At 44.5% G+C, this 72,089-nt stretch overlaps 1 pseudogene; it reads left to right on the top strand.

The window, feature by feature from the left end:
- The first annotated feature begins 27,101 nt into the window (after positions 1-27,101).
- Positions 27,102-27,219, top strand: LOC126164288 (5S ribosomal RNA; annotated as a pseudogene).
- Positions 27,220-72,089: the final 44,870 nt, after the last annotated feature.

Raw genomic sequence — 72,089 nt, 5'->3', positions numbered from 1 at the left:
AGGAAGCGGTGATTACGCGAGATTAACAGCTCCCCTCCTGCGCGAAGCCGCGCCGCCCACACACTCTCTGGGCTTACAGTGGTCGCTGCCAGCTGTTGAGCGAACGATGCGTCCGGGACTAATCCTGCTGAATCGCCACCTCCAATATTTAGCCATCGAATAAAGGAAGTGTCAACTGCACAGTCACGACGACGTGAAACCAAAACATCTAGAAAGAATGTAAATACACTACTGGCCATTGACATTGCAACATCAAGAAGAAATGCAGATGATAAACGGGTATTCATTGGATAAATATATTATACTAGAGCTGACATGTGATTACATTTTGACGCAGTTTGGGTGCACAGATCCTGAGAAATCAGTACCCAGAACAACCACCTCTGGCCGTAATAATGGCCTTGATACGCCTGGGCATTGAGTCAAACAGAGTTTGGATGGCGTGTACAGGTATAACTGCCCATGCAGCTGCAACACGATACCACAGTTCATCAAGAGTAGTGACTGGCGTATTGTGACGAGCCAGTTGCTCAGACACCATTGACCAAACGTTTTCGGTTGGAGAGATCTGGAGAATGTGCTGGCCAGGGCAGCAGTCGAACATTTTCTGTATCCAGAAAGGCCCGTACAGGACCTGCAACATGCGATCGTGCATTATCCTGCTGAAATGTAGGGTTTCGCAGGGATCAAATGAAGGTTAGAACCACGGGTTTTAACACATCTGAAATGTGACATCCACTGTTCAGTGCGAACAAGACGTGACCGAGACGTGTAACCAATGACACCCCATGCCATCACACCGGGTGGTACGCCAGTATGGTGTTGACGAATTCACGCCTCCAATGTGCGTTCACCGCGATGTCGCCAAACACGGATGCTGCCATCATGATGCTGTAAACAGAACCTGGATTCATCCGAAAAAATGATGTTTTCCATTCGCGCACCCAGGTTCGTTGTTGAGTACACCATCGCAGGCGCTCCTGTCTGTGATGCAGCGTCAAGGGTAATCGCTGCCATGGTTTCCGAGCTGATAGTCTATGCTGCTGCAAACGTCGTCGAACTGTTCGTGCAGTTGGTGGTTGTCTTGGAAACGTCCCCATCTGTTGACTCACGGGTCGAGACGTGGCTGCACGATCCGTTACAGCTATGCGGGTAAGATGCCGGTCATCTCGACTGCTAGTGATACGAGGCCGTTGGGATCCAGCACGGCGTTCCGCATTACCCTCCTGAACCCACCGATTTTATATTCTGCTAACAGTCATTGGATCTCGACCAACGCGAGCAGTAATGTTGTGGTACGATGAACGGCAATCGCGAAGGGCACAATCCGACCTTTATCAAAGTCGGAAACGTGATGGTACGCATTTCTCCTCCTTACACGAGGCATCACAACAACGTTTCACCAGGCAACGCCGGTCAACTGCTGTTTGTGTATGATAAATCGGCTGGAAACTTTCCTCATGTCAGCACGTTGTAGGTGTCGCCACCGGCACCAACTTTGTGTGAATGCTCTGAAAAGCTAATCATTTGCATATGGCAGCATCTTCTTCCTGTCGGCTAAATTTCGCGTCTGTAGCACGTCATCTTCGTGGTGTAGCACTTTTAATGGCCAGTACTGTATCTAAGGAGAATCGAAGGAGTGTATGCCGATTTCTTTGTAACAGCGCCTTCTGCTATACTCTGAATGCACCACGTGACAAAAAAATGAAACACTCAGAAAGAGAAGAGAAAACGGAATGAAACTTCATAGGTCGAGACGGTACGAGGGCTGCCCAGAAATTAATACATCGCATTTTTTCTTCAACAATTCTTTATTGAACACAATTAGTACTACAAACACTAAAGAATGATGTTTTATCTACACACCCTATCCACCCCGTTTTATGGTCTTCTTCGAGCTTGAAACAAAAGAGTGTATACCCTGTGGGTAGCAACCCTTGTCCTGGTGGTGGAGCCAGTGCTTCACCTCCTCGTCGTCCTCAAAATGTCTTCCACGAATGGCATCTTGTAAGGGCCCAAACAAGTGGAAGTCCGAGGGGGCTAGGTCAGGCTGTAGGGTGGATGGGGTAACACTATCTAATCCTGTTTTGCGATGTGTTCAGCAGTCCTCAGACTTGTGTGGGGCCGAGCGTTATCGTGTTGTAGCGCGACATCTCCTGGGTTGCAGTGGCGCCGGAAGCGCAGCCTGAGTTTTGTTAATGTTTTGACAAATGCTTCTGAATTAATGGTCCCGCCTCTGGGCATCACGTCAGTGAGAATCACACCTTTACAGCCCCAGAACAGGGTTGTCATGACCTTACTGTCGGAAGTAATTGCTTGGATTTTTTTCTTCTGTGGGAAGTTGCAATGGCGCCATTCCATCGACTGTCGTTTTGTTTCGTGCTCAAAATGGTCAACCTGTCACAATTCGGGACAAAAAGGCTTCCCCCTCAGCTTCAAACGTTGCAGCGAATCAAGACAAATGTTTTTTCTGTGCGATTTGTGATCCACCCTTGAAAACCGCGGGATCCATCTTGCACACACTTTTTGAATATTCAAGAGTGCGGATAATTGCGTTCCGACTTCCTTTATTGATTGACAGATGCAGCGCCAACTGCCTAGTCGTAATGCGCCTGTTCTCACGAGTGATAACGTCAGCTCACTCTAACATGTCAGGTGCGACAGTCGTGGATAGTCTCCCTGACCGCTGTAAACCGTGGAGCTCCGCCGAACCACCTACTGATGACTTTGCCCTCTGTGCCCAGCGACTAACTGTACTGCTTTCCACAGCAGATGCTCCACAGACTTTGCACAAGCGTTTGTGAACATTCTCTGCAGTGAGAAATCCAATGACGGTACGTTGCTTGTAATGTACATCACCAACAGACGCCATTTTGGACTGCCCTGTAGCTACACTATCCGTCGGAAGTGACGGAACCTTGGCACGCTCACTCAGGAGACTTCGAATATACATACGTAACGTTTCGCAGTTGTAGCATTGTTTTCGTCTGAGAAAAAAATGCGGTGCATTATTTTCTGGGCAACCCTCGTCATTATTTCACTGAGCTCAGAAATGAGTCAAATTTGAAAAGAAATTAGTATTACGGGCCAGTTTATCACTGTGACGTTGCATCCAATCTAGTCTGGAAGCAGGCAATGATTCTGCTGGAAATGATGCCACACAGCTGTTGTATTGTCTCGTGAGGCAAACTTGCCCACAACCGTTGTAACTCATCCTTTGTACCCTGGACTGTGATAGAGTTGACAACTCAACAGGTAATATGCATGTTCTGACGAGGATAGATCTGGGGATCTTGCTAGTCACAGGTGTACCTCAATATGATGCAAACAGTTCATACCAAACCCTGAACTGTTGAAAAATGGCGTCACAATACTGTCACTTGAGAGGTAACACTTGTGGATGCAGAATATTCGTAAAGTACCGTTGTGCCGTCAGACTTCCCATAGCTGCCACTACCTGTGACCTGAAGCTACAGCCGATGGCTCTCAATACTATGACGAAAGAGTAACACCGCTTTGTCTCTCCAAACCACTCCTAGAATGCGACTTCTCCTCAGTTCACCTCCGTATTCGTCGAGATGGTTATCCGAGGTAGCGCTGAGTCGTGATTCACTGTTGAACACAAAGCAATACTGTTCAATAGCAGTCCATGCATCCCGCTGACGACATCGCTCCGAACACATCGTGTTCTTGTGTTAACGGCAGCCTATGCAGGGAGCAGGAATTCTCTAGTCCGGTTACTGCTGGTGCCCGACCAATGGCAGCGGAGGACACAAAATTTTATAGGACGTCTATTAGTTGTTTTTGGATGGCAGGCGTGGATATGAAGGATTGTGAAACGCTTGGTACACAACACATTGATTGTCCCTCGTGGAGGTCAAACATGGGCGCTGTCCAACATCAGGCACCTGTCACACCCGAATGCCCACAAATCTGAATACCGTACGACTCGATCAGCCGGCAAAATAGAGATGAAGACACACAACGGGACACCTTTGAAACTGTCAGCTGCCGATAAGGCTGCCTAGCACGAGTCTATGTCTATCAAAGTGATCATTCAACATTTGATACTCTTCACGGACCTTATAGACTATATCAGGCAACAACAATAATGCACTGTGGTGGCCATTGTACCTGTAACAGAGAAATGCAGCTCTAATCTTTTTTTTAGAGAGCCACCGATGATGTGTGCGTGCATGAAGTTACAATGGCATCGTGTCTTCCCTTCTCGGTGCCTCAGTCTTTTTATCAGGTAACGTAGAGGTATATGCTCTCCAATCATAGCCTTAACCTCGAGCGCGGTTGTTTGTCTTACATGCTGTTTAATTTTCCGAAGCGTTACCCAACCAAAGTGCTAGTTGTAATGCTTTATTTATATACATTCTGATGGGCCAAAACATAATGACCAGCCGGCCGAAGTGGCCGTGCGATTAAAGGCGCTGCAGCCTGGAACCGCAAGACCGCTACGGTCGCAGGTTCGAATCCTGCCTCGGGCATGGATGTTTGTGATGTCCTTAGGTTAGTTAGGTTTAACTAGTTCTAAGTTCTAGGGGACTAATGACCTCAGCAGTTGAGTCCCATAGTGCTCAGAGCCATTTGAACCATAATGACCATCTGCTTAACAGCATGTTTGACCGTCTTTAGAACGAAATACTTCATTGGTTCTGCGTATCAGGGGTCCGACAGTTTGTTGGTAGGTTTGTGGAGGCATAGGGCATTAGATATCTATCCACAGGTCATGTAATTCGCGTAAATAACCGTCCACCGATTTGCGTCCGCGATGATAGAGCTGATAGGGACCCAGATGGGCTCCATAGGACTTATATTAGGCGAATTTGGTCGCCGAGAAATCAATGTGAGTACACTATAATGCTCCTAATATCACTGTAGCACGGTTCTGACACCGAGACATGGTCAGTTATACTGCTGAAAGACGACATCGCTGTCGGGGAAGATATCAAGCATGGATGAATGCAGGCGGTTCACAGCTCTCAGTGTATCTTCGATTACTACCACAGGTCCCATGAAAGCGCAGGAGAATGTCTCCCATAGCATAATGCTGCTCCCAGCAGCCTGCACCCGTGGTTCGCTGCACTTTTCGAGCCGCGGTTCACCTCGACGACGGCATTTGTGGAGACGACCATCGTTAGTGTAGCGAAAATGTGATTCACCCAGGGTTGACACATTTCCATTGATCGACGGTCAAATCCCAATGGTCCTGTGACCACTGCAGTGTTAACTGGCGATGTCTTTGGGTCAACATGAGGACATGCTGTGGAGCTCCGTGTTCAACGATGTATGATGAACGGTGTGCTCCGAAACATTTGTGCGTGCACCAGCATTGTGGTCTTTCGGCAGAGATGTCACAGATCATTGTCTACCCTAATTTACAGAGCAGACAGGCCTCCGAACCCCACGTTCTGTGAAGAGTCGTGGAGGTCCAATCATTTAGCGGATAGTGGCAGTTTCACTGTCCTTCCACCTCTTTTTGTAGATGATCACTACAGTAGCAGGTGAACATTCGATCAGCTTCGCCGTTTTGGAGGTACTCGTTCACAGGCTCTGCGTAATAATAGTCTGTCCTTTGTCAAAGTCGCTAATCCCATGAATTTCCCAATTTGCAATCCATATCTTCGCTAGTGTGATGCCACATCCGTGTCTGCTCGGTTTACATACTTTCGTTACCGCGTCACGTGTCCACAGCGCCACCAGGCGGGATCCAACGTCGCGGTGCACAGTTGTCATAATACTTTGTATGACATCCGCCCTCAAAACGAGGCTAAGAGCTTGCTTTATATACTAAACCTACAAGGGACCAGTGAACCGATACTTGCTATTGCATATTTTTGACGATCAAACATCTAACAAAAAGTTAGTCACCTCTAGCCGACGTCTCGCTAATTTCGGTGTGACACCGGTTCTAGCCTTAATAACGGTATAAACACGGCTAGGACGCCACTTATCGATGAGTAGATCCAGTGGAGCAACTAAATTGCTGGGATGTTGATTCCAACTTTTCATCCAGAGTGCTAAATAGTATCCGACATTTGCTATGGGATTAAGATCAGGTAGTTTAGTGGGCGATTCGAAGTACCTGAGTGCTCGTGTAACACCAGGAACGTATGCATGCAAATCTGTGAACAGGGGTGTTGTCATCTTGGATGGTGGAAGTGTTAACACCATATTCACTATTAAGATAGAAAAGAAAGGTCATCAGTTGATTATTACCAATGAAATAGCCAAGTTCTTGTTCACGGTAACCTGAATGCGTTGGTTCAAATCATTCTACGAAAATTACCCCCAGAATATCTCAGAACTTCCGACGGCCTTAAATGCACAGTTATGGTTTGATTGGGGCGTCGTTGCTCTCGATTCCTTCCGTAATTTGAAAAGAGCTGGAATTACTAGTCGAAAAACAAGTTAGGAGAGTGCATAGAGGAGGCATCAAGTTACTATCAGAAACGTGACCTGTAATTAACAAAGCCCAAAAACAGTATCTCATCGGTTAGGAGTGAACTCAGCTATGGCTGAGTACAGTCAGGTGAAAGCCTACGGCACTGGCGACAGCCTCGGCTTCGTTCACAGCTCCTCATATGTAAGTGAGTGCCATTACGCCTTCTTAGGCTTTCATAGAGTTCACAGTTATTTCTTCAGTGGAATTAAATGTTGCGTTCAAAAACTCCTACTAGTGAAAGCGATGCTATGTAGTCCAAGTAATGTGTCGTTTGCCAAAACCATTGAGCGGTTACAAAAATAAACAGGTAGCACTGTTTCTGAGCACGGGGTGATCGTGCCATTCCCACTGGTGTCCTGACCTGGAAACTAAGCAGTATCTCTTTATCCAGCTTGTATCCCTCAGCCTGGGAATGCCACAAAATACTTGAGGAAACCAAACGTGCCTACTGGTCGTCATCTTGGCCTAGCGTTCATTCGACCATCCCTGCCAAAACAGATAGCCAATGTTGGTTACTTGATACACAAATAATGAAAAATCTCCAATTCGCCCACTGAAATTGATCTCAAATGTTAAAAAGTTATCTGAAAGTTAAAAGTATTCATAATTCAAATGAAAATATGCCAGATTATAGTGTAATGACATTTTTGATCTCTGTATTACACATTCGCAGAGTATATTCATTGAGTCATATCACTCTGCGTAGTTGTAAGTTGAGAGATTTTCCGTGGTCTTACTATTAATTCTACTGTTTATTGCAGTTTCTGGATTGGTTATCCGTGCTTACTGTGTCGTAGATTTGAGTCACAACTTTGACACCCACCATCTGTTTAACCTCCGAGTGTCCTCAGTCTGTGTGATGCCCTGTATTCTTTTCTTTTACGCCATACATAAAATTTCTCACAAAAACACGGACACCCACCGACGTGTATGTTTCTAGCGTGGTGTTCCAGGTGACATCGGGATCATTAAAGACAGAACAAAAACTAAGATGTACCAGTGTGGGAGATGAAACTGGATGTTTTTTCGTTGGAATAAGAAGCGGAGATACAGAAACTCACATCGGCATCACAATCAGGATGCTCCATCAACGATTCGAATCCGACTCTTCCAAATACTTTAACCGTTGCACTATTCGAAACCATCATCAGACGTCTGTGTTAAAGAGGACAACTAATTAAGTAAGGAAGAAATTCATATACTTGTGTCAAAAATTTGTGTGTCAAAAACACTCGGCTTTGAAGATCGACAGTGTAAAAATAAAATCCTGTGAAAGATCCGATTTTAATCTCATGAGATGAAAATATGAAAGGTTATTCTGTACTCGTGAAGTTCTAATAATTTGTTAGCTCCGTTCAGAAGAGACTAAATAGTTTGAAATCATCTAAAACGAAGTACGACGCTGCTTTACCTCCAATGATTTAAAGCTGGGATATTCGCGGCATTATTTCGATCTGTGTGGGTGACTGAACTGAAACTGGACGGAGGGAGATGGCCTGCGCCTTTCATCGCACTTTCTGTGGATTATTTGCTTCTAAAATGGTTAAAAAAAGTAGAGATATCGTCCGCCCTCGCAGCGTGAAAGCGCAAAAAGTATACCCTTGAATGTGGAGCTGATTACTGTTCACCGTATAGAAAACGAGAAAAAAACAAACATCGAATAATTAGGGCATCGCTACCCAATGGAAACGAGCTAATTCTGCAATTGGCGTACGATTGTGCTTCCGATGCTGGCTGATGCTAAAGAAGGGCTCTGTCCGCATGAATTCCCTTTCGTCAGGGCACGACGCCAGTAAAAGCACTACTGCTGAAATTGCTATCTTTTGCTCTGATCTGCTGTGCAGAGGCTGGCTGTCTGAGAGAAAATGTGAATTTAGAATTGAAGCAAATAGCTATCGGAAACTTTTAATGGCTTGTAGGATCATCCTGAAAAAAGCAGGGATGAAAATGAGTATTATGAATTCTTTCGATGCATCTTTCAACTATTTCAATTATATATATTACACTGTAAGAGAATGATTACTACACATCGTCAGTGAGAAATGTGAATTCCTCGTTAGGTCAGAAATCAAAGCTTTATAAATGTTTTCTACCCGAAGGGGAAACATCTTTATCGTCAAAATGTTGCTTGCGTTCTAGATCTGAAGATCTTCATTAAATCCTTATTTTCTAATGTTTCTGATTGCCTCGCATTCTTTTTGTCAGGAAATTAGCTTTTTGTCAACTATGCCCTCCGGGTAGGTCTACATCACATATTGTGTTATTTGCAAGTGACTCCAGGGATTCAGAAGATCACTTCATGAGATCTACGAGACATACGGATAACAGACACTGATAAGTGGATAGAGCACCTCTCCAAGTTTTCAGCCCGCATTACAGTTGCTCAGTATGCGCACTGTTAGTGTCACGGAAAACATCAGTAAAAGCGTGGAATTTATTCGTTGATAGGAGATCCCCACGAAGGCAAGGCAGCAGAACGCCTTGGAAATCTGTTCACATGTGACATTTTTCTGTATGTCTTGTAGTTTTCGGCGTCTAACGCAATCGCACTGGCGGCTGAGGTCTGTGACTCAGCCCGCACAAGTACACAGTTGGCATCATGGTGGATGTCAGTGGCGCCTTTGACAACCTGTGGTGGCCTTCCCTCTTAACCTGCCTGCGGGAGAAGGAGTGTCCAGGGCCGCTATGTGGCTGTCTTACGAGGTATTCTGAAGAAAGAGAGATCTGGCTACCTTCCTCTAGCGGGAAAATTAGTAAAAGAATAACAAAGGGGCGTCCACAGGGCTCTGTCCTGGGAGCACTCTTTTGGGATGTCAACATGGAACCTCCTCTGGACAGCTTGAAGAATAGTGATAAGGTGCTAGATGTCACAGCCTACGCAGACGACCTCCTCCTGCTGGTTGGTGATCGTAGTGGAAAGGGCCATGTCAGTCTTGAAGCATGGTGCTTCAGAGCAAAGATGACAACAGCACCCAGGTAGTCCACTTACCTACTACTGAAAGGACAACTCATCAGAAATTCCACAGTCAGAATAGACGGCTCACCAGTTCTTCGGCGCCGCGAGGCCCAATACTTTGGAGTAGTCATCGACGAGAGTTGGAACTAGGCGACACACATTGACACCGTGACACAGAAGTCGCTGGAAACACTTAATAACCTGGTTGGAATTGGCCATAAACGTTTCCACCTACCAGAGGACCTGATAAAGCTGTACCGCAATAGTATCCTAATATCCATCATAGGACACGGTTCGGGAGTCTGGGCACACAGGCTCACGAGGGTCATGCCTGCCATGGCCGTGAGAAGGAAGCAGAGGAATATGCTCTTGCGCTTGGTAGGGGCATATAGAACATCTCCTGGGAAATGGGGAGGGGGCATTGTTAACGTTAATGGGACTCTGTCCGTTTGATATAAAGATCAGGGAGCAGACAGCTTGGTACTGGGTAAAGAAAGGAAAAAGAGAGAAAATAGCTCAAATAAAGGAGTCCACGTAGGAAACAAAGCCGAAATCAAAAGAAGAGATGAGGATCTATGACAGGGGCAGTGGAATGGGGATGAACCTAGGCGCAAAGCTTGTTAGTTGCTGCCGAATATCAGGGTAGGCCTGCAGCTCAGGTATTTCACACCAACCAGAGGACTGCTTCACTTTCTTACTGGATATGGACCGTATCTGGCAAATCTATGCCGGTTCGGGAAGCGGGCTACACCATCGTGTATCTGTGGCACCATGCAGGGCTATCCAGACCACGTGGTGTACGAGTGCCCCTTTTCGATGACGTTGCATCACAACTAAGGCAATAATTACCCATTCGTGACACGCACCGTCTGCTCAGGCAGCAGGATACATTCAAAATTCTTAATGAACTCTCAAACGAAATCTCAAGTAAAGTCCTAAGGGCGTTCCAAAGGAACAACCATAATTAGGATAGCAAACCAATCTAGTCTCCATGCACATTTCCTATTCCGCCGTGACGTGGACTTAGCTAGCCGCCTCACGGCTGGGATCCGCCACGTCTCGGATTTAGGGGAAGGGTGCTTAAATCGCCGATGATGACAAAGCAGCAAATATGGCAGAAGTAATAAGAATTTTAGGTTAGATGTAGGTTAAGACAGGATAAACTGTTAGTATAAAACTGCAGAGAATTCAAGATATTGGGCCAGTCTGGTGCCAGAGGCATGCCCACTGGGATTAGCTCGGTGGGCACGGCCGTTAATGTAGGTTTGTACATCATACTGGCACACCTGGAACGCTGCAGGTAGTGTAGACTACTTTAAGTATTTGCACAACGTAGTATAGAATTAGAAACAGACATCAATGTATTGACCTTGTAAGTAGCTCAGCAAGTCACAGTAACATGTAGAATCAATAATAACAACAACAAAAATGGCTCTGAGCACTATGGGACTTAACTTCTGAGGTCATCAGTCCCCTAGAACTTAGAACTACTTAAATCTAACTAACCTAAGGACATCATACACATCTGTGCCCGAGGCAGTATTCGAAACTGCGACCGAAGCGATCGCGCGGTTCCAGACTGTAGCGCCTAGAACCGCTCGTCCACCCAGGCCGGCCAATAATAACAACATAATCAAGAGACGCCTATACTGGAATAATAACATAACACACAACCTGTAGTAAATAATGTAGCTGCAGTAATAGTAATGTATATGTAGAGTTTGGACCTACTAATGAGTAAGGTAGTGGGCTGTTTAATAAATTAATTTGAATAAAGAAATTATTAAAAAAATTCGAAAAAGGTTTTGAGAGAATTATAACGGGAAAACGATCAACAGTGGTACATGGGAGATGTGCCTAGGTCTCACCTGCTCTTTGAGGAGGAAGGTGCGACGATTATCATGAATTTGACAACAACACTTAATTTAGTAGTAGCGTAGAATTAGATTCAGGGTAGAAGTATATATTTCGGAAGTTATGTTTTCAGAAGGCTGCAGCGATGGATAGTTTTACTGGCCAGCCCGACACCAGAGGCACGCCAACTGAGGTTAGGTCGATGGGCATCGGCCGATAAATTTTGATAGGTTTGTATATTTACGGACACAACCTGTAACGCTGCAGACAGTAGATGTAATTCCTAGAAGTAACGAAAATCACATAATATTCTTACTTGTATCAACATTTCTGTAGGAATTTTAATATCCTGCAGCTGTGTGTATATTAATCTGACCCACTAATTAGTTTCAGACCCTACGACTTATCTTAGAAGAAAGTTTAAGGAAAGGCAAACCTACGTTTCTAGCATTTGTAGACTTAGAGAAAGCTTTTGACAATGTTGACTGGAATACTCTCTTTCAAATTCTGAAGGTGGCAGGGGTAAAATACAGGGAGCGAAAGGCTATTTACAATTTGTACAGAAACCAGATGGCAGTCATAAGAGTCGAGGGGTATGGAAGGGAAGCAGTGGTTGGGAAGGGAGTGAGACAGGGTTGTAGCCTATCCCCGATGTTATTCAATCTGTATATTGAGCAAGCAGTAAAGGAAACAAAAGAAAAAATTGGAGTAGGTATTAAAATCCATGGAGAAGAAATAAAAACTTGGAGGTTCGCCGATGACATTGTAATTCTGTCAGAGACAGCAAAGGACTTGGAAGAGCAGTTGAACGGAATGGACTGTGTCTTGAAAGGAGGATATAAGATGAACATCAACAAAAGCAAAACAAGGATAATGGAATGTAGTCGAATTAAGTCGGGTGATGCTGAGGGAATTAGATTAGGAAATGATATACTTAAAGTAGTAAAGGAGTTTTTCGATTTGGGGAGCAAAATAACTGATGATGGACGAAGTAGAGAGAATATAAAATGTATACTGGCAATGGCAAGGAAAGCGTTTCTCGAAGAAGAAAAATTTGTTAACATCGAGTATAGATTTAAGTGTCAGGAAGTCGTTTCTGAAAGTATTTGTATGGAGTGTAGTCACGTATGAAAGGGAAACATGGACGATAAATAGTTTAGACAAGAAGATAATAGAAGCTTTCGAAATGTGGTGCTACAGAAGAATGCTGAAGATTAGATGGGTAGAGCACATAACTAATGAGGAGGTATTGAATAGAATTGGGGAGAAGAGGAGTTTGTGGCACAACTTGACTAGAAAAAGGGATCGGTTGGTAGGACATGTTCTGAGGCATCAAGGGATCACCAATTTAGCTTTGGAAGGCAGCGTGGAGGGTAAAAATCGTAGAAGGAGACCAAGAGATGAATACACTAAGCAGATTCAGAATGATGTAGGCTGCAGTAGGTACTGGGAGATGAAGAAGCTTGCACAGTATAGAGTAGCATGGAGAGCTGCATAAAACCAGTCTCAGAACTGAAGACCACAACAACAACAACAACAGTTTGTTTATTGTAGACTTGAACAAATAAGGGAGTGCATGACACAAAGCCCTTGTAATTTTAATTACTCGACGCAGCTGGAAACCCGATTCTACTGTTGTTTTGAGTTAAATGGCTGGTTCAAATGGCTCTGAGCACTATGGGACTTAACTGCTACGGTCATCAGTCCCCTAGAACTTAGAACTACTTAAACCTAACTAACCTAAGGACAGCACACAACACCCAGCCATCACGAGGCAGAGAAAATCCCTGACCCCGCCGGGAATCGAACCCGGGAACCCGGGCGTGGGAAGCGAGAACGCTACCGCACGACCACGAGATGCGGGCTTTGAGTTAAAGACAGACTCTCAACAAAGCTTGTTTCCTACAAGTTCAGTACTGATTTGGTGTTACTACGGTTCACTTAGATGTTTGGTTCTATGTCCTGGTAGTATTTTAGATCCGATGACGCTAATTGGCGTGACGACTTAGGATGCGGCGAATTCGCCGTCGAGTAAGAAGGTCTCGAGTGCGCCGCTGCTAGTCTGTCGCATCTGCTGAGCAGGCAGGGGAGACGCGGCGGTCTGCACGCAGCCCAGGGCGGGCTGGGGCGGACACAGAGGCCCCAGCCGCCGACTCGGCGTCACTTCTCAGAAAAAACAAACCGCCAGCTCCCTGCTGCAAGGGAGCGCGCGGGTGCCGGCACTCCTTTCCCGTCGGCGTCGTGAATATTTTACGCTGTCTCCTTGCGGAGAGCAAGCGGCACTTAAATTGACATTTCCAATTTAACCCGAGAGCTGGTGTGCTTGCCTGTGTCGCGAGCGCAGCAGAAGGCATCGTCGACCGCAGCGGTCCGCTGCTCGCACAGACGCCGCTACCGATGCCGTCGCCGACGCCTCCGCCCCTCCTTCTTCTACCCCCGCCCCCCCCCGTTCCTTCACCGCCCCCGCCCTCTGAACAGAAAAAGAAGGGCAAGGATGGGAAGGAGGAAATTACGGGGACCGTCCGCGAGGAAGTCGGCCCGCTGCCCCTCCGCACTTTTAAGGCCGTTGAGTCGGCAACGGGTGGGCGTGCTGGCGGCGGAGGCGGCGGGGGCGGCGCTCGCGTCCCATTAAATTAAAATTCAGTGGTGGCGGCCGGGCGGCGCAATTGCCGGCGCAGGAGGCCGTGCGAGAATATTGTACTGCCTGGCCTGGTGACGTCACGGAGGTCGTTGCGAGGCTGCGGCGCTCCGCCGTCCCCTGGAGCGGGCGGGACGCCCTCGGAATGCCCTCTTCCTCCTCACGTTACGTCACTTAACAGCGGCCGACCGGAGGGCTATGTCGAACACTATGTACCCAGTGGATCGCCCAATTTCGGAGAGTGCTCTATAACGTGGCTAGGTTCTCATAGGGACTTTTTTTTTCATATTCTTCATTGACCGTTGCAGCCTTCCTCCCAGGTCTGGATCCTTCCCGTAGCCTGACCTGCTCGAAAGCTACGGCTCTGGTATTCGGTTCGGAGATAGTCAGATTCAATAGCGAAGCTGAAAAGGATGTACGAGAAACGACCTGTTATATGGTACCTGGAAGGTATGTTCTTATAGGACAACTATCCAAGGATTTCCACCCAATAATATCCAAACAGCAGACTCTGTACACAATTTATTAAATTGCCAATACTAAACCCTTTTAAATAACAACAAAATTGCTCTGAGCACTATTGGTGTCAACTTCTAAGGTCATCAGTCCCCTAGAACTTAGAACTACTTAAACCTACCTAACCTAAGGACATCACACACATCCATGCCAGAGGCAGGATTCGAACCTGCGACCGTAGCGGTCACGCGGTTCCACATTGCAGCGCCTAGAACCGCACGGCCACCCCGGCCGGCAAAATAACAACAAATTCATATAACTTACAGAACTTAACAAATGGTTAAAAGAATGAGCTTTGAAAACAATAACGGCGGCTTGCCCCCATAAAATCAAAAAACCTTTTACAACAGTGCTTTTAGAGTCTACGCAAGAGACAAAATCCAATAATAAGTTAACTTGGCAATACAACTTAAGATCATTTACAAAAACCTTTAAGAATGATAATGACACGTGCACCATAAAATCGGAAAACATTAAGAGCAGTAATAAACTAAAAAAGCATAATGATAATGGCAACTTGGCACCATGAAACCAAAGAAGCGCAACACACAACCAATAAATATAATAATAAAATAATAATTTGATACAGCCAAAGGGCAAGGGCAACTCCCAACGCAATCACTGAGCGAGCTCTCAACGCTTCGAAGCCTTCCCACTAGAAACGGTCCCCGAAATAAACCGCTGAGAGCTCCCCGATATGCCTCCCACAACTGCCCATCACTCACGTTCTGTAACACAAGACAGATAATATCAACACAAGATAAAATTGATATATCAAATAACAATATAACATCCCAACAGCACATGATAACCACGGCGCCGTTAACTTGGGCGCTCTTAACAAGTGTCGGAAGCCAACACACACATATCTTAATAAACAATTCTCGCTTCTTAAAACGAAACAATAAAAGCCAAGCGCACATGAATAAGCAAACCACATTCTTAGAAGTGCCTTAACGATACCAAACGCGACTATTCCACCAAGTTAATAATAACACAGTGAGATAAAACTACAGAACATACCACTAAATGCTGTTACACAAACCAAATTGACGAGATCGTGTTGTTCAAGTCCCAGAAGATTCAAATGGTTCAAATGGCTCTGAGCACTATGGGACTTAACATCTGTGGTCATCAGTCCCCTAGAACTTAGAACTACTTAAACCTAACCAACCTAAGGACATCACACACATCCATGCCCGAGGCAGGATTCGAACCTGCGACCGTAGCAGTCGCGCGGTTCCGGACTGAGCGCCTAGAACCGCTAGAGCACCGCGGCCGGCGTCCCAGAAGACCACATATACCAAGCAGCAGTAATTCACTATGCATATACTGTCCAAAACCGCCTTTCTTAGGCAGACTTTACCTAACACATCAAATGCCTATTATACCATACATGAAAGCAACTCCAGGCAGGTAACAGGAACCATCTACGAGAATTCCTTCAAAAAGGAACAAACAGGCACCACCAAAGGTAACGCTGAGCGGACCGGATGGGCAACAACCCACTCAGCTGGATAACCAAAGGATACCCCAGTTGATCAAATAAATTGGTACCAACAAATATCGTAAGGTGCCACACACACACAGCAAAAACTTCCAACAACGCAGTCCCACATCAGAAAGAAGTTCAGAAACCGCTCTGGAGCTTCCAGCGGAAAATATGACTAGCCAACCGAGCCCACATCCTAATCTGGCAGACGACTCCAAGTTGTCTCCGAGCCAGAGTATCACAGGACCCCACCGGACCTCCACATCAGACAGGCAGGCAGGCAGAACAAGTACGCCGGCTCCAATTAATCACCACCGCATGGCCAGCACAGCGGCGAGTCGACTCCGCCCCGAGACCACTCTGCTCATATTGCGAGGCACAACAACCTTATGGCGTCGGCACACGGACTGTGCATCCGAACGTTGAGCGTTGAGCGTGTCGAGTTTCTGACGTCATAGCGTGGAATAGCACGTTCGGGAGTCTTTCCGAACGTGCAGAGCAATATCTGGCATGTCAGATATTCTGAGCGTGCGTCTGAGCGTTGACCAATGAGATGGCACAGCGCCACCTACGTCACACATACGCCGTCTGCCTTCAGTACAGAGTTGTGAGGCGCCATATTGGCATTCATTTCAAGCCTATATGTATATCTGCCGTTTCTGAGCAACAGAAAATTGAGAATCACTAAAAAAAACGTTGTTAACTGTGTGATTCGTTCCAATAAAATAATGAGAAACATCATATTCGTGGCAAAAGAATTATTGTAGCTTGCGTATTATGAGAGTAGGCTATTTGAAGCCAGCGACACACTGAAGATCTACCCAAAAGGCATTGTTCTTGGTACAATTTGTTATAATTAAACTTCAAATAGTAACATATCTACGATTAAGGTTTCCTACAAAAGCTAAGATACTATGATTAGAGAACTACAGTATGTTGTTGCTTTAGCGTAGTGCCTAGCGTCACTGCCTCAATGGTTATTTTGGTGGGGCGGTGGTTCGTGTCTTGCCACTTCCAAATTTTTTTCCGAACATTCGCGTTTTTATTGGGTTCTGATACTTTATTGTTAGTTTAATATAAGTATATACTATAATATATGATGTTATGTAAATATAAGTTCACCTTTTTTTGAGGGGTGACTTTGTTCGATTGGCTTAATCTACAGGACAGCTTGCGCTACTTGTATAAAGATATTTTGCTCCTTCTTCTTTTTCGCTTCGTAATTCACGTGTTGGAAAGATTCTGCTACTGGTTAGGAACACTGATCAAGTAAGACTGACCTTGGGGTTTTACTAAAATGTGGGAATGATGAAATAATGTTTATGTTATGCGCAGAAGTATTCCAAATTTGTACCGCACTGTTTGTAATGGAACTTTTATAAACCTGTGACCTTATTGATTGGACATAGTACTTTTCTTTTCGTGGACGATGGAGGAAATGTGCGTTTTAACAGCGCTAATGTGGAAATTTTACGCGCGCCCGTTGAGTAAACAGTGTGATTTACGAACTAGAAACATCCCTCAACTGCCGCTGTAGTGCGTTGCGATCGCGTATACCACGTTGGGGCCCACGTACCGTATGCACGAGTCGCATCGTTCCTGAGCGTTCTGCAGCACGTTGAACTTGGCACGCTCAACGTTAACGTTCGTCGGCACGGTCCGTGTGCCGACGGCTTTAGCGCTAGTCAACAGCAGGTCAGGCAGAGTGAACTTCACGTTCCGTGCAATACCCGGGCCGCGCGGAATTAGCCGAGCGGTCTTAGCCGCTGCAGTCATGGACTGTGCGGCTGGTCCCGGCGGAGGTTCGAGTCCTCCCTCGGGCATGGGTGTGTGTGTTTGTCCTTAGGATAATTTAGGTTAAGTAGAGTGTAAGCTTAGGGACTGATGATCTTAGCAGTAGATTTCACATACATCTGAACATTTTTTGCAATACCCGGAAACCGACTACCCTCTCGCTTTCCGCCGGCCCCTGCAAACACACGTAATAGCAAATAACCACCAAAGCCACCCGCACCAGAACAGCGAACTATAATCGATTGTAGCGCGCGCTCTAAACAAGACCACAGGATAGCGTCCCGCGCCATATCAGTACCGTTTTTTAAATTTAAGATTACCCGTGAATTAACGGTCCTTAAATGATGGAAAACGCGGTATAGTACTACTAGGGAATATTTAAATCCTTTTTTTCTGGGTCATCAGTTTTCTCAATTGTTTGACGTGGCCCGCCACGAGTTCCTTTCCTGTGTCAATATATCGATCTCAGAGTAGCACTTGTAACCTACGTCTTCAGTTATTTGCTGGATGTATTCCAATCTCTGCCTTTCCCTACTATTGTTTCCCTCTACAGCTCCCTCTAGCACCACGACCGTTATTCCCTGATGTTCTTACAGGTGTCCTACCAGCCTGTCCCTTCATCTTGTCAGTTCTCTCCACACATTTTTTCCTCGTCTATTCTGCGGAGAACATCATCATTCCTCACCTTTTCAGTCTACCTAATTTTCAACATTCTTCTGTAGCAGCACACATCAAAGGCTTCGGTTCCGCTATTTCAACAGTCCGTGTTTCACTACCTATAATGCTGTGCTTCAAATGAACATTCCCAGAAATTTCTTCCCCAAATTAAAGCCTTTATCAGTTACTACTAAACATCTCTTGGCCAGGAATACCCTTTTTGAAAGTACTAGGTTGCTTTTTATATCTATATCTATTATGCCATAGCCCATTAACGTCAAATTTCGCCACACTGTCCAAACGGATCCTCTCGTCGCATATCACTCATTGATTTTTGAGGTTATTTCACGCAGTATTGTTTGTCTGCTAGCACTGACAAATCTACGCAGACGCCATCGCTCTCGGTCGTTAAGTGAAGGCCGTCGGCCACTGCGTTGTCCGTGCTGAGAGGTAACGATTGATATTTCATAAGAGTCACATTCGTGACACTGGATTTCGGAATGTTGAGTTCCCTAACGATTTCCGAAATGGAGTGTCCCACGCATGTAGCTCCAACTACCATTCCGCCCTCAACGTCTGTTAATTCCCGTTTAGGCGGTAAAAATCACGCAGGAAACTTTCTCACATGAACCATCCGAGCGCAAATGAGAGCCCCACCAATACACTGCTCTTTATACCTCGAACGCGATACTACCACCATATATGCGGATATCGCTATCCGAAGCCCCCTGTCATTTCAGTGTTTTGTTGCCAATATGGAATTTATATGATTCGTTAAAGATACCATTAACGACATCGTTTTCGTTGCGTATGCTGGCCGTCATTCCACTTCTGTGCCTTTTTTAGGGTGCGGCTCTCCTTCTAGCAATGTACGTCGCCCTCGACGTAGGGCGGTCAGCACCGCGAACGACGGCTTCTGCCGGCCCCCCGCAGCTGATATCCGCAGGGGCCGCGCGGTATTCTGGCCACGTAAGCCGGTCCGTCCCGCTTCTCTGTCCCGGCCGCCGCAGTAATTCTTTGCAGCGCCCATCGCCCACCGCCCGGTCCCAAAGACAGGCGACGGTCCCTCTGCAGAGGCGCGCTTCTTCCACAAGGGAGGGCTTAGCAGGCGCCACACGCAGAGAGATACGGGCATTTGTCTGCCCCCGCGTTCGCTGCACGTCTCCACCGCAGCGCAGCGCGGTCCGGCATTCCTCTTCAAAAGGAAACTGCCCCTCTGCCCGATACATGGCGAAGCCGCGGCGCTGGAACTGCTGCTGCAGCAGCAGCATCAACGACAGCAGCCCTTTTATTGTATCGGCGCGCCTGTACCGAACAGTCTGCCCTCTAACAAGCAAGATTCCGTCTGGATAAGAACACTATATCACTCGACCTTCTCCCTCGCCAATTAAGAAAGTTTCTGAACAACAGATCGATTTCATTGTACACTTTATACTTCCCTCCTGATCTGAGTAGGTTTTCTGCGTGAAAGAATGTAATATTTTTTTACTCGCTTGAAACAAAATACAAGGTACGATATTGAAGTGCCTGTGTTACCCCGATTTACGATGCAAAGTTCCTACGGACATGTACGTCCGCAGGAACAGGCACTGCGGATACTACAGCTCTTATGAAACACATTAAATGTGAAACTTCCTGGCAGATAAAAACTATGTGCCGGACCGAGAATCGAGCTCGGGACCTTTGCCTTTCGCGGGCAAATGCTCTACCACTCTAGCACTTGCCCGCGAAAGGCAAAGGTCCCGAGTTCGAGTCTCGATCCGGCACACAGTTTTAATATGCCAGGAAGTTTCATATCAGCGCACACTCCGCTACAGAGTGAAAATCTCATTCTAGAAACATCCCCCAGGCTGTGGCTAAGCCATGTCTCCGCAATTTCCTTTCTTTCAGGAGAGCTAGTTCTGGAAGGTTCGCAGGAGAGCTTCTGTAAAGGTTGGAAGGTAGGAGACGAGGTACTGGCAGAAGTGGAGCTGTGAGGACGGGGCGTGAGTCGTGCTTGGGTAGCTCAGTTGGTAGAGCACTTGCCCGCGAAAGGAAAAGGTCCCCAGTTCGATTCTCGGTCCGGCACACAGTTTTAATCTGCCAAGAAGTTTCATATCAGTGCACACTCTGGTGCAGAGTGAAAATCTCATTCTGGATACATTAAATGTATTCGCTGTTGCGAATATGGACAACTATCGCCTGTAGAATGGAATGATGACAATGAAAATTTGTGACGGACCGGGCCTCGAACCAAGATTCCCCGCTTATCGGGAGAGGTGCCTTACCGTTTAGTTATCCAAGCACGAATGACGGTCCGACCAAAACTTCCATATGTCGTCAATCGTGTGTTTACAAACTGTACTCGTTCATCCATTATGTATATACCCGTATAGGGGAGACATTGTACTTGAAAGTCATTTGCACGGATTCGACGGATAAATACGATATTACAGTGCCTATGTTATACTGATTTTCGATGCAAAGTTCCTTTGGACACCGGGCAAGCGACTTTCAATTAACATGTCTCCCGTGTGCTGTAATATACATAATGGACGTATCAGTACAGGTTGTAGACACATAGTTGATGACATATGACAGTTTGGGTCTGGTCGTCAGTCGTACACAGATAGCCAAATAGTAAGGCGACCGCTCGCGATAAGCGGGAAATCTGAGTTCGAGTCCCGGTCCGTCACAAATTTTCACTGTCGTCATTCCAATACACAGCTGATGGTTGTCCATAATCGCGGCTGCGAATACATTTAATGTAAAATACAGGGTCTCCGAGCTAGGAGTATATACAGATAAAAGCTTATAATAAATAAACTCGACTTCTTAGCCGTTGGGTAAACATGCAGTCGACAGAGACACTCTCCGAGATGTTCTTCATCATTCCATGAGCAGGACTGTATCGTATGGCGCTTGCACACAGATGTTTACTGTGCAGCAGGCAGACGTACTTCTAACTGTCAACAAGTGGACGCCACAACGAATGGTGCAACGTGTATTATGGTCAGCAGAGTTAAAATCTGTAACACGTGTTCAGCGGCGTACAAGAGAGAATGGAACGTGGATCCTCTCACACGTATATCCATTTATCTATCAGTGGGACAGAGCTCTTTGACAAACGGGAAGATTGATTTCAAATGCTGGAAAACATCCTAAAACGCACATGAATGAAGACACCGTGGAAGGTGTGCGCGAAGCACTCGCAGGAAGCCCGTGAAAACCCATTAAACAAACTGGTAGGGAAGTAGCCGTCCTTCGTTCGACGGTGCTCGACATTGTGCGCAAACGTCTCTGGTTGCGTGCTACAAACTCCAAACTTTGCTTCACATTAGACCAGAGGATTACCGCAGACGATGTGATTTTTCTGTTGAAATGTCGCATCGTATAGACGGAAACAACGACTACCACAATGCAGTACTGTTCAGCGACGAATCTGCCTCCCACGTCTGTGGCCAAGTTACACGGAATATAGAGTCTCGGGAGTTATCGTTGCCTCGGCGACTTGGAAAACATGCCCTGCGCACTCACAGGGAATTAGTAAGAGCCAAGGATGATGGTTTCTGGGGTCCTCATCATCGTGGTCATCAGCGCCCGTACAAGTTCCCAATCTTTCCATTTCCAGTCTCCTCAGGTCTCGAATGACGATGAGGACAACACAAACACCCAGTCCCCTGGCGGAGAAAATCCCTGATACATCCGGGAATCGAACCCGGCTCCCTGTGATCCAGAGGCAGCAACGGTAGCCAGTAGACCACGAGCTGCGGACAGCAAGTGTCGAGTCCTGGAGCATGACGCTGCCTGGCGGCGGCTAGTTCTTTGAAAAACAAGCCGTGCGCGCTGAGAGATCCAGTGTGGACATGGAGGAATCGTCACCTCATTGGTGTTGGGAGTCGTCTCCGATTATATTGGTTAGTCGTAATTGCGGTTTTGGCCGTCCGTTCACTAACTGAAATTTTAAGTGTCTGGACTGGACAGCACTTCTTGTGCAACTGTCGGTGTTATTTACCTGTCTGCTTACTCGCTTCCCGTATTATGTATATTGTGAGTTATGTTTCAGTTTAATTTGATGGGATGTTACCATACGGTTTATTCAGAGTGCATTGGTGTGTATTTAGCTTATTATGTGATTTTGGCAATTATGAGGTTTCATGGGTCAAGTTGTGAAGTAAAATTGGAGTATTAATTAGTACTTAGGGATAGTTTTAATATCTATTGCATCTTATTTATTATTTTGTAGAGGTATGTATTTTTCTTAAAATGAAACTGTTTGATTTTAGAGGTCATTTTTAATGTTTGAATTGCTTTAGAACCTATTGTGCAAGCTTAAGGCTTTGATGTATTTCTTGGTGGCTAAAAGGTTATGCTAAATACCATCATCTATAGAGGTAAGGCTTATCCATCGGTGAAGACTCTGATTACATTAACGGCCCTTTGCCATCTATATCGGTAAAGCCTTACATTTAAAGTATGTTTCTTGCACTTTAATTTGTTCCTTTCATTTTGTCTGGCTCGAGATAGCTTTGGTCTCTGAGATAGATTGGGGAGTGGTGTTGTAAATTTTTCTTGTTTTAAACTCCTTGTTATGTTAACACGTGTAAAGGCATTTTATATGCGTAGCTGACTTTATAATTTTGTGACTTCTTAGTATTAGCTTCCAAAAGCTCCTTTTGGTGAGCAACAGTAAAAGAGGCCCGAGTTATCTTGACTTAAGCCTGCCTGGCTAGCCGCACGGTCTAACATGCTGCTTCCCGGCGGATTAGTGTCGAGGTCCGGTGTGCCGGCCAGCCTGTGGATGGTTTTTAAGGCGGTTTTCCATCTGCCTCGGCGAATGCGGGCAGGTTCCCCTTTTTCCGCCTCAGTTACACTATGTCAGCGATTGCTGCGCAAACACTGTCTCCACGCACGCGTACACCATAATTACTCTTCCACGTGGGGGGCAAAATAACCCTGCGTTCGGCGTGGGGCGGCGGTGAGGTGGGTGTACTGCTGTGGCCTCTTGTGGGGTTGTGAACCACTGTGATGGCTACGGCGGGACGAAGCCTCTCCGTCGCTTCTAGGTCCCCGCTTTCAATACACACTCATTACACACAATATCTTGGCTTAAATTACGACGAATGAGTGTGTGAACTATGCTGTGCAACCGACCAGCGAGCCACATACCTCAAATGAAAATGAGATTATTTACAGTTTATTTACTAGTAAGGAAATACGTTAATGGAGTTTTGGCTTAAAACTATAAAGCTGACAGTTTGTTACCGTCATAAGAGATAAAGTTCGCGCGCTCAGAAGGACAGAGAAATTCTACAGTGAACAACTTTTCCAAAAATTTTGACTGTTTTGGACAGTTCTGCAACTTTGTTCAGATGGACTATTAAACTACGTGTAGCGTGCTATACAGTCGTAATTCCGAACTTCAGACTACTGCATATTGGTGAACTTTGTACTATTGAGTGAACATACCAAAACTGAGCATCATCGTTTTACTTTCTTAACGTTTATTGACTGTTACAAGCCGGGTTCTCTACGCAGCCGATCTCGTATTTAGTTCACATTTTCGCTGCCTTTGACAGAACGTGCTATGTGTTTGAACGTGACAGTGTAAGTTATGTGCGGATATTTGATTTTACGTCAATATAGCACAAACCATGTAGATCAGAACTTGTTTCATGAAGTAGGTTCAGTGCTGCCTGATTTACAAACAGCTTTTCCGGGTTGAACTACATTATGTATCTCATTAGGGCTGACCGTGATTTTGCGGAAACTGGTCCAAATGGCTCTAAGCACTATGCGACTTAACATCTGAGGTCATCAGTCCCCTAGACTCAGAACTACTTAAACCTAACTAACCTAAGGACATCACACACATCCATGCCCGAGGCAGGATTCGAACCTGCGACCGTAGCAGCCACGTGGTTCAGGATTGAAGCGACTAGATCCGCTCGACCACAGCGGCCGGCTTGCGGAAACTGATAGAGGTATGAGTAAAATAGGCAAAAAAAGCCGAGTCTCTACAACCAGATGATGTGACTTACGGGTTATATATGTAGATGGCAGTAGAGTAAGTGGGAGACGATAGGAATGGAGTATTTTAATTCCCCTTTACTCTGAAACCACTTCTTATAGGCTTTTATTGTAAGTTTTCTTTGACGTCAGTTTGGAACTAGCTCTCGATTACATTCGCGCCCTTTTGGGAGGATTTGCAGTACACTGAAACGACCAGTATAAATGTGGATAAACACACGGTCAAGTGCATTTTCCATGGAAAACGCAGTACGTTTCTGTGTCTACCGCAGCACTGATACAGAAACTGGAGCTACTGGATTGGGGCGTAAGTTTGTAGAGCTTTTCCTTTAGTTTAAGAAACACAACAGATACACATGAAAGAGACTTTAGTCGTCAATAATACACTCCTGGAAATTGAAATAAGAACACCGTGAATTCATTGTCCCAGGAAGGGGAAACTTTATTGACACATTCCTGGGGTCAGATACATCACATGATCACACTGACAGAACCACAGGCACATAGACACAGGCAACAGAGCATGCACAATGTCGGCACTAGTACAGTGTATATCCACTTTTCGCAGCAATGCAGGCTGCTATTCTCCCATGGAGACGATCGTAGAGATGCTGGATGTAGTCCTGTGGAACGGCTTGCCATGCCATTTCCACCTGGCGCCTCAGTTGGACCAGCGTTCGTGCTGGACGTGCAGACGTGCAGACGTGGACGACGCTTCATCCAGTCCCAAACATGCTCAATGGGGGACAGATCCGGAGATCTTGCTGGCCAGGGTAGTTGACTTACACCTTCTAGAGCACGTTGGGTGGCACGGGATACATGCGGACGTGCATTGTCCTGTTGGAACAGCAAGTTCCCTTGCCGGTCTAGGAATGGTAGAACGATGGGCTCGATGACAGTTTGGATGTACCGTGCACCATTCAGTGTCCCCTCGACGATCACCAGTGGTGTACGGCCAGTGTAGGAGATCGCTCCCCACACCATGATGCCGGGTGTTGGCCCTGTGTGCCTCGGTCGTATGCAGTCCTGATTGTGGCGCTCACCTGCACGGCGCCAAACACGCTTACGACCATCATTGGCACCAAGGCAGAAGCGACTCTCATAGCTGAAGACGACACGTCTCCATTCGTCCCTCCATTCACGCCTGTCGCGACACCACTAGAGGCGGGCTGCACGATGTTGGGGCGTGAGCGGAAGACGGCCTAACGGTGTGCGGGACCGTAGCCCAGCTTCATGGAGACGGTTGCGAATGGTCCTCGCCGATACCCCAGGAGCAACAGTGTCCCTAATTTGCTGGTAAGTGGCGGTGCGGTCCCCTACGGCACTGCGTAGGATCCTACGGTCTTGGCGTGCATCCGTGCGTCGCTGCGGTCCGGTCCCAGGTCGACGGGCACATGCACCTTCCGCCGACCTCTGGCGACAACATCGATGTACTGTGGAGACCTCACGCCCCACGTGTTGAGCAATTCGGCGGTACGTCCACCCGGCCTCCCGCATGCCCACTATACGCCCTCGCTCAAAGTCCGTCAACTGCACATACGGTTCACGTCCACGCTGTCGCGGCATGCTACCAGTGTTAAAGACTGCGATGGAGCTCCGTATGCCACGGCAAACTGGCTGACACTGACGGCGGCGGTGCACAAATGCTGCGCAGCTAGCGCCATTCGACGGCCAACACCGCGGTTCCTGGTGTGTCCGCTGTGCCGTACGTGTGATCATTGCTTGTACAGCCCTCTCGCAGTGTCCGGAGCAAGTATGGTGGGTCTGACACACCGGTGTCAATGTGTTCTTTTTTCCATTTCCAGGAGTGTATATTCTCTTTCGCTGTTTACGACAGTATGCCAATGTTGGGGTAACTTTTTGATTCCGCGACTGTGAAAATCACGTGGTTTTGATGCGAAGAACTTGTCGAGGCACGTTCGGAGCATCCGGAAAGTAACTTCCGTGAGGGGTATTCGATAAGGAGCGGCAAGGTGAAAATCGGACGGCGCAAGAGGAGGTGAGTAAGGTGGCTGCGGAATGACGTCCCAACACAACTCCTGTGTGTTTTTTGTCAGTTTAGCAGAACTCGGGCGGGCGTTATCGTTCTTGCTCGTCGTTCTTGGACTGCGTTTGCAAGACGTCTCAGTTGTTGGCAATAAGTGTCACCAGTGATGGTTACACATTGGGGAAGTAGTTAGTAGTACACCACACCGTCGCTGTTCCACCAGATGCATAACATTGCCTTTTGTGGTTGAGCATAGTTTTTTGTACGGAGAGTTGCTGCTTTGTTTAGGCTAAGCATTCCTTTCTTTTCGTTAGTATATAGACGCCGTTTCTCGTCACCAGTAACGATAAAGGATCGGTATGGTCGGTGCTGTTTACAAGGCAATTGACGACGAGCAATTAGGGGTGCACATCTTTGCACATTTTTGTGATTTTGGCTTACAGCATGCGGTACTATATACCGTCTTTCTGAACCTTTCCCATTGCGTGCAAATGTTGGAAGATGATGGAATGATCACACTTTATCACATTTGCCGGTCGTCGAGTACAGTGACGCGGATCATTGTAGATTTATGCGAGTAAACGATATTCATCAAACCTCGAATATCTTTCAGAACGTGGAGTGAAAATGATCCTGCTTACAACAACCATTATGTTGCTTTGCTCTGTCCAGTAGCATTATCCCTACACGCGGTGCAGATGCTTCTTGCTGCCTCCGTTTTTGTCACTCGTCTATTGAACTCGTGGCAACGGCCTTGCCGCAGTGGATACACCGGTTCCCGTGAGATAACCGAAGTTAAGCGCTGTCGGACGTGGTCGGCACTTGGATAGGAGACCATCCGGGCGGCCATGCGCTGTTGCCATTTACCGGGATGCACTCAGCCTCGTGATGGCGATTGAGGAGCTACTCGACCGAGTAGTAGCGGCTTCGGTCAAGAATACCATCATAACGACCGGGAGACCGGTGTGCTGACCCGACGCCCCTCATATCCGCATCCTCCACCGAGGATGACACGGCGGTCGGATGGTGCCGGTAGGCCACTCGTGGCCTGAAGACGGAGGGCTTTTTTGCTATTGAACTCAAACAGAATAATATGTCAGAAATGTTCTGATTTCTCCACTTGGCACTGCATTTTATAGCGTCCACAGCTCCATCCACTATTTCTAGGTGATAGTACGACAATACGTAAACTCGAACAGCAACAGTGTATTTTGTATCCCACCTGGATAGGTGACGCGTGAGTCTGCTCCTGAAAACTGAGGGTAGGCCGAATGTAGGAAACTAGGAGGGGCAGGTGAGATAGAACACTTGGTACTGCAAATCATAATGGTTTTACTATGTACTTAACTTTTGCGGAGATGAGCACGTAGGTGTGAAGCTGTACATCAGGTTACAAATTTACAAGTAGTGCCTCCCCACTATGAAATAGAAACAATGTGCTAAGTCGTCTCCTCGGAATCAAGTGGGTAGAATCTGCAGCGGCGCTGATAGAGCTAAACAGCGCCGGCTAGAGGGCGCTGTCGTCGGTGTCGTAGTGCCAACCTACGAACTTGCACCTACGCCGTGGCATCGTAGCTATCGATACCACAATGTACTACACATAAAAGATGAAAATCGATAAATACACGCGTAGCAACGGGAATACCAACTTGCAAAACAAAACCGCTACTACCTTATGTAGCAAACTAATAGTAATGAGAAAAAAAATGAAATGAAATGGATGGAACAATTAAATGAGAATGTAAGCTGAAAAAAAGTTGAGTTAATAAGGCTTGCAGTACTGTGCCTTTCGTCCAGAGCAATTAAAGCGAAACGAGGCAGGTTGTGCAGCTAGGAGTGAGGTTAGACGGGGTGTGGTGCATCGCAGCACTGCACGGGCTCCGCCAAGAGCAGCCGGAAGCGGGGAGACAGCTGCGCGCCGCCTCTCCTCCGGCAAATGTGATTAAAAGTGGAGCGCCTGTATTAGCTGATAACTGCATTTGTAACAGAACGGCTCCGGCCGGAATGATGTAGGGGATTCCGGCGGCGAATAAATCAGGCTCCCGCCACACAAAAGCGATTAATTTTACATATACGCGATTAAACACCCGTCCGTCTGTTCCAGCGATATCTAGGCGCAGTGCGGCACTCCTCTGCTCGCTGCTAACCCAACGCGTATAAACGCGGCATCCATTCGTTGCCAGGAGGGGGAAAATGCAACTTTTGGCTGCTGCCAATTTGCGATGGTTAGAAGACTCTAGGCTCCTGGATCTGAGACGCGAGTTGGGATCTGCTCAACTTCCTACTGGCGTAGCTCTCGCAAAATAATTATTATGTTCGAGATTTAGAAATGGTCATCATACTCTTCACTTCAAGCACTAAACCATGTTTCTAAAGAGGCTTACGTAAGATAAGAAAGGAAGCGATGCGCTGCAGCAAAGATGCTGTTAGATGACAGACACGTGACTGTCGCATTTTTTTTAAGTGGGCAGAAAGGGAGGAGTCTGTGGTGTGTCTTGCTGAAGAGAGGACGCAAAATTTATATTGCTGTTCCTACTGTAACAGTTTTGTTAACAATATTGGCTTTTAGATTAATATAAATAACGTGGAATGAATTACACTGCCAGTCTATTTACTTGATAAATCGTTCTTCGCGGCACATCGAAATATGAGTTTCGCTCATTAGGTGACACAATCAACAGTGGTTGTATTTCAGACGACCATCGCATCAGAAAGGAGAGCCGAAGTTTTCCTCTGAGAAGGAAATGTAACTTAGAATATTTGCTATTGAATTTCGTAGAAAATTTATTTCTTATTTCTTATATGTCTGATGGTGTCTGTTCGTCAAAGCATTTCATTAACTTCCATTTATGACCTCACAGCTAAGAGTCAGAAAACATTTCCGTTTCATAAACTCTAATTTATTGTCCAACTACTTTGACTTCTCCTGCCAAGTTTCTTATATCTCGAGAGGTAATCTTTCTACACACATTCTTTCGAGATGTTCATTCCAGTTTGAGCACTATGGGACTTAACTTCGGAGGTCATCAGACCCCTAGAACTTAGAACTACTTAAACCTAACTAACCTAAGGACATCACACACATCCATGCCCGAGGCAGGATTCGAACCTGCGACCGTAGACTGAAGCGCCTTTAACCGCACGGCCACACCTGCCGGCTGTATTTTGTCGAGGATGTTAAATATATTAAGCTCTTCCCTAATTTCCTAATTTCGAAATCTGTCGGCTCTTGTGCATATACTTACTGCTCTTATAAACCTTATCCCTATTGGTTGTACTCTGACTTGCTTGGCGTTTACTTGTAACTCATGATTCACTCCCGTAAACAAGCACTGGTATTGCCGTTGTCTTAAAGTTCCAATCTTTCTTATTTCGCCATTTTAGTTTTTAGACATATATTTATTGCTCTGCATATACTCCACGACTTCGTTAATTTCTCCTCTATGTCTTCGTCGTACTTATATGTGACGTCACAACCAAAACAATTAAAATGTATGATCTGTCCTATCGTTGATCACAATTTTTGTCCCTACCGTATATTTATCTTTGAAAGCCATTGATTTTGTCTTTTTTTCTGAAATCGTCTAATGGTACTCTTCACAAATCTTACCTAATTAACGTGTTGCTCTTTGTAGGTTATCTTCAATAACTGCCTGGAGTATAGCATCGTCTGCGTAAAAAAGTATATTCAAGCGAGAATTACTATTAATCTTAATCCTGTTAAAAATATCCTTCCATTTCTGAACTGCATCACATAAATAAATGTTGAAAAGTGTGGGTGAAATGCTGTACTCTCGACTTATTCATTTGTTTGTGGCCATAGGCTTGTGTTAGAGTCCCGTTTATACAATAGCCGTGTATTTTCACAGTCCTTTTAAAACGTTTATTAAGTGTTGTGAATATTCTCTCTTCCTCATAGTTCTCCACAGTTTCTCTCTGTCATTATCGAATGCCATAATAAAATCAATGAACGCTAAATCGGTTTCTTTATTATACTCTCTCTGATTTTCCATTATTTGTTTTATTGTCAATACTGTATCAATACCGTACCAATCTGCCCTCCAAAATCCCATTTGTTCATTGCCCAATAAACCTTTAAGATCTTGTTCACTGTTCTCGCACAAACTTCATATACGGTGTCATGTACGCTGATTCCTATATAGTTCTCGCAGCTAGATTTGGAAAATATGAAGGTACTCCCTACCTGTATGACCGTGGTCACAGTAGGTTAACTTGTACACAGGAGCCGTTGTGCGCAGCGGAGACACTAAACAGGCCTGCGAAGGAGTTCGAAATTTGCCGTGGAGTTGGATCGAATTTGGTACGTCTATAAGAGCGCTTCATGAATGTAATGAGTCGTAAGTGAGCATTGTCAATGGTTTAGGTCCTTTATATTAAGTTATTCTTTTTAATAGAATCTCTGTTCCAGAACATGTATGAAGAAAAATACACTGATCAGCCAGAACATTGTGACCACTTACCTAATAGCGGCAACGCGTCGTGGCATGGAAGCAACGAGGCCTTGGTAGGTCACTGGACGGAACTGCACCCCATCTACACACGCAAGTTACCTAATTCTCGTAAATTCCAGGGAGGGGGAGTTGAGCTCTGACGCCACGTTGAGTGACATTCCAGATGTGTTCGATCGGGTTCAGATCTGGCGACTTGGGGGCACAGGAAATCATTTGGAACTCGCCACTGCGTTAATCAAATGGTTCAAATGGCTCTGAGCACTATGCGACTATGCCTAGAACTTAGAACGAATTAAACCTAACTAACCTAAGGACATCACACACATCCATGCCCGAGGCAGGATTCGAACCAGCGACCGGAGCGGTCGCTCGGCTCCAGACTGTAGCGCCTAGAACCGCACAGTCATTCCGGCCGGCTCTGCGTTAATCGAACCACTCCTTCACACTCCTGGTCTTGTGACATGGCTCATTATATTGATGAAAAATGCCACTGTCGTCGGGAAACATGATCGTCATGAAGAGGTGAGCGAGGTTTTCAACCCGCGTATGATATTCTTTGGTCGTCATGGTGCCTTGCACGAGCTACACTGGACGCATGGATGCCCACGTGAATGTTTCCCAGAGCGTAAAGCCGTCGGCACACGGACCGTGCATCCGAACGTTGAGCGTGCCGAGTTTCTGACGTCACAGCACAGAATAGCCCGCTCGGGAGTCTTTCGGAACGTGCAGAGCAATATCTGGCATGTCAGATATTCTGAGCGTGCGTCTGAGCGTTGACCAATGACATGGCACAACGCCACCTACGTCACAAGCACACCGTTTCCATTCAGTACAGAGTTCTGAGGCTCCATATTGGCAATCATTTCAAGCCTATATGTATATATGCCGTTCCGATCACCAACAAATTGAGTATCACTGTAAAACCCGTTGTTAACTGTGTGATTCGTTCCAATAAAATAATGAGAAACATCATATTCGTGCAAAAGAATTATTGTAACTTGCGTATAATGAGAGTAGGCTATTTGAAGGCAGCGACACACTGAAGATCCACCAAAAACGCAGTGTTGTTGGTACAATGTGCTATAATTAAATTTCAGTAAGTAACATATCTACGATTAAGGTTTTTAGCGAGAGGTAAGACAGGCAACATACTATAATTATGGACGAAAGTAGCAATGTTGGTTTAGCGTAATGAATAGCGTCACTGTCACTTAATTAGTCCTTTTGTTGGGGCGGTGGTTCGCGTCCTGACGCAACCAAATTTTTCCCCTAGCATTCGCGTTTTTATTAGGTTCTGATACTTTATTATTAGTTTAATATAAGTATAGACTATAATATTTGATGTTACGTAAATACAAGTTCACCTTTCTTTGAGGGGTGACTTTGTTCGAGTGGCTTAATCTAAAGGACAGCTTACGCTACTTGTATAAAGATATTTTGCTCCTTCCTCTTTTACGCTTCGTAATTCACATGTTGCAAAGATTATGCTACTGGGTAGGAACAGTGATAAAGTAGGACTGACCTTGGGGTTTTACTAAAATATGGGAATGATGAAATAATGTTTATCTTATGCGGAGAAGTATTTGCACCGCACTGTTTGTAATGGGACTTATAAGCCTGTGACCTTATTGACTGGACATGGTACTTTTCTTTTCGTGGACGATGGAAGAAAAGTGCGTTTTAATAGAGCTAACGTGGGAATTTTACGCGTGCCTGTTGATTAAACAGTGTGATTCACGAACTAGAAACATCCCTCAACTGTCGCTGGAGTACGTTGCAATCGCGTATACCACGTTGGGGTCCACGTACCGTATGCACAAGTCGCATCGTTCCTGAGCGTCCAGCAGCACGTTGAACTTGGCACGCTCAACGTTAACGTTCGACAGCACGGTCCGTGTGCCGACGGTGTAAGGGAGCCGTCGCCAGCTTGTCTCCGCTCCGCAGTACAGGTGTCAAAGAGCTGTTAGCCCTGGAAGGCGACGCTTTCGTGTCCTACCATCAGCATGATGAAGAAGGCATCGGGATTCATCAGACGGTACAAGGCTCTGCCACTGCGCCAACGTCCATTGCCGATAGTCACGTGCCCATTTCAGTAGTAATTGCCGATGTCACGGTGTTAACATTGGCACATGCACGGAGCGCCTGCTGCGGAGGCCCATCAAATCTAATGTTCAAATGTGTGTGAAATCTTACGTGACTCAATTGCTAAGGTCATCAGTCCCTAAGCTTACACACTACTTAACCTAAATTATCTTAAGGACAAACACACACACCCGTGCTCGAGGGAGGACTCGAACCTCCGCCGGGACGAGCCGCACAGTCCGTGACTGCAGCGCCTAAGACCGCTCGGCTAATGCCGCGCGGCCGGAGGCCCAGGAGTGTTCGGTGCACTGTGCGTTCAGACACACTTGTAATCTGCCCAGTATTAAAGTCTGATATTAGTTTCAGTACAGTTAACCGCCTGTTCTGTTTTACTAATCTGCCCAGCCCGCTACGTCCGACGTCTGTAACGAGGGGTGGCCACCCAACCGCACGACGTCTGGACTTGTTTTCATCTTGGTTTCGCCACGTGGTAAAGACACTCACCATTGCACTCCTCGAACACACGACATGCTGTGCAGTTTCAAAATGGCCGTGCGGAGCCACCGGGCCATCACAATCTGCCCTCGATCAAACTCAGACAGATCTCGCGCCTTCTCCATTCTACGTACGGACAGCATGCTCACTGGTACTACATGCAGCGTGCGTGTGCCAGACTAGTATTCATTTCTCCCGAGGTGACGCTGCTATCTCCTGGACGAATTTATATCAATAGTAGGTCGGTGGTCATAATGTTCTGCCTGTATGGTCCGATACATGTAAATACGGGCTAAGTTAACTACTGACAGGGGTGAATAATAAAGACAATAAATCACAGCTAGGAGAACTTGGTCCGTTATCAGTCTGACTGAGGAAGAAACGCACACTGCTACCGCCTCTCGTTGATTAATATGTGTTTCTCTACAACTTTCAAGGTGATATCATCATGCTGAGCCTTCTGGAGGGAAATTTACCTGATTATTAGCTCATTTCCTAGCGGAGATCTATTACTTGATGGAATGCCTTTTCGTAATTCTTTTCTGTTTTTATAGCTTTCATGATCATGCTGAAGCATAGAGTTTTCGGTTTAGACTATTTATTAGGTGGCTTTCATGGTCAACTTCTGTGATCTCTGGTAATGTTTCGTTTTGTCTCTGAAGTACTGATAAATGCACGCGGATCTTCCGACAGTAATGAAGTTACGAAGTCGTGATGAAAAGTAATGTCTCTGAATTTGTTATGTAAAAACCCGTCAGGCTTTTTCAATAAGACGAACGTTACTATCACTCTGTGTCTTTATCCTTCGTGTCTTCATATTTATTTTCGAACGTAGTCGCCAAGGCGACGAACACATTTCTCCCAACGAAAGACCAGGTCGGTGATACAGTCACAGTGAAATGTTTGACTTCGTTGACGGAGCCACAACAAAAGAATTCAAATGGCTCTGAGCACAATGGGACTTAACTTCTGAGGTCATCAGTCGCCTAGAACTTAGGACTACTTAAACCTAACTAACCTAAGGACATCAGATGCATCCATGCCCGAGGCAGGATCCGAACCTGCGACCGGAAGGGACAACAGCACCACTCCTTGGATCGCTTCATCACTATCAAAGTGAAGTCATCGAAGATCTTTTAGTTAGATGAAAAATCGAATGGGGCTAAGTGGGGACTGTATAGAGGACGATCGGTGACAGTGAAAGCGTTTTATGGTTACAGATGTCACAACGCTCGTGTGTGGTCTAGCATTGCTAGACTGAGGAAGAGGGTGCTTCATGTCTGGACGAACTCTTCGAAATCGTGCTTTCAGTTTTGTGAGCGTCTCGCACTACCTTGGAGAGTGGACGGTGGTGCCTTTAGGCACAAATTCGAAATGCACCACACCTTGAACTGCCACAACACTGAGAGCATGACTTTGCCTGCTGTAGGCACGATCTTAAATTTTTTTTTGACTCGGCGATCCTTTATGCTCGAACCCCGTTGATGCACTCTTATTTTCAGGATCAGAATGGTGAACCCAGCTTTCATCACCTGTCACAATGTTATTAAGAAAACCATCACCCTCACGCTCAAAATCAAAAATAAATTGTAGACAGATGCGAAATCTCCTCTGTCTCACGTCAGGACCGAGCATTCGATGCACCCAACGTGCACACAGTTTCTGTACCGCAGTTCTGCAGTGACGGACTGTAAACGCTCTTGTTTCAAAATGCCACACTTGCCGGAGATCTCTGATGAGTTCATCAACACGATTCTCATGAGTCTCGTCGGTTGCCGTAAACGTTCGCCCACTCCGGGCTCTGTCACACACGTTGAGCTTAGCACAACCGTTTCCTTTATTATGAACACGAGCAACCCAACACAGCACATTACTGACGTCGATACATTCATCACTGTGCTCACCTTTCATTGTTTGATGGGTTTCAGTTGGAGGAACGTTTTCTGCGGTTAGAAAATCGATTACAGTACGCTGTTTCTCATCCACCGTCTTACACTCATGCTCATAAATTACGGATAATGGTGATACAGGGTGAAACAGTGCTCTGTTGGGCAGTTTGCTTGTTTAAATCACCTCAGGGTATGACCATGCGGTGCATTTAACCTGCGGTCGTCGCACGGTAGTGCTGGCAGCAGTCCACATACGCAGAGGTGTGTTGGTGCATGTCAGAATACGGTGCAGCAAGTAAGTGTGCAGACGTTTTTGGACGTGCTAATGGTGACTGTGTGTTGAAAATGGCTCAAAGAACACATGCTAATGACTTTATGAGGAGTAGAATACTAGGGCGACTGGAGACTGGTCAAACACTGCAGGTCGTAGCACGGGCCCTCCGGCCGGCCGGAGTGGCCGTGCGGTTCTAGGCGCTACAGTCTGGAGCCGAGCGACCCCTACGGTCGCAGGTTCTAATCCTGCCTCGGGCATGGATGTGTGTGATGTCCTTAGGTTAGTTAGGTTTAATTCGTCTAAGTTCCAGGCGACTGATGTCCTCAGAAGTTCAGTCGCCAAGTGCTCAGAACCATTTGCATCATTTGAACCACGGGCCCTCCGTGTGCCACAAAGTGTGATATCAAGATTATGGCAACGATTCCAGCAGCCAGGAAATGTGTCCAGGCGCTACAGTACGGGACGTCCATAGCGTACAACACCACAAGAAGACCGGTATGTCACCATCAGTGCCCACAGAAGTCCACGGAATACTGCAGGTAGCCTTGCTCGGGGCCTTACCGCAGCCACTGGAACAGTTGTCTCCAGACACACGGTCTACAGACGACTGAACAGACATGGTTTATTCGCCCGGAGACTGCAAGGTGCGTTCCACTGATCCCTGGTGACAGGAGAGCCCGTAAAGCCTGGTGTCAAGAACACAGTACATGGCCATTGGAACAGCGGTCCCAGGTTATGTTCACGGACGAGTCCAGGTATAGTCTGAACAGCGATTCTCGCCGGGTTTTCATCTGGTGTGAACAAGGAATCAGATACCAAACCCTTAATGTCCTTGAAACGGACCTGTATGGAGGTCGTGGTTGGATAGTGTGAGGTGGGATTATGATTGGTGCACATACAAATGGTTCAATGGCACTATGGGATTCAACTTCTGAGGTCATTAGTCCCCTAGAACTTAGAACTAGCTAAACCTAACTAACCTAAGGACATCACATACATCTATGCCCGAGGCAGGATTCGAACCTGCTACCGTAGCGGTCTCGCGGTTCCAGACTGCAGCGCCTAGAACCACTTCGGCCGGTGGTGCACATACACCGCTGCATGTCTTTGACAGAGGAACTGTAACAGGTCACGTGTATCGAGACGTCATTTTGAACCAGTATGTCCGCCTTTTCAGGGGTGCAGTTGGCCCCACCTTCCTCCTGATGGATGATAACGCATGGCCCCACCGAGCTGCCATCGTGGAGGAGTACCTTGAAACAGAAGATATCAGGTGAATGGAGTGGCCTGCCTGTTATACAGACCTAAACACCATGGAGCACGTCTGGAATGCTCTCAGTCGACGTAGCGCTGCACGTGTTCAAATCCCTAGGACACTTCATGAGCTCTGACAGGCACTGGTGCAAGAATGGGAGTCTATGCCCCAGCAGCTGCTCGAACACCTGATCCAGAACACGTCAACCCGTTGTGCGGCCTGTGTATGTGTACATGGTGATCATATCCCATATTGATGTCGGGGTACATGTGCAGGAAACACTGGCGTTTTGTAGCACACGTGTTTCGGGTCGGCTTTCTCAACTCATCATCAATACCTGGACTTACAGGTCTGTGTCATGTGTGTTCCCTATGTTCCTATGCTATTAGCTCCAGTTTTGTGTAGTGCCACGTTGCGTGGCACCACATTTTACAATTATGCTTAATTTATAAGCAGAGTGTAGTTACGTTACACGCTATAATTCGGAGCCCTCTAGCAGCAGATGGTTGCAACCTGAGTCAGCGATACGTGGAAGTTGGACAAGTGATACACGTGACATGTAATACCTCAACCGTTACTGAGAACAGAATAAAAAATTCTGAGGCATTACTTTACAGCGCGCCCTTGTACATGACATTACTAATGTAACAAAATTCCTACCTCACTGTTTAACAGCCCTCCAAATGTCCGTAGCATTGCAAAATATGTAGAGGCTGTTACTGAATGTCATGTATCGTCTCGTGCAGCGGTATTTTCATTTGCGCCAACAGAGCCCAACAAGTGGTCGACACCAGTGCACATTTCCTTACACGCGACGGATGACATTCTCCTGAAGGATGTGTCGTCGTTGTTTATCTGTACTCATGACTTAGATGACAGGCTCACCACATAACACATCACCAACCCACATTCAGTTATGTGGGTTACTGGCTTCTCGAGTCTTATAAACATTTTTATTTCGGTGGGTTTGCGTTTCACGTGTACCAGATGGTGCAGCTTAGTGTAGGTAGGGGTGATGATTCAACGTGAAGAGAGGCGGAGCGTTTATCCTGTTAACGAAAGTGATGCGAGTGAAAAGAAACGTTGCCTGCAAGTACTAGTAGCCTACTCTCGAACAGCTCCTAAAAAAATGGCTCTAAGCACTATGGAACTTAACATATGAGGTCATCAGTCCCCTAGACTTAGAACTACTTAAACCTAACTAACCTAAGGACATCACACACATCCATGCCCGAGGCAGGATTCGAACCTGCGACCGTAGCAGCAGCGCGGTTCCGGACAAACAGCTGCTAGGAGACTACCGAGGTTACAGTCCACGCTCAATGGACAGATGTGCACACGTTACGGGATTTATCGTGGGCACTGAAGCACAGGCAGATGATAAAAAGTTTTAGCTCATCTCCTCTCCACCCTTTGTCAGTCGTATAATGGCGATAAAAATATATAAGGGCAATAAAAATACTCTGCATCAAGCCGAGCAACTTACGAGCGGAACGCGACGGCTCGGGAAGGAGTTAATGAACTCGACAACAGAAGCAATTAATGCTAGAAAGTTGTCTAAATGCAGGAGAGAAGAAGCTAATGGCAGAGTACTCTACTGTGCACCCTTAATCTGTCTCTCTTGACGTCCTTGCGTTTCGAATACTGGTGTGGGGTAACGATCACACACGACAACGGGTCACAGAGACGGACGACCGTTTCGGCTGTCACGGCGCCTCGCGTAATTAACAGGACTGCGCCTGCGTGCCTGTGCTCAAGTGTAACTGCGGGCAGTAACAGGTGACGAGCGTCACTTGTCGCCCTCAAGCGGTGCGGCGTCAGTCCTTTGAAGCGCGTTGCAAGAGAGTGGGTGTCAGGAATCAGTGTGTGATATGATCATCTGCTGATGCCGCTGGTCTCCAGTGCTGCTTTGGGGTCTGTCAGTCGCCGGAATTTTCACTTGATTCTGAACTGCATCTACGGAAACAACCTTAGCCCATACAAATTTCCCATTTGTTTCTGCAACTGATTGTTTGGCTTAATAAAGTAATTCTTTCCGAATTAATCACACAATATATCCTTTCATGTCCGGTAGTTGCGTTTTAGTAATTTTTTTTTTTTTGTGGCCTTTGGGCCGTGGTCCAAGAGATACTCTTCTGCCTACCGCCTCGTCTTCCAGCACTAGAGGCATCATCAAGAGGTTTAACGACTCAGAAGACAGTTAAGGCTCAAACTAGGTCAGTAAGCACACAATGCTGGGTCCATAACGACATGAGACCGCTAAGATCGTGGAGTCTACCTATGTTATGGCGCTTATAGTGCGGAAGGGTTGGTGCTGTCTGTTTTATTTCGCACTTGTCTAATTTCAATCCTTCTCATGTTCTGTTAAAGTTGCCTTTGTGCTTTTCAATTTCTATGGTCTCTCTGCGCGATTTTTGTATAGTAATGACCACATCTTAATAAAACCATAGTATCGGAAAAATGAATTTGGTGGTTCCCTGGTCCAAGAACATGATCTGCTACTGCCGATTTATCTGTCTTACCCGGATGACAATTGCTCTTGTGCTCCTTAATAGAGATGTTGGTGCTTCATTCTGTAGTCCCTATGGAGGCTTGACCGGATGTACAATGGACTTTATGTATTCTGAAAGACGCCTTCCGAGCTCGCAAGCCTTTTGGATGATGTGATATCTGTACCGGTTGGGACCTGCGAGAGACAAATTGCTTCTTACAACACAAACTCGGATATGAATCTGTCGCTCAACGGATTCAAGGATGTGAATAGAGAGGCACGTTTTCGGTCTGATCTGCACAAAACCTGCGCAAAAGAATACCCCGCCAATGAGAAGGCACTGCTAAACTCTGGACAGTGAGACATTTAAAAAAAAAGAAAAAAAAGAAAATAGCTGTCCAACGTCTCACCTAGTAAAAAGTTTTGTAATCCATGCAATGAGGTGCCTTCTGGCATATATAATTCTGAAAAAAACTGAGCTCCAAACTCTAATTTATCAGGTGTCTCTTTACATAGCCCGCATGGGCTGTTTCTCTGCCTCCCAAATTTCTGCAAAAGCACCCTGATCTCCCTTGCAGTGTTTTCCACATATTCCTTTCCTCGCCAAACTGCGGGGAGCCTCTGTAGCACCACATCTCAGATGCATCCATTATCTTCTGTTTCCCCATAGTCCGTATCTCACTACCCTACAACGCTGTCCTCCAAACGTAAATTTTCAAAAAAAATTCTTCAAATTAAGACCTATATTTAATACTAGCAGACTTCGCTTGACCCGGAATGCCCTTTTTGCTAGTTTTAGTCTGATTTTTGTGCCCTCCTTGCTCCATCTGCCAGGAGTTTTTGCTGTCTATGTAGCGGAATTCCTTATCTGCATCTACCTCGTGATCCCTAGTTCTGTTAAGTTTCTTGCTGTTCTCATTTCTGTTGCTTCTCATTACTTTCGACTTTCTCCGATTCACTCTCAATCCATATTCTGTATTCATTAGCCTCTTTATTCCATTCATCTTGGAATTGTTCTTCACTTTCAGTGAGGGCAGCAATGTCATCAGCGATTCTTGTCATCGATATCCTTTCACCCAGAATTTTAATCCCTCTCTTGAACTTCTCATTTTCAAATGTTCAAATGTGTGTGAAATCTTATGGGACTAAACTGCTAAGGTCATCAGTCCCTGAGCTTACACACTACTTAACCTAAATTATCCTAAGGACAAGCACACACACCCATGCCCGCGGGAGGACTCGAACCTCCGCCGGGACAAGCCGCACAGTCCATGACTGCAGCGCCCAAGACCGCTAGGCTAATCCCGCGCGGCCTTCTCATTTTCTTTTCAGCCATTGCTTCTTCTATATACAGATTAAACAGAAGGAGCGAAAGGGTACAACCCTACCTTACACTCTTTTAATGCGAGTAGTTTCGCATTGATCTTCCAGTCTTACCGTTTGCTCATTGTCGTTGTACATATTGTTTATTACCCATCTTTCTCTGCAGCTTACCCCTATTTTTTCTCAGAATTTCTAACCTCTTGCACCATTTTACAATGTCGAATGCTTTTTACAGGTCGACAAATTCAATGAACGTGTCTTCATTTCTTCCTGTCTTTGTTATCATCACCACTGGACACTCGATATATGAACGAAAGCTCCTCCTCTGATGTTTCGGAGTACACACTGGCACGCACCTCCTTGCCACGTGGAATAGGTATTACTCCCTTGTCATCTATGCATCATTCAAGGAGCCCGTTAATTGGTCTGACGAGGCTGTACTACGTTACAGCCCCCCGACCAAGGAAAAAACCCTTACAGAACGGGTAATTCTAACAAGGTCTTCCAAATAACAGCCGAAGCGCTCACCACTCAGTTAAAAATGTGCACTAAGAAAAAAATAATGGTCGAATTCCGCCTCTCATCAATGCACAGTTCAAGTAGATGTGGAAATATTCTACTGTGCAGCTGTTTACATGGGATTAAATTGAGCCCTTATTATGTGTGCAATCTCTCTGAGTTTGGAGAACGACACTTCAACCGCAGTTCGAACATGTGATGCGACTGTTCGCCAACTGCACGCCGCTGGTAAGACAACTTACAGACCGACACTTCCCGGACTGTATCGGAATCGTTTGAGAAGTACTTAGCGGACAAATAAAACCTTGTGTGACCTCCAGATCACCTAATCTCAATATTAGTTTTCACTGAATTTCTCACATCAGTATTAAATAACGAATATTCAATGATTTCATCATCTCCAGTCGTCTTTTTTACGGTTTCAAAATTACTATTTATTTAGATACTGAGTCGGTACCCAAATGGATATATCGATAATACGAGGGGAACTTAAATAGTGGCAACTATATATTCACAACCGATACAAAAGAGTTACATGTTTGCACCTGTTACTGTCCGTCAAAGAAGTCAGCAGCGTTGGACAGAAGCCGCTGCCAACGATGTGGAAGGCTTAGTATACCGTTAGCAGAGCTTGTTCTGTTGATGGTGCGAATAGAGCGGTCTGCCTGTCGAATCTCTGGAACAGTTCTGAAGCGAATGCCACGAAGTGGTTCCTTAATCTTCGGAATCAAATCAAAGTCACAAGGACTTCAGACCGGGGAGTATAGTGGATGGTACAGCACTCCCCAGTCCCATCGACCGAACAGAGCAGCCACAGCTTGCGCTGTATGCGCCCGCGCATTGTCCTGCAAAATGATGAGTGGGTTGCGGAGGAAGTGTCGGCACTTCGTGGTATTCGCTTCAGAACTGTTCCAGAGATTCGACAGGCAGTAGACCGCCCCATTCGCACCATCAACACAACAGGCTCTGCTAACGGTATACTACGCCTTCCACATCGCTGGCAACGGGCTCTACACAACACTGGTGACTACTTTGAATGACAGTAACAGGTGGAAACATGTAACTCTTTTGTATAGGTTGTGGATAAATAGTTGCCACTATTTAAGTTCCAACCCTCGTAGATGCTAATAAGAGTGTCTAGACCTAGTAGAACATGCGCAAGTAGCAAAAATCATTCAACGGTTCTTTGCGTCTCATTAATGGTAAGTATAGATATCCATTCATATACTGTCTACAGAAAAAATTATGTCTGGTATAGATTTTGCGTCAAATGTCTGACTGCCTGACTGTGAATAAAGGAATACACCGAAACTATGCTAGAGCACTCTTCCGGCGTTCTCTACAATTGTTTATGAGAATCAAGGAATATACAGGGTGTTTCAAATGGAATATGCGAACTACAAACTATTTTGTTATCGAAACTATAAATCGCTGCAGCACCGTTCACTGATTAGAGGAACGTACATTGTCAAGTGATGTCGGTGTGTTCTGTTCGCTTTATTACCGTCGCAAGCTGCAACACGGTTACTCCGCAGCAGAAATCATCCTCCGTTCTCGAGTTTGCGAAGTGTAGTTACGTGATTACAGTGCTAAGAAGTTTCAGATTGAGGTTCCAAACTGATCCACTGAAAGGATGGAAGATTTGCGGGTGATATCGGCAGTCTGTAGACACAGGATGTGTATGTAAAGGAAAGAGTCCTGGCCGCCCTCATGTTTCCAAAGAAAATGTTGCACTAATTCAAACAGCTTTCCAACGTGTTTAAATCCTCTAAAGCCAGCACTAAGAAATGGTGGTAAGCTAAAATCGAAAAAAGAACGCTTATCAGTATAAGATGGTTCATTAAGCTAAAAAGCTTTCTTAATGCACCAGCATCAGAATTATTTGTAGTATTGAGATACAAATGTCAGTGTGAATGTAAAATTATACTCGGTATTAATTTCACTGCTCCACCAACATTAATTTTGAAATCATCTAAACTATGTTATAACTAGACTTAAATTGAAACAGACCTTCTCAAATGAAAAGAGATTCGGCTAAGTTATGGAATATGCACAAAAGTTATAAAATATGAAGTACTGGCATGAATAATAAATTGGAATTAAGAACGGAAGTGGGTCCAACCGAAGAATTTATATGGGATTTAACGACCCTAAGGTACTTTATATTCTAAATGAACTCACACTCGTAAGATGCAGAACAAAAACTCGTGCGTAGCTGTTGAGAGAAACGCCCATCACACACACACACACACACACACACACACACACACACACACACACAAAACAGAAATAGTGATTGTAAAAATTTAGTTAAGAACTGGGACATACATCAGTTCAAATTAAGCAGAAAGTTCAGAATATTAGAAATTAAACTTGTACCGATATAGAAGAAAGAGGCAATTATTTAGCAAAAGTACTTAGCCGCACAGCAAGAGAAGTTGTACGTGTGAAAAAAACTAGAAGAAAATACAATGTCAACTGAAAGAAGGCAAATAATAAAGATAAAGTGAAACGTACAAGCGATCGTTAATAGGAGCATGATAGAAAATGCTGTTTTAAACAACTCTGTAAGAAAATATCTTTGAGATGATGTGAAAAAATACAATGAAAATTTAGTAAAAGAAACATCCAAAAAGCATAAGAGTACAAATAAAAACAAAACAGTTCCTTGTATTGGATAGACTTATTTCATCAAATGGAGCGGCAGGTGACTAGATAATCAACAACAGAAATATGTACAAGCATTCGAATATTTCATTAAATGATTGTTTAGCTCAAGAGCTGAATCATAAACGCATGAATTTGTATCTTTAAGAAAGACACACCAGAAGTGCTTGCAAAACCATTTAAAGAATGCCTGTGGAGGAAGAGGATTCACCAAAGCGGCAACAACTTTAATTATTCTAATTCACAAAAAAGGAGACAATAATCAGAAAACCTCTCCATAATACACAATACAAGAATTAAATTTACTATCAACTGCACAAAACATAGAATGAATTTTAATCATGTAAAGCTAGAAATCATGAACAAAAGTACAAAAACACATGAACCATATAAAGGAAGACTGTAAAACATGGAAAAATCTGGCTGTATCCTTTACACAACAGTGGATACAAAAGGGATGCCATTGTTGCTATTTTTGTTGTTAATGATGATGACTATGATGATGATAAATGACGTTGAAAATTATTTCTGGTGTTGTAAATGAGTGAAAGCAGCGTTGAAATTATATAGACTTTAATTTTGAAATGCACTACTAGTTATAGAGAAGACAACTTTGCTACTTAATTCTCACAGTTTCGGTGACAGAAGAAAGCATACGACGAAGTAGAGAGCGAAGCACGTTGCAAATTCTTTTTAGACTAGAGCAATTTTAACGTCAGAATTAGTTTTATCTTATCTCCTCCCGTCCTACAGTCGTTGTATTTCAGCCCTCTTATTCCGCACCCGTTTACAGCAAGATTCCCCTCTCTCTCATTTTATGAAGTCTGTTCGAACGTAAAAACCTAAAGGCCGTTGGTATTTTTAACGTTTGGTGGCAGCTGGCTTGGTCACGTAATCCGATTAGAGCCACTCGTATAAACCGCTTTCGGATAAAAACTGACTTTTCGATAACGTAATTCGCCTCGAGCAATAACAGAATTTTAAGATACAATATCAGAGTCCTTGAAGCTGTACGTGCAGTTTATTCATTCTGTTAATGAATTATATTCTATAAGAAGCACAACGCAAGACCGTGTGTGAGTGTAAGTGAAAGAAAAGGCATTGCCTATATCCATTGAGACATTTCACAGGAAGCCAACGAATAGGCAAATATTTTTAAGGTGAAATAAATTATAAATTCTTTAAGCAGCACATATTCACTGGGCGTAAATCGTGTTGTACAATATCGTGACGGTAGGACATATATTAAGCAGGGAAAAAAATAACACAATTTTGCTTTCTGGGGGGACGATAATTAAGATTACAAAAGTGCAAATGCTTTAATGGCAGGTACAGGAGTTCAGCGTATGAAACAATTTGAACGGTACATTACCTTCCAAGAACGTGTAGCGGTCGACAATACACTAAAGCGCCGAAGAAACTGCTATAGTCACGCGTATTTAAAAACAGGGATATGTAAACAGGCAGAATATGGAACAGCGGTCGGCAACGCCTACATAAGACAACAAGTGTCTGGTGCAGTTGTTAGATCGGTCACTGCTGTTACAATGGCAGATTATCAAGATTTAAGCGAGTTTGAACGTGATGTACTAGTCGGCGCCTGAGCGATGGGACACAGCATCTCCGAGCCAGCGATGAAGTGGGGATTTTCCTGTACGACCATTTCACGAGAGTACCATGAATATCACAAATCCGGTAAAACATCAAATGTCCGCTATCGCTGCGGCCAGAAAAAGATCTTGCGAGAACGGGACCAACGACGACTGAAGATAACCGTCCAACGTGACAGAAGTGCAACCCTTCCGCAAATTGCTGCGGATTTCCCTGCTGGGCTATTATCAAGTGTCAGCGTGAGAACCATTCAACGAAACAGCATCGATATGGGCTTTAGGAGCCGAAGGCCCACTCGTGTACCTTTGATGACTGCACGACACAAAGCTTTACGCCTCGCCTTGGTCCTTCAACGCCGATGTTGGACTGTTAATGACTGTAAAAGTGTTACCTAGTCGGACGTGTCTAATTTCAAATTGTATCGAGCGGATGGACGTTTACGGGTGTGGAGACAACCTCATGAATCCATGGGCATTGTATGTCAATAGCTGAGTGTTCAAACTGTTGGAGGCGCTGTAATGGTGTGGGGCGTGTGCAGTTGGAGTGATGTAGGACCATGATACGTCTCGATACGACTCTGACAGGTGAGACGTACGTAATCATCCTGTCTGATCATCTGCATCCATTTATGTCCATTGTGCATTCCGAAGAACTTGGGAAATTCCACAAGGTCAATGAGCACTCCACACGTCCATAATTGCTACAGAGTGGCTCCAAGAACGCCCTTCTTAGTTTAAACTCTTCCGCTGGCCACCTAACTCCCCAGACATAAGCATTATTGAGCATATCTTGGATGTCTTGCTACGTGCCGCTCAGAAGAGAACTCCACTCACTCGTACTCTTACGGATTTATGGTCAGCCCTGTAGGATTCATGGTGTCAATTCCCTCCAGCTCTACTTCAGACATTGATCGAGTCCGTGCCGCGTCGTGTTGCGACACTTCTGCGTGCTCTAGGGAGCTCTACACTGTATTAGACAGGTGTACCAGTGTCTTTGGCTCTTCGGTGTATGGTGTTACGGTCTGACGGAAACCAAGCTGACAGACACCCTCGAGAGTTCGAGTGTGAGTTACAGATGAATAGGCGATCTCTTACAGAATTCGTGTACTAACTGAGATATGTTATTAGAAATAACATATTTTTCTAAATTTTTGTCAATCCATTGGAGACAGGTACCACTCTCCCAGCAAACAGCGCGAAACATTTTCGTGAAAAAAAAAGACTTTCTTGAAAATAAGTATCTCAACTAAATTACGAGGGCGTGCTGAAAAAGTAAATTTCCATAATTTTTTATGTGAAAACACTTAAAGCCTTTTACATCGAAGAAACGTTATTAGCATTCTACATCTGTGTTCTTCAAGTTACAAATTTGTTCCTCGACATAGTTACACTGACGACAGATATGTTTGTCCCAATGAGAGGCCAGATTGTAGAGAACGTCACTTTAGGATATTTGACTTTGTTGACAGAGCCACAACTTCACTTCTGTTTGCATCGCATGAAGTCCTAGGAGATGTTCTTTGAGTTCTGGGAACAGGTGAATATCACGTGGAACCAAGTCTGGGCTGTAGAGAGGATGCTCGACGACACTGAACCCAAGGCGTCGGATTGTTGCAGGCGTCACGGCGCTCGAGTATGGTATAACATTGTCACGCTGAAGGAGAGAATGCTCTATGTGTGAGATACCTTGAAGAGTTTATGAGGTGCCTTTAGGCATTAATTCCGAATGCACCACACGTTGAACATTCCAGAGCACTTAGACCTTGACTTTGCCTGCTGATGGCATGGTCATGAACTTTTTCGGCGTTGGTGATCCCTTGTGGCGGAACTCTGTTGATGATCTCTTGTTTTAGAGGCCAAATTGGTGAATCCAGCTTCAATCACCTTTCACAATACTGTTAAGGAGTGGTACCCAGCATGCACACAGTTTTCTGTAGCGCAGTTCTGCAGTGATAGCCAACACACGCTCTCGTGATACTTCCATGACAGCTGTGTCTCTGTTACCCGGCAATTTTCTTTGACGCATTCAGCAACCCGAAACCGTCGGCTGCCGTGCGGGGTCGTCGACTCCGAGCTCTGTAACACACGTTGAGGTCAGCACCACCCTTTTCCTTCACTAAGGGAACGAACAACCGAACGACGTACTTTGCTGATGTCGATACAATCATCACCGTACACAGCTTTCATTCTTCTACAGAGTTCAGTGGAAGGCACGTTTTCTCCGGCCAGAAACTCGATTGCAACACGCTGTTTCTCATCCACCGACATAGTAACGTTACACACCGCCCTGTTTAGCGTTCTATTCGGGGCACTCTTGTGGCATTGTGTTTGCAACTTGCTTCAGAAAAGCGGGAAAAGCGGCCGAGAAATATGCGTCACAAGAAATACCTCAGCTCATGTTAAGAACAAAATCAAAAATATGGAGGCGTTACATTTCGGTACGCACTAGTACATCTGATTTTCTATAGAACCAATTGCGGTAGAATTTAGACCAACGGAATTGAGAATTGTAAAAATCTGTCATGGAAACGCCGTCTTTTCGTGGGGCAGTAATGGAATGACTCAAAGTACCTGCTATATGCAGATTTGTACTCAGTTACTGAGTTTTATAACTTTGACCCCACATAAAAACTCTGTTTTCCTTCTAATTGTTCTTAGTCAATATTATTTACCACAAAGCCACAAATAGTTTTGACAGTATTCGATATCCTTACCTGAAGTCACTTAAAATACAAAAAAATTCAGATGACTCCCGAAATGAAAGGAATGTCCTTGATGTTTATAAGTGTTTCGGATGCCAAAATTATGTTATATTCGACAAAAATATGGAAAGAGCATGATGTATGCATACTTAAATGTAGATCCTAGCCAAGCCTGCAGGTTGTGCTGTTCTATTTTTCCATGAACGGCACCTGTGCAATATCCTCTATCCGCAGGTGTCAGTCGTTGTCGAACAGTGTTATGTGTAGCTGTGATGCAATAAGTACCAGCTAAGTGATTCAAATGCGGGAAAATTGTTGGTCTTCGAACGGTGGGTGAGTCCGTAGCCGAGGTAGCCGAAGGGTTCGGTGTTTCAAGAGGCACCATGTTGAAGATTTTTACTGCATACAGAAAAAGTGGAGAAGCACCATCGGCTAAGACAGGACGCTGACGAAAAGTATGTATTGAATGATCGTGACAGACAGTCATTGAAGAGGACTGTGACGTAAAATAAGACGACGACAGCTCTAAAAGTCACTGCAAAACTAAATGTCGCTATCGCGAACCATGTAAGCACCAAAACAACACGAAGGGGGCTCTGTGAACAGAGAACTGTAGAGCGAACTGAGTGGGATTCCTAATTAAAGAAAAAGGAAAGAAAAGAAATCAACTCATCAGTGTTGCAAATGCCCTTAACAGGAAAACGTGGTGCCGAAGCCATGAAACTTGGGCTATGAAACAATGGAATAAAGTCGTTTGGTCGGATGAGTCTTGCTGCATTGTTCCCAACTTACACCCGAGTTTATGTGCCAGGAGTGAAGTTTGGCAGCGTTTCGGGGATAGTTTGGGCAGCCACGTTTTGGTATTCCAAGGGGGCCCGTGGTCACTCCGCAAGTTCACATAGCTGCCAAGGATTATGCGACCATTTTGGCTGGCCAGGTGCAGCAGGCGCGTCCCATGGTATAATTTTTGTTCCCCAATGGTGATGATGTGTTCCAAGAGGCTCATGTTAACTCAGTTCGAATCGTCCGGGACCGGTTTTGTGAGCACGAGGATGAAATGTTGGATCTCTCCTCGCCGCCACTGTCACACGATCTCAGTATTATTGAAGATCTGTAGTCTACTTCCACGCGATCGTTATCCTCCTCTATTATCGTTACCTGAACTTGCTTCTCTTTTTCAGGAAGAATGACATAACGTTCCCTCGAGAAGCATACAGAACCTGTATTCCTCCATTTCGAAACAATTGGAGGATATTTTGAACGCCAACAGCTTCCTTACGAGGTGTTGGGCATGGTAATGTGTTGTGTTTTTTGGGGTTTCAATATTTTCGTTCACTCATATATGTACAAAAGTATATTTTCCAAATCTCTGAGTCCCGAGGTCGATTTCAAGCAAACTTAATACACGTGTTACTTGTTTTTTGGAAAGAAATACTGTGGGGTGTAAAAGCCATCGGCTTCCAACTGAGGAGAGAATGAGGGTGATAACGGGATGATGAACTAGAAAGAGGGCGTGGAGGTGAAGCTGATCAGAAACAAAGTGAAGTGGAGCAGATCGACAGAGAGATTGAACAGATTGGGTGGTGGGAGGAAATGGGCAGAGAGAGGGAGAGGAGAATATGGACAGTGAAAGGCGGAAGGAAGTGATGGACAGAGAGATGGAAGGGCGAGGAGATGTTTTGAATTCGGGGTATGAATGCAAAGTGGTGGGAGGAGGAGATAGAGAACGGGAGGAAGATGTGGGAGGGGAGAGGAGGGAAGAGGAGATGGGTTAATAGAAGACTGGCTTTAATAAATGCCCAAGTAACTACGGGTTTTGTCCGCAGCTCGTGGTCGCGCGGTAGCGTTCTCGCTTCCCGCGCCCGGGTTCCCAGGTTCGATTCCCGGCGGGGTCAGGGATTTTCTCTGCCTCGTGATGACTGGGTGTTGTGTGATGTCCTTAGGTTAGTTAGGTTTAAGTAGTTCTATGTTCTAGGGGACTGATGACCATAGATGTTAAGTCCCATAGTGCTCAGAGCCATATTTTGAACTACGGATTTCTGATCTACTACATAAATAAGCACATTTCATGGTCACAGCTTGAATTTTTCAAGGTGGTAATCGAAACTTCGACTATCCCTTTTATTGGAACATTTACAGACTCAGTGAGCTAAGATACTATAGAAACGCTAGGTGCCTAGCGACAAAGAGTGTTGCACGAGAACTGCATCAAACTGGCTTGTTTTTAGCGCAGCTTGCAATAAATGCATTGTTTGCAGCAAAAGTGAAAGTTATTTCATATAACATTTATTTACTTCAAAAGTGTCCGCTTCCCGCGCACGGGGTCCCGGGTTCGATTCCCGACGCGGTCAGTGGTTTTCTCTGCCTCGAGATGACTGGGTGTTGTGTGTCTTTCATCCTCATTTCATCCTCATTCACTCGCAAGTCGCCGTAGTGGCGTTAAAGAACTTGTGGAGCGACGGGCGAACCGCCCCGCGTGGGGTCTCCCGGCCACTAGTGCCACACGCTCATTATTATTATTACCTCAAAAGTGATTTCACAACTAACCCTAAAGTTCTTGAAGTAATTAAAATTTAGAATAACATAATGAAATTGGACTTTTAAATTTTAATGAGATGGTTCTTAATCTCTCAGACACACTTAATTCTAACTAGGCTTTACGTATTTCAGCAACAGGCCTGTTATGGTATAGATTTTTTGTCGACGCACAAACTGTGAAGCACGTTTCGCATATATACGAGTCAGACGTCAGTCCAATAGAAATTTAGTACTCTTCAGTTGACATTATTGAAAATTGTGAACTGACTTTAAATGGGTTTTTAATTCAAACGTCATTTCCATCTTTAATAAGGTGTACATCTGAAAAAAATACTAATTGAAAGCTTCATTCAAACCTTTCAGATCCTGAATAACATCTTCAGTAAATATTTCTCCTGTTTAAACCTCGTTCTCTTCTAAAACGGTATTTTTTGTTGGCTAGGAATGAAACTCATTGCGCGGCTCCGTCTTATTCGCTGTCGGTGTCGCATGCATACCGAGTATCCGGATCATTAACTGGAACAGAGGATTAGCATTTGGTCAACTGTTTGAGCACAGCAAAAACGAGACTCCGTAGAAATTAGACAAGGAGTTTTTGTCGGAATTTTCGTAATCAATGGAAGAGTAGGAAAGAGACGAATTGGGTACCACATTGACGAACGTGAACTCTAGTTTTGCAAATAGAGGTTTAATTGCGAGAAAGTAATGAGGGTGATTAACAAAATTTAATTAGTTATTTCAGGAAAAAATCTTGTCCGAATTTTCATTACCAAACAAAAGTGAGAAATGGACGAATGGGTTAGCGAACCGCCCAGCGTGAGATCTAGTTTTGGAAAAAAATTATTTAATTGCTTGAAAGTAATCGAGGTAATTATGAAAATATAATTAGTGATATTTCACCGATAGCTTCTGCAAGCTATGTAAATGTTCAAAAAGTTCATCTCTCCAAGTCCTGGGTATTCTGCGCAAAAGAAGTTACGTTGCCGAGATATTTAACTGAGAATGAAAAAATCTAGGTAAACGATTTTTGAAAAAAAAAAAGAACAGTCAAATATTTTGTGAAATGATTTTTCTAAAAGTAGGGAACAAAATAGAGTAGGGAAATATTTGACATGCCTTTGAGTAATACTCGAAATCATGATTTGCCAATTAAGAATTGAAGTCCAACGTTTAATACAGAGTCACAGAATCTGAAAGAGTAGTAGAGGATATTTGTCTGGCGGATTATGTAGACTGTGCGGTTCACTTGTTGCACGTGATTTCGAGCGTCATTTAAAGGCGTGGCAAATGTTTCCATAATCTGTTCTATTTCTCAAGTTTTGACAAACAATGTCTCAAAACATTTCACTGTTTTTCTTTAAAAAATTATTATTTAGTATTTTAATTTCGTACAACGTCCAATTTGTATTTTTAGTTACTTTCTTGAATGTAATGAGAAAAGATATTAAATTTTGGAAGAAATCTCGAGCGATCTCTTTGAAGCACCACGGGGTTCTAGCCGCTTCAGTCTGGAACCGCGCGACCGCTACGGTCGCAGGTTCGAATCCTGCCTCGGGCATGGATGTGTGTGATGTCCTTAGGTTAGTTAGGTTTAAGTAGTTCTAAGTTCTAGGGGACTGATGACCTCAGATGTTAAGTCCCATAGTGCTCAGAGCCATTTGAACCATTTTGAAGCACCAGAGTTCCGCAGAATACTGTTTAAGAAAATCTCGCCTAGGGCACTGTTCCACCAATTAGTCCTTTACAACTTCTGTGTCAGTTACCAGTTGACAATGTTTACGAGCTGTAGTCTAAAGAGGCCAATTCCGTTTGGGGCTCTGAAAGGGACAGCGCGCGTGTCGACGTAACTAAGATGGCCACACTTTACTGATAATAGAGGCTCCATACGACGGCAGCTTGCTGGCCGACGTAGCGTGTTAGAGAACAAGTAATATATCGGCCACTGCCTTAAATAACGCAGCGGCGGCGGCAGCTCGGCGAGCGGAAGACGAAGGCCGTGCGAGGCTCCCGCGGACAGATAAGCCGGCGCCGGCGGGATTAATAGCGGGCTGGGCCGAGGCACGCAGCGGCAGCAGCGGCAGCACGGCGCAAGAACGGGCGGCGCCGCGCCGGCCTGGCCGGACAAAACGCGACCCGCGATACGCCGCCGCCGCCGCCGCCTCCCATAATTAACAAGTAATTGCGGCAGATAGCGCCACCCGATACGGCAGACGTACGGCGGTTGTAGCAGCAGCCGCAGCCACAGCTCTGCAGTTCTGTATTCCTGGCGGGCAACTGCGGACCCGTGCGATTGCAACAGCTCCGATGGAGACGTACAGCTTGGCGACGGTAGCTGTAGCTGCGCCTGTGACGATCTACACTGTACTACATTTACTTCCTATCAGCCTAAACCATTTATAGTCAACAGCTACTGGTGCACTCCCCTTCGCCGCGCGGGATTAGCCGAGCGGTCTTAGGCGCTGCAGTCATGGACTGTGCGGCTGGTCTGGGCGGAGGTTCGAGTCCTCCCTCGGGCATGGCTGTGTGTGTTTGTCCTTAGGTTAATTTAGGTTAACTACTGTGTAAGCATAGGGACTGATGACCTTAGTAGTTAGGTCCCATAAGATTTGACACACATTTGAACATTTGAACATTCCCCTTCGCACACAACACTCCAAGCTTCCCAACGGTTCCTTCAGATCCACCTAGATAAGTTCACGTCTCGGCTTAACTGCTGATACCGTTACTACAAGTTCAGTCTAAGCTCCCGACAATAATCAAGCACACATCTAGCTAAGTTTTACATCACCGCCTTTGTTTCCAAGTTGGTGGCACATGCGAGCTGACATCCCGCAAGTGCTCGGGCTCATATGCGGTTCCTCTCCGTCGAACTGTCTTGGCTCAAACTCGTCTAGGGATTGAACCGCACGAGTCGCATTACACGCCCTAAATTAGACACTTATGACCTTTGTTAAATATTCTGGCTGATGGCAAGCTTGCGAAATACGAAGTTAATATAACATAAAATAACAGTAGTAACAATATCCGGAACTAAATTAACGACCCATAAATGATGTAGGTCACACAGTAGCGATTTGGTTGGAATAATGTTTATTCCAATCGAAGAGGAAAGGAATATGTGGAAAACACTGATAAGGAGAAGGGACAGGATGATAGGACATCTGCTAAGACATGAGGGAATGACTTCCATGGTACTAGAGGGAGCTGTAGAGGGCAAAAACTGTAGAGGAAGAGAGAGGTTGGAATACGTCAAGCAAATAATTGAGGACGTAGGTTGCAAGTGCTACTCTGAGATGAAGAGGTTAGCACAGGAAAGGAATTCGTGGCGGTCCGCATCAAACCAGTCAGTAGACTGATGACCAAAAAAAAAGTATATTCAGAAAGCAAACTAATAGTGAAAGTGGTTGTATTTAGAATTACTATTTCACTCGAGCGCATATCCATCTGACACAGTTCGATCATTCACAATCTCATCGCGAATTACCAGTCCAATAATCCACCTCATTATCTTCGCGAAAAGTTAGAGTTCACACCAGGCGCACGGCTGCTCACCGCTCAGAGACTAAGCCCCGCGAAATTTTCTAAGTCGTTTCCCTTCCTAGCTACCTAAAGGCCGACCGTCCGCTGATGCGTCTCCGACAGCATTGTACCCTTTCGTGTCTAGACCAGAACTCAACTGTCCGCTTTTGCGTCTGCACCAGCACTGTCCCTCTGCCCGTCCCCGGCCGCGTTTCCCGGGCGCCGAATATCTTCGCTCAACTGACTAGGGCAGTTCCCTTTCCTGAAATCGTCCATCTGATTGGCTACAGCTTATTCTGTATTATTTTACATTTTAAGTTATGTAAATAATCAAAGCTTGAGAACTTTCACGTTCTAATTAAAGTAACAATGATATCCCTTACATAATAAACGTTAAATTATTTTACTTGAAACCAATAAAATTTCCTTCTTAACTTTGAATATCACGGCCAGTAGTCTTGCACTAATGTGTTTTCTGATAAATAAATAAAGAACAAGAGTAACTATTATGCACTAAACTTTACAACAAATATTCTGTTACCTGATGATACAATAATATGTCATGCTGTCATCGTTCAATGTGTTTTGTGTGGAGGAAATGATGATCCGATGCTTTACTGAATATACTGATAATTTAAAATGGTGCAAATGGCTCTGAGCACTATGGGACTCAACTGCTGTGGTCATAAGTCCCCTAGAACTTAGAACTACTTAAACCTACCTAACCTAAGGACAGCACACAACACCCAGCCATCACGAGGCAGAGAAAATCCCTGACCCCGCCGGGAACGCTACCGCACGGCCACGAGATGCGGGCCTGATAATTTAAATTTACTATATATTTTAAATAAATAAAGTTACGGAGTTGATATTTACAGCGTTTGTCATTTTAATGATGTGCTTCTATATGAAATGTCGATCGTTAAGATCGACCAAAGAGTTCAGATTATAGCATTCAGGTCTTTTTTAAAAAACTTGTTAATTTCAATGTTACAGTAAATCCTAAACTATTATAGATATGAATAATATTCAAGTTTTATTGGGATCACCATGAAAATTTATGAAGGATGGTAGATTAAAATTATTGTGGCTTTATTCCCTGAATTACTACAGAATTAAATAATTCCCATAAATGTTTCCCTTTATGGCCGATCTCAGGTCGACCATATTTAACACTGATACGTCTCCCTGACGACAGACACCGTCTACGGGGTTTCCCTGTGACGTAGGTTCTCGTCTGTCTCACTCGCACACTGCAGTGCTTAGACCTCATTCAGCATAATACAAGCCTGTGAAATTTCCCCATCTCGTGGCGAATGTGCACTCTTTGCGGCACACGGTCCTGGACGACAGGGTTCGCTTCACAATTCTTGAATATATTTAAATGAGAACGAAATGCTCGTGAATTCACACACAGAAAACAAAAATTGGCTCTGAGGCATTCAATGTGTCCCAATCAATAATCACAAAAACATTTATGTAACGACAAAATCGCCTGTTTCCCGTAGAGGGTTTCTCACAGCGCACCTGAGCAACGTCAGTACTGTGGTGAAACGTCCGCCTCTCAGATATGCGCTTAAATCCGTCGTGATATACAATCGCTGACATCATTCAAACTGTCTAACCCTTTAATGGCGATTCTGCATGGTTTGCACAGAATACTTGGTCGTTGGCGATTTCCCAAAACAGTTCTTCTCAATCGATCCCACACACTTTCGATTGGGTTCACGTCCTGAAAAAGGCAGGCTACTCCTTTCTCATCATCCTAGCGCGGTGAAGGAATCTGTTCACGAGAACAGCACGATAAGCGCGTGAGTTATCAACCCTCAAGGTCAAATTCTCATCAAAATGTTGGCGGTACGGCCCCACTATTGGTTGGAGAATCTCGTCTGTTCCGTACAGCAGTGAAACAGCCGTCAACAACCACGGGAGGTGTACGGTCGTCCCATGTAATCCCGCCCTAGGAGTTCACCATCACCTTGTTTGTACGATTTGGAGGCGTTCGATATTGTCGACTTGTCCCCAGCACCCTATCCGCGATTATCAGGGTGCAAACAGTTCAGAGTTTCGCCCGTAAACAATACCCGACGGCGGTTCTTGGGGCGTCGATTCAACACGGTTTCTTGGCCATGTGTAATTGAGTCCATCCTGTTGCAATGTATGTCGTAGTGCTCACCTTTGTTGTCGGGAATCGTGAAATCGTCTAGTAATAATATGATGCGATAAATGACGTCCTGGAGCACTCAGCCCAAGGGTCCTTTGACTCAAAAGTCGTAGATATCAATCATCTTCTGCATCTGCCGAACTTGGACGGCCTTTGCGGTGTAAGTTCAACATTACCTCTCACTTGGGACGGGCAGTGTCTTCTTCTTCTTGCGTTACGGCCTCTGTAGGACCACGGGCAGCCCCTTCGTGGACTGCACTTTCCTATTCTTCTCCCAGAACCTCTTCATTCTTTCTCTTCCTCTCTCCCACTATTCTTCCGAGATCTTCAGAGTCCTTTTCTCCTGTCGGCTCCACTGGTGACACACTAATCTTTTCCTGTATTTTTTTCTGTCGTTAATCTCCAGCATATTGGTCGGTGTTCAATTTTCCTTTCCTTCGACCTTCATCACCAATTCCAACCAGTCCTTCCGAAGTTCAACAACCCACTTGGTTCTTGTCCTTCCCCTTGTCCTCCCTGTTGTTTCCCACCCACACTCTCTTCGTCTTTCTGTCCATACTCATCCTAACTACATGTCCAGTAAACCTTGCCCTTTTGAGTTTGATTTCCCCGGATATTGTTCTCATGTTCCGGTACAATTCTTCCCCAGGTCTTCGCATCCACCTCTCTCCACCTCTTTTGGCACCTAGTATTTTTCTCAGTATTTTTCTCTCTTCTTTCTCTAATTCTTCTGCCCCATTTCTTCCTAGTGTCATCGTTTCAGCAGCATATAATACTGCATTCCTCATATATATATATGAGGAATGCAGTATTATATGCTGCTGAAACGATGACACTAGGAAGAAATGGGGCAGAAGAATTAGAGAAAGAAGAGAGAAAAATACTGAGATATATATATATATATATATATATATATATATATATATATATATATATAATTGTATATCTCTCTCGTCATAGAGAAGGCTGACCTAATCTTCTTTATCCTCTCTGTTATTCCCTCCTTGCTCCTGTTTCTTCCTGTTATAAATTCTCCCAGATATTTAAATTTGTCCACAATTTGCACAGTGCCTTCCGGTGTTTCCCAGTTTGCAGTGGTGTTTAATGTCCTTGTCTTGTTATAGGCGATCCTCAGTCCCACCTTTCTGGCTACCTTACATAAGTTGTCGAGTTGTGTCTTTGCGTCTTCTTCCGTCTCACTTACTATTGCTATGTCGTCTGCAAGGACTCAGCAGTCCACTTGAACCGTGTTGTCCTTTTTGTCCCCCACATGGATCTTTGGTATTCCCATTTCCTCGTTTATTGCTCTCCACTGCGTGATCACTTCGTCCAGTGGCATATTGAACAACAATGGTGACAATCTATCTCCCTGTTTAACACCACGAGTAGTGTGTCCACAACACATAACTCTGCCTGCGGTCCACATGTCTGGCAACTTCCCCGGCACACTAGCCATCTGCGGATGGCGTGATGTTGCGGACCCGATCATTAATCGCTATTGTCCTTCGTGGCATGATGAATGTTCACTCTACTGTTTTCACAGACGCCTCCAGTGTGTTCGTACTGTTTCTTCACGTTCAACTGAAATGCTGCAATCCAATCGAGCGCGGCGTTCTACCCGTAGGTGGCGCTGATGATAACTGTGCGTATGCTTACACACAACGTCGGCGGTGACCTTCCGATCGGTGCAGAAACAGTCATAATAGCAAGACACCTGGACGACATATCGGGATGACGCAAATCTTTTATTGATGTGTGTAGGACGCCTTCTTCCCAATTTCCTCATTTCCACCTCGCCTTCCGTAACAACACCGCCCATACAGTGAAATATATTGAATCAAAGTTTGACTGCAAACTGACCTAGAGCCCCATCTACTAACCAACTACCAAAATTCACACTATAGACTAAAATTAGTAAAACGACTAACAGGTCGCACATAGGAATTACATTGTTCCGATTCATCTGACCGTTTGTAACTTTCCCCAACGTAGCTTGCATTTCTGCTCCCCTAAAACATTGGCACTCCTTAGACCTCCTAACAATCACACCCTTCGCCTCAGCTTCTGTATCTGTCTTCCCTCGGCTACAAGTACCCTCCACCACCAATCACAATTCCCTCCCCTCCTCAAATTCTTCCTCGAACATTTCCACAAATCCTATACATCCCGTTAACTCGAAGTTCGAAAAACGTTTGTCTCCTCGGTCTTCTCCAGTCCTCGGGTGCTGCCGCGCTTATACGAACGTGCTGCCCGACCTTTTCTGCCACCTCCACCACTCTCTTCATATAGAATTCCAGGCCAGCTCCAACGAGCTCCGTCTTCCTAACCTAGAAATCCGGATAGACCTCTACCCGTCTTTCCCTTTACAGTACTGTCATTCCATGTCCTTTCCTTTCATCAAGGCTGCAATGCCCCTCCCACTTTCCTCACCATGCGATACATATCCTCACTCATTTCTATTATAGCTCTCACTTATTGAAAACAAAGCCGGCCGAAGTGGCCGTGCGGTTCAAGGCGCTGCAGTCTGGAACCGCAAGACCGCTACGGTCGCAGGTTCGAATCCTGCCTCGGGCATGGATGTTTGTGATGTCCTTAGGTTAGTTAGGTTTAACTAGTTCTAAGTTCTAGGGGACTAATGACCTCAGCAGTTGAGTCCCATAGTGCTCAGAGCCATTTGAACCATTTTTTTGAAAACAAACATCAGTAACCCCCTCCCGCCCCCCCCCCCCCCCCCCCACAGAAATAGCAATCCATCCACTTATATGTCAAGCCCTGTCCATCCAGCCCTTTTTTCTACTCTCACGCACTTGCAGGGAGTGGCCTCCCAAAAGCTTCTAGAAACAGTATTCTCATCCTTACGGTATCACTAATCCAATCATCGTCATCCGTGTTTCTTATAGTAAAATATCGAAAGAAATCTGCCGCCATGTCTCGTTGTGCAATTTTCCACAGATCTTCCGAGATAACAAAAAAAGTTGCTTTAGCAGTAGAAGTCTGAGAAGCCTGTACATGTATTCTTGGTGTCGTTTGGCTGAAGAGAAACAAAATGGGCATGTCTTGGTAGGCGCTTACTCTTTATCCGCATTAGTAGCTCCGGAACTAGCATTTTGCCAGCGTTTTACGATTACGGATATAAGCACCCGTTCTTGTTAGTCTAATGACACCGCAAAACGTGAACAACTACGTTAGGGCTGACTGCTAGGCCGAACAAGAGGTCACGTTCCGTTAGCACTCGAGGTGTCATCAACACGGTGCCTACGAGTCTCTATCAGTCCTCTAGAGCCACTTAGCAGCCAGTTGCAGATGTGACAAGGAATTAAGCGAAAGACTAGGCAGAATATCCGTGTGGAGGAATTAAACGTTAAGCCACAGAAGAAAACAGTTTTTGTCACTCTGTCCTTTGCTTTATATTTAACGACTAGAAGTAATGGCTACCTATTTGTCTACCCTTTCGGTCAAATAATATAAGTAAAATAAAAAAATTGAAAAGTAAAATAATTTAAAAGTGATAGACAGGCCACTGAATCACTGAAGCACAATTTCCATCACCGCAGTCATGAGCCGTGCTGAAAAGTAAAGCCTCCGAATTCTTTATTCTGTCCTCAACATCAGATGAGCCGTTACAAGTCTTTCATATTCGGCCGAAGTTTCCCCTTCACTGACGCAAGTGACAACCCTCTGCCGCTAGAGGTCTCTGAATTGTAGCGCGTAACATATGCCGGTGCGTGAGACACCCTCCACAATCCGAAACCACGGATTAGAAGAGTTCGTCCACACACGAAGCACCTCTTCCACCAGCTGACGACGCCAGGTTACATACGAGCACTGCCGCATCTGCAACAATTTGACGCCGTGGGTTAGCTGTCATTGTTAATCCTCCACGCAGTCACGATTAGCCCCATTCGATTTTGATCTGTTTCCAAAACTTAAAGAATATCTTCGAGGACTTCTCGGACACAGTGATTAAGCGCTGCAAGCAGAGGTGAGGTTGTTGACCCATCAACAAACTCAAACATTCTACAGTGGCGGTATCAATAAACTGGTCTCTCGTTGGAAGATGAGTGTTCGTTGCCAGGGTGAATATGTCTATATATACATCTACATTTATACTCCGCAAGCCACCCAACGGTGTGTGGCGGAGGGCACTTTACGTGCCACTGTCATTACCTTCCTTTCCTGTTCCAGTCGCGTATGGTTCGCGGGAAGAACGAAATAAAAAAAATAAAATGAAATAAATATGTAGATATGAAGAACAAAGACGTAGTGTGTTTCTTGTAAACAGACGAAAAATTAGTAGGTTTAAGTGTTTTAGTGAATGATAAAATGACAGGCTCCAGAAGGCAGCAGCTGGATTCCATTGATATTTTAGCCAGGCTCGATGGTGCCGTATCACCGAATTTTCTGTAAATTACAATGGTGTCCAAAACTCGAGGACAAAAGTAACTTCCATGTGATGCGTCTCTGCCAAGTACCATAGCTCAATGAAACCGGCATCATGCAAGGAAAGAACAGTATAGTACAACAGTGACTTGAAAGATATACGCGCCGGCCATGGTGGCCGAGTGGTTTTAGGTTTGTCTGGAACCGCGCGACCGTTACGGTCGTAGGTTCGAATTCTGCCTCGGACATGGATGTTTGTGATGCCCTTAGATTAGTTAGGTTTAAGTAGTTCTAAGTTATAGGGGAGTGATGACCTCAGCTGTTAAGTCACATAGTGCTCAGAGCCATTTGAACCATTTTGAAAGATATACGCAACGAGACCAACGGAAATGACACGTTTATCCCAAGATTTCCAGCAGCATAACACCTGGGCCATTACAGAGACAGCGCGTGATGTGACTCATTGGTTAGCACAATGAACTCACACTCAGGAGGACTGCGGTTCAAATCCGCGTCCGGCCATCCAGATTTAGGCTTTCCGTGATTTGCCTAAACGGCTCCGGGAAAATGAAGGGATAATTCCTTTGAAAGCATACGGCCTATTTCCTTCTCCATCTTTGACATAATCCTGGCTTGTACTCGATTCTAATGACCTCGATGTCGACGTTAAATCTAATCTTCGTTTCTTCTCCCTTTATCTTTTACTAAAGCGACAGTGTTCCTGAGTGCAATACCCGTTCCAACATCTCGCGTTACGAGTGTACGTCCCGCATTGTCGAGCATAATAATTTTGGTGGTTCATGTGTTTTGCCATGAGGATGCATACTGTGGGCTTACTGACCTACACATCTTTGAACACGGTACATTGACCGGTGAACGTTATTGTGACACTTTGCCCCTTCCCATGTGAGTGATTTCAGGAGCACAAGCGATCCTGACTTTTTTTTGTGAATGTCAATGCGCGACCGTGTGCAACAGCGCAAGTGGAGAAGTTCTTTGAACGGGAAAATATTTGGCGAAAGGGCTGATCGCCCTCCCCCCCCCCCCCCCCCCCCACTGCCCACCCGTGCCACGACCCCGACTCTAATCTCAATGACCAAGTGTGGAATGCGTTGGGGAGACGTAATGCAGTACATTCAAATGCGCCAAGGACCACCCGGCAGGTTTCATCCGCGATGGTGGAGGAATGGAACGTTATATCACAACCCTGTGGTCAGCGTGGGAGTCCATTGGAGAGCAGCAGTTCTTTTTATGTGCGGTGTAAGTTGCATCCAACTACATTACTTTGCAGTAACCTACCATTCTTAAATTTTGCACACCAGTATTTCAGGGTGTGTCTACAATAATTTAATTATGGACAGTTGATTGCGTATTTGTCGTTTAAATGTTGTAAAAGCAAACGAAGGCAACAAATTCAAAGATATTGACTTAACTGAATGTAAACAGTAATAATTGCGACAGTACTCACCAACTTGCAGCCACCAAATTGCTGCTCACTTACTGGAACTTCGAAAGCAAGCCGCACTTACCTGAAACAGACAAGTAAAGTGCGTGTCACTAGATTGCATTTGACAACTTTTTTATGCACAATCAGTGGCAGAAACAGATAGGTAGCCTAGGATCGATGGTTGCCCTGCCTAATTCTGTAGATGAGGCAACAGGATGTCAGCTACGCACAGCCCCGCTACAAACCGAATTGGCGTCATGAGAAGGCGGAGCAAATGAGCGACAAAGCGAGCAGCTGACTCCTGCTGTATAAAATCGGTATAACATTAGTGCGTTGCGTGGTCCACTCGAGTCGCTGACTTCATGGTATGCTGGATGTTACTTCAACTCGTATTCGCGTGATTGGTGGTCTTAGTGTTTGATTAGGGGCTAGAAGTTACCCTCACTGTGTCTATTGTAGCGTTTGGTTTCTGTAACAACTACCAAGTGCGAATTGGTCATTGTATATATTGCCGCTAGTGAGAGCTGCCTGTATTTGTGTGTTCTAAATATTCGTATAAAAGTTAAGCACTATGGAGGAAAATATTGGTCACCACAGGAGACATCACGGTAATAGGGTCATCACCTTATGAGGAGGAGACTCCAGAAGTTTTCTGGTTATGTAGAGCTACGAAATTGAGTGGATATTGATTTATATGTTTCACTCACTGTGCCAATTAGTCCAAGATATTTACTATTAGCGTAGCTGTTACCCACGCCTGCACTCACGTATTAGTAATTTTGTTGTGAACAGTGACGGTGACAAGGTAAGCTGCTGTATGTGCAATAACATCAGAGACCCTCACGTGTCAGCCTGTTTGGGCAAGCACAACTCGCGGTTTGAGCCTCGCTCAGACTTCTTTCAAGCTATCTCAACGCACGATGCGTCTGCATGCACAGAGGCACTGTAGAACAGTGCGTATGAATGGGCATGGGCAGGCGCATGCATGTATGCATCGCGCTATTGAAGTAGCTGTACATTATGCAATTAACAGTGGGAAAGTATGAATTAAACACACTGAAGATTGTATAAGCATTGTTTAAAGATTTTTTTAGAGATAAGATAGTGTTCTTTGGTTTTACATCATGTTCCATAGTGCATTCATATTCATGCAATGTTAACATTTTAGGCGAGAGTATATTGCACACCCACACAGAAATGAACGCAGAATGTAACATGACGTACAAACAAAAAAGGTTTTGATGATCATTACCTATCGAAACTTGAACGCAGTCTTGGATATGAAATAATTTCTTTACATTACGTACAGATTGCTCCTCCTCTTTTCCATTGTAAGGAACTTAAATATGAGCATTGCATTCATTGCTTTGAATCGTATAACGTACCGCATATCAACCAATAAAAGAGTTTTCACAAATATAATAAAGATCATAAGTTAAAAACTACATAGATTTTTAAAAGAGTAAATATTTTCCCTAATTCGCGTAATATTTTCCAGATCAGCAAGTATCTCGTATTTGATAATTTCTGAAGAGTTCAGTGCCGCGCGGGATTAGCCGAGCGGTCTTAGGCGCTTCAGTCATGGACTGTGCGGCTGGTCCCGGCAGAGGTTCGAGTCCTCCCTCGGGCATGGGTGTGTGTGTTTATCCTTAGGATAATTTAGGTTAAGTACTGTGTAAGCTAAGGGACTGATGACCTTAGCAGTTAAGTCCCATAAGATTTCACACACATTTGAAAAAAGTGTTCAGTCTATCTCCATACAAAATTTCATCGAAATCGGTTCAACGGGATAGTCGTGAAAATGTAACAAACCGAGTTACTTTCGTATTTATAATTTTAGTACTGGTGAAACTTTTGATTACGATATTTTTGCCGTGATCCGAATATGATGAAATAAATGCTTAAGTTGTCTGTGGAAACCACATGAAGTTTTGGTTAGTAGTTTTGGAGAAGCGTGTTCAAGCAGACAAACAGACAGACAAGACGGTTTTGCAGAGTTATTAAGATGGCGAGATTTAGCGGGCTAGTACAGTCGAGGTGTGACAGGGTACGTGAGTGTTCGTCATACCAGAAACGTATGCGAGCAGCCCTGTGAATACCGATGTTGTCATCTTGAAAGACGCAAGTGTTCACAGCATACTCATAAAAATACAGAGGAAAGGGCAACACTTGGTCACCCATCAAGCTCAAATAAATATCCTGGTTGATGCTCACCGCAACTTGAATGCCTAGGTTCAAGCCATGGTATGACAGACACCCCAAACCACCGTGTTAAATGCATTTTTAGGCTATCGGTATATTCTACGCCTCAAACGATTTCGAAAGATGCAAAATCGCGTGTAGTTGGATCACACCACACGTCTCCAGCCACAGACCGCCCAGTTTCTGTGTTTTTCGAAGCACTGAAGACGTGCAGCATTATGTAACGGAGATCGGGGCTCGTCTACGCACGGGCAGGTTTACTCGTAGCACTTTTCTCGGTAACCATCCTAGGTAGAGCGGTACCGACAATAGAAGATTAGTACAGCCTACAGTTGTAAAATTTACGTGGTGTACCGTACACAATCAAAAGTCAATCTACACTACGGTACATTTCCTAGTACGTAGCCTAGTTCAGATAAGATCGTAGCCAAATTACTTGTGCGTTAAGCGTGTTGCATACCAATCGGGCCTGACATCATTTCGATCGCTTTGTTTTCGGATGCGATCAGTCCCCACTAGGTTCCCCTAGAAACCAGCAGCGGTGAGCCGTTTGGAAACTGAGTCAGGATATATGAAGGGTCGCGTAATCTATGGAACATTTTTGTTCTACATAGTTATCCTCCTGTCTGCCACTTAAAAACATACAGTATTTATACGAAAATTGAAATTTTTTTCATGTTTATTCTGGATTTATATTAAAATTGTTGATTTGTAACAGAAGGCTGTTGTACTAAAAATAAATGAATAAATGAAGAAAACGTATCAAATATCGCTGCGACACTTAGTCAAGCTTATACGAAACATTTTTATATAATTCATAAACAGTTTTCGCACTTATCAAAAAACGGGAAATTCTTACCTTTGATCATGATGAAGAACGTTCTACAAGACAGCAGTAGTTATTTACATTCTTTTATGTCTACGCAAGTGAATTGTACTTCGATTAAAAATAATTGATTAGGTTACATAAAGTGCAAAGGTTACGCAATCAACAAGTATTTATTACTTATAAAGCGCAATTAATATTTTTAAGGACATAAAATACTGAATGGACTAGCACTGAACTATTTTTATGTAAAACAAACAAACAAGAAAAAAACAAGTAGAAGTCATCGGCTCACATTTCTCTCTCACACATCCATTAATTTTATGATTCTTTCCCTGCTAATACTACCAGTACTACCAGGAACCCTGCCGTTTACTACGCCATTTATGTGCAACCGTAGTTTTGGATGAGCACACAACTCCAGTGCAACCATATACTGAGGGCTGTCACAAACTTCATGGCACCAGCTAAGTGAACGTCTTAGCGCGGAGAACATATTTGTATTTTTGCGCAGGGTGAACAAGATTTTGTTACTCAATGGCGAGTGTTCATTAGAGGCAAGGGTTTCGTCGGGAGTGTCCCAAGGAAGTGTGATAGGACCGCTGTTGTTCTCTGTACACATAAATGATTTGTGTGACAGTTTGGGCAGTAGTCTGCAGTTGTTTTCTGACGATGCTGTGGTGCACGGTAAGGTGTCGAAGCTGATACAAGATAACTTAGATAAAATTTCTAGTTGGTACGATGAATGGCAGCTTCCTCTAAATATAGCAAATGTAAGTTAATGAAGATGAATAGGAGAAACAATCCCGTAACGTACGAATCCAGCATTAGTAGCGTACTGCTTAACACAGTAACGTCGTTTAAATATCTGGACGTAACGATGGAAAGCGATATGAAATGGAACGAGCATAGGAAGACTGTAATAGGAAAGGCGAATGATCGGCCTCGGTTTAATGGCAAAATTTTAGGAAAATCTGTAAAGGAGACCGCATATAGGACGCTAGTGCGATCTATTCTTGAGTACTGCTAGAGTGTTTGGGATTCGTACCACTAAAGGAAGAGATCGGAGCAATTGAAATGCAGGCTGCTAGATTTTTTAGCGGTAGGTTTGAACAACACGTAAGTGTCACGGAGATGCTTCGAGAATTCCAATGGGAGTCCCTGGAGGGAAGGAGACGTTCTTTTCGAGGAACAGATTGAGAAAATTTAGAGAACCGGCATTTGAAGCTGACTGTAGAACGAATCTATTGGCCTCAACATAAATTGCGCGTAAGGACCACGAAGATACGAGACGAGAAATTATGGTTCACACTGAGTCATACTGATGGTGTTTTTTCCTATGCTCTATTTGCGAGTGAAACAGGAAACGAAATGACTAGGTACTCTCCGCGGTTCTACGTACGGTGGCTTGTGGAGTATCTTTGTAGATGTAGACGTAGATGGAGAAGATGAATAGGCCTTTAATTAACATTCAAACTTACATGTAGGCCACGTTAAGCTGAAGGGCGTAAATTCGCCAAAAAGTTTGTTTACTACCAGAAAAATCGTTGTGTTTCGCCACGTTAATTTGTGTAAGTTAAACTGTACTTTTGTTTACTTCCAGAAAACATATTTTGAAGAGGTTAGTAATGTGTTTTGTTTATTCGTTATTGCGTTCTATGATATGCGTAAACGTACCTCCAGAAGTTCGTAAAACTGCTCACAACTGGGGCACGTTTATGCACTCGACTTGCGCATGAAGAAAATTATTTTGCACTCTTAAATGTAATTTTGACTTGCAAATAATAGATTTCAGCTATCAGCAGTTTTCAACGAACTGCGGATGAAGCCCCTTCAACAGGCATTACATGCATTGATAAAAAATGATAGTGCATTGAGAATGGCTAGATTCTACTTGAAATCTAGATCTAACAACAACAAAAATTATAAAGGATGACTGATAGCTGGAATCTATTATTTCCGAGACAATATAACAGTCGCTGAGTGCAACAACCTTCTGAATGGAAGGTAACTTGATGTAATTTTGAGTTAGAAGTATATGCACCATGTTATACGTTAATAACCTTGTTATAAACCATTTATACACAATAAATATAACCAGAAAAATTAAGAAATTCCACAAATAAATCCACGTAAGTGTGCCCCGGTCTCTCCTATCTCTGTGAGTGATGGATCTCTGCGAGGTACTCGTCTCCTGTATGTGTACTGCATGCAGTTGGTTTCGCTATGTGCGGTGTGGTACTGGTTGAGGTGGACCTGCAATCACAGACAGCCGTAATTCCTGTCGGGTTTGAAATCGGTAGAGACGGTGGGAGAGTCCTCTCTGTTCCGGTGAACACTGTTGTTACGGCGTCTTGCACGACTGAGAATAGTACATCAGTCCTGGTACACGCGTTGGGTACTCCACCTTGATATACCAACAACTCGGCCAACTTCATTCTCTATTGACGGGCTCATTCCAACGCGATAGTTTCCCTCTGCCAATCTGCCATGTCTCCAAGTCGATGCATCTTACTGCAGGGAATCCACACAGCCGACTGACATACAAAACACTCCCATGCCACGAAGTACTCGAGGTGTGGCGAATCACAAGACCACCTGGTATCAGATAGACACCCCCTAAAGAGTTTCAGAGCGACCAGCGTGCTCTTTTAAGGGTGGTGAATAGTATTTTATATGGTGCGATTGACCATTTCCTATCGTAACTAAGACTGGCATACAAGGGGACCGCGCCTACTGGTCATCACCTATTTCCTCCAAATCTATGTTACGTACAGGGCTTGGCCAGAAATGAATGTGACAGAAGTAGGAGATACACATAACCAAGCGTTTAGACAAACAGCGTTTTCGGCGAGGGTTGCGCGAGAAATAAGCCCTTTATGTCACCGTAGTTTCCACACAGTGACTGGCGCAGTGGAAACATTAGGGAACTGTAATTCGAGGGTCGTGGGGTCGAATCTCTATGCAATTTTTTTTTAAGTTTTGCTCTGCAGATAAATAAAGGTCAATACATTGCATTTATCAATAATTTCAAAAAAGGAAAATTTGAGATTGTAAATAAATACCCAGGAACGGATTTTAAGCAGTAGACGAGAACTTCGCATATAAAATTGCTTTCATTATGTTACAGTCAATGATTTACATGTGTCGGGGTGATATGCATCGTAAAATCATGGGAATCAATAACGATCTCGGCATCTTGTACACGCTGTAAATGCCGAATTTTTACAATTACATGGCTGTTTTGAAGATTCTATACAACAACAAACTCGGCTTACATTCATAAAAAGTTCTCTCGCTCGCCAGTTTAGCAGTAAACCACGCGTAACGCTTGATGTGATCTTTTCGTCTCTCGACGAAGCTTTTTGATCAAATTCTTTAGTTGGCCATAATATTGGACATCGCAGGGTTGCATTAACGGAGTGTATTTAAGGAGGAAATCATTTTAATAGTCACGGTGGCAATCCTTCTTCGTCTTGAAATATTTCATCGTGAAATTGTGAATCTATTTGTCCTCCCCACGAGTCAGTCAAGAGAAGTAATTTGTTCCCCTAAACATAGGCTTTCATCATGTCAAATACGCTATAAGAACCATTACCTCGGTTTATGTGCTGTGTAAGTAACGTGAAAACTTAAAATAAAAAAAATTAAAAAAACCGCTTAGGGTCTCGATCTCGCGACGCTCGGACTCCCGTTCTGCACTATTTCCGCTGCACCAATTGTTGTCCGACCCGCGAAAAAAATCCCATTATTCTGAACACTTGGTCATCTGGAACTCCACTTACATTTCTGGCCAAACCCTGCATACGTGTATACCATAAATTTGGACGAAATTGGTGATAGCAAGAAGGCACAGTCTTTGCTTTTTCAGATCGTCAAAGTGAAATAGTTTCACCTCTGTAAATGTTTGCTTCGTTACAAGCACGTTGTTTCCATAAACAGTACTGCCAAAATACCTCTGTACGTTAGAAATAGATTTCTCGAATTTATAGAAGCTGCTAGGTCCTCTGAGTATCGAAACGGTTTCTATCAGAGCATTGAATTACTACGCGTCTGGACAGGTCATTCGTACCACAAATACGCTTCCATAACAATCATTCGAGCGGCCTTCTTCTTCTTCTTAGTTGATGACACGATTCACTCTTAAGGGTTTTGAGGTGCATATGTTTGTTCACAAGGCAAGTGTTGATGCTCTCTTTCATCGTAAAAGTGAAGAACTGTGGACTATGTTTTCACGTGTTGAACTGCATGTAAACGTTGGTCGTTAGAGTGGGAGTGATTTTTAATCTGTAGTTGTTTGTGTTAGAAGTTCTACTAGTATTGTATTTTGTCTTTGGATACGTGATCTGCTTTCTACGTAAATATAAAGCTTGACCGTAGCTTCGGCCTTTGGAGTTGCGAATATCCTTTGTAGACAACGCTACATATAGAGCGCACGTAGTAATTTTTGCAATGAAAAATTCCCAAAACTTCACATTTGAAGTACCGTCCAAATTGTCAGTTTCAAGCGAATTTCAGTGTTTCCGGACGTTTTCGCTGTAATTGATGCCATCCTCTTCCCAAGACATCCTTCGTCCAATTGGCTTTCGTGCCTTGTATTTCTGGTAATACACTGGAGGGCAAATGATGCTGCCACCATAGCTCGAAGGGGTCTGAGGAGACGCTTCAGTGTAATAAACGGGTTCTCGAATAACAAGATCTTGTTAGATAATGGATAGTTTGGGTAATGGAGGGCAACAAGTATGTCGAAAACGTTTCAGCATCTTTTAAATAATTGAGTTGGATCCACTAACAGTTAGCTGAACATTGCGACTTGTTGCGACTTGGACTGCATTTTCAATGTAAATCCCTTTGATAAGATTCTCAAGTAGTTTCGCTGACACTGAGGGAAAAGAAATAAATATCAATAAACAAATAAAATTTTATATACTCAATCACTGAATAACATACGGAAAGCATGTTCTTTGGTGCGAATATCGGTTTCGTATTTCACTGAAAACATAGCTAGGGGTTATTTTTAATTTCATTAGACCTCAAGGCGATTTCGGCGATCCAACAGTTTACTGTTTCCATCGTCCTTTCAGATTTCTGTTTGTGTTTGCGGTTTACAAACACTCCGGTCGTTTTTCCTGTGGCAATCATATATCAAAAGCTTAAGTTACTGTTTGTGCCAAAGGATTCATCTCTGAAATGCAGTGCGAAATATCATCGGCGCTACATTGTTCATAACAGTCCCGTAACATATTTGGTACGTACAAATATTTCTGATTTGATATAGCACAGATTAAAAAGACGTTCTTTTACATTCTATTTCCGCACTTAACTTTTTATTAATTTACGGTTGTAGGCTTTCCCCTACGTAAATAGGGCATTATCTTAAACATAGCATTAGTGTAGTTGATTATCGCATAAAGTAATAATCACGTTACTTGCAATGATTACTACCACTGCTACCCAAACCAACCAATACATTATTACTACCAGGAACACCACTCTCAACACATTGTTTACATACGTAGAATGACACCTGGTATGAAATCACTAGACAAGGGTCTCCATCAGTAACACGAATTTTGGAGAGACTAGCAAAAACGGCGTACCAGCGTAAAGGCCCGCACGGTTCGATTGTGAGAGTTGTTGTTGCATGCACAAGTTGGAATTACAATAATTGTATTAACGGTAGTACGTTGGTGAGACAAGCTTCACTTTTAGGATACATCGTATGAAGATGAGATTTAAACTATTGTTCCATTGTTGAAATTTGCTCTTTGCATTTCTACTTTTGCTGTTTTAATTCTTAGGGTTCTGTACCACACTCGGTAAAAACGGAACTCCTATAGGATCATTTTGTTGTCCGTCTGTCAGTTCGACTGTTCAAAAACCTTTTTCTGAGGAACGCGCACAGATATCAAGTTGAAATTTATGTCATATATTAAGGTCTTCGGCCCCTAGGCGATATAAGAAGTTAAGCTTCTTAGTTAATGGAAACAAAATATACGGCTGTTCACGTAACATATTCTGATAATCGCAAACTCAGCCATAAAAACCAACAGAATACTTCCCGTTGACCTAGAATCATGACAGATTTCACACTACAACCAAGGAATAAATTTGAAAATTGTTAATTTGTAATTCCATGATTCGAAATTTTTCTCCATTAGTTATCAGACTGTCCGTCTGACCATCCGTCTGTTAAAATCCATTTTTCTCGGAACGGGAGGACGTATCGAGTTGAAATTTATGTCACATATCGTGGTCTATATTCCTTTGGTGGTGTAAAAATGTTAAGCTGCTAAGTCAATGCAGTTAAAAAAATAGGGTCATTTGTGTCAGATATTTTGATGTTAGCAAACTCACTCATTATAAGTTTTAGGGTACTTCCCCGTGATGTAAATTCACAAATTTGGCAAGAAAAATGGAAATGCCGTTTGGCTAGGGCCTCCCGTCGGGTAGACCGTGAGCCTGGTGCAAGTCTTTCACGTTGACGCCACATAGGTGACTAGCGTGTCGATGGGGATGAAATGATGATGATTAGGATAACACAACACCAAGTCCCTGAGCGGAGAAAATCTCCGACCTAGCCGGGAATCGAATCCGAGCCTTTAGATATGACATTCCATCGCGCTGACCACTCGGCTACCAGGGGCGGACATTTGGCAAGAAGAAAGGATTCATAACACAAATAAAGGAAAAAATTCAGAATATTGCTAGTCTATAATTACATCATACAAAAAATATTTCTTTTTTCATTTGTTATGTGACTCCAAACTTGAAATTACAACAGTCTTCAAGTCCTATATCTTTCCAGTGTCAATGTCGATAACTGGCAAAAATCTTCAAGAGCCGCGGCTACGGGATTAGATCAACTGCCTATATA

The sequence above is a fragment of the Schistocerca cancellata genome, chromosome 2 (assembly GCF_023864275.1).
Source record: "Schistocerca cancellata isolate TAMUIC-IGC-003103 chromosome 2, iqSchCanc2.1, whole genome shotgun sequence".
Taxonomy (NCBI): Eukaryota; Metazoa; Arthropoda; class Insecta; order Orthoptera; family Acrididae; genus Schistocerca; species Schistocerca cancellata.
Note: the sequence above shows the minus strand (reverse complement) of the source record. Positions and strands in the feature narration are given on the sequence as shown.